The following is a 59,136-nucleotide window of genomic DNA, read 5'->3' as shown; positions in this document are numbered from 1 at the left end:
TAAGACTTTCATCATGAATTTGCTTCAACATTTTTTCGTCTAGAAAATTTGTATCGATTCTGAAATTAATTTATTGCGTGTTTAATTGAACTTGGGATGACTTTGATAGAAACTTGACTGAATTTTTACTATATTTTGTTATAATTGACATAAACTTTTTGTCAAATTTCTCAATTCAAAAATTACCATTAAAATTTCGTCCATCAAGAAAATCAGTTTCGATTTTAAAATTACTTGAGTACGTGTTTGAAGTGAACTTTGGATCACTTGGATAAATTTGAATGTCATAAAAGTCATATTTCTGTCACGATCTGAATTTCGTGATGAAATTTATATCTAAATTCATTATGAATAAAAATTTTTTTTACATGCCCGAGTCAAAAAATAAATTCGGATTTAAGTTTCAAAGTTCTCAATGAGGTTTTTGAGGATCAATTTAGAATTTTAAGATTGACAACAGTACAGAAAGTTATCCTAGTTTAGTCCTCAAAGTAGTAGTTACGACCAATTTTACCACTTTTAGGACTAAACTGAAATAAAATAATCTGGATTAGAGCCTCAAAATACTCAAAACATACAGGAATAATTTTATCCACATTTAAATCTCAAAAGTCTCATTCGTCGTATTCTCTCCCCTTTCTTTTCGATCTAAAATTTTTCAAAGTCCGAAGTATAACTTTTCATTCGTTGAGGATTTTGAGGTCTAATTATAATTTAAAATCGATAAATTTTACGCATTTAGACCTCATAGTTCTCATTGAGGATTTTGAATACTAAAGTAGAGTTACTTTCTGGGCAGCAAATAAAATATCAAAGGGATTGAGGCTTTTGAGGACTAAACGAGAATTTGTTTTTTGAAGCGGGTGGGTTGACATATATTCTAGCTGTATAAATGAGGCTGCTATTTTATATTAAGGTCATTATACTCTCGCGTTTTTTTATTAAAAAATAAACTGTGATTATTATACAGGGAGGGTACAAGAAATGATTAACACAATTATTCTTAATTATCATTTTTATTTGAATTCTTATCAATATAAATAACGTAATTACGGAAGGTTACATTTTAGATGAAAAATTATCATCCCCAATTATTCACATGCTCATGTATGTAAAAAACTAAGATCTACCGAATTTTTTTTTTACAAAGGAAACAATTATATCAAACTAATTTTATTATAAAAACAATAAACAAAAAAACCTGTACTTATTGCTGCATTTTATTATACTGTTTATTAAAACGATTAGCTATTTTTTTTTCTTTATTGTATTAAGGAAGCGATCAGTTTATGGTTAACATATAATGTGATGGATGGAGATGAAAATTTTTCTTTCAATTCATACAATTTTACTTTATTTTTTCATATCCATTTCCATTATCTTGCCCATCTGATCAATTTTATCTCATCGATATACTATTTTTTAAACTATATATATAGTAACGTTAGTATAACTTATATACTGACCAATTTCAGAATATCTGTGCGTTATAATTCAAAGAGACGAATTCCGCTCTTTACAATAAATTAATAGAGATATTAATCGCAATAAGTTATGCTTCAAATGTTATAATTATCTCCTCAAACAATGGTAACTCTTCAAATATAAGTTAACAGTGGCAACTTTACACGCATGCATACCTTTTCTTAAAATAGTAATAAATTTTAAACAATTAAATGGAAGTAAACCATAACTTTCTTAATCCTCGATACAAAACCAATTAAGAAACTGATTTCAATAAATATTTCGCTTACTTTTTTAATTTTTACTCATTACGGAGAAAAATATAATCTGAATTATTAGTTCTTTTATTTTTTCTAATGATATTTCTCTGCTAGGTGGACACTGAAATTAGATTCTGTTACTTTAAATTTTCTATCTAATTTTTCAAAATTTTATAAGAATATTTTTTGTCAAAAAGGGAAAACAAAAAATTTTGTCTACTCCAAAATTATCCGGAGAAATTATTCTTGTTTGAAATTCAATAGTGTCATAGTAAAGTCTAATCATGGTGGCCACCTGACGGAAATTGAAATAAACACATGGAAAAATTACTATGGTCATAGTAAAATTTACATGGTTACAGGAATTAGTAATAGAATTCCTTGTCAGTTTTACTATGGCCATAGTAATTTTTGCATGTGTTTATTTCAATTTCTTTGGGTGACCCACATTTCAAAACCCTGATTCAGAAATCTCATTTGGAATGATTCAATCCATGCTAAAATGTATATCTATATATAGTCATTTTTTCCAACTTTGAATTGTTTCGGATCGTGTTTGAATTATTTAAAATTAGGTTTCTCAATTAGGGAAGAGAATAATTTCTCCGTGTAGATGTTAAATTTCTTTCTGCAATTCATGGTAAGAAAGCATATCTTTCATTGATCGAAAATGATACGACCAAAAATAAATATTTCTCACAATGCATACATTAGATATTCTCTTGGAAAGGATAGTTTTCTCTCAATGAGTTTGCGTTGACAAAAGACGGGAGTAAATTATAGAATAGCAATAGTGTATACACTTCACTGTATGGATTAACAAAAATTTTTAGTAAATAATGTGAATACATAAACTCATTATTTAGAAATTCGCATCATCAATCATTTTTGAAAGCTTTATAAGTTGGTAATTGAATTCTTTAAACTGAACAATATAATATATAAATACAACGTAGGTTGTGAAATTTGTCAGTTATTCAACGGAGTTATCTAATAATAACAATAGAAATAATAACAACAATAAGAATAATATTGCGCGTCTTCGGTGGATCCGAATTACGATGGAATACGGTAATTTCCCGCAATTTGCCGTAAAATCCGGTAGTTTTTCAGCAAATTTGACTCAATTTGCGGTAATTAACGACATGTTACGGCAATTTACAACAATGCACGGTAATTTCCAGCAATTTACCGTGATTTGCAGCATTTTTACCGTGAGCTTTTTTATTTTAATAGTTCTTATAGTGCAATTTTTTACTTTACGGTAAAATATCGCCGGCTCGCCGCAATTTTAAGGTAAATTACCGCTCTCTTACTGCAAGTTTACGGTAAAAATACCATAGTTTCGCCATGAAATACCGTACTTTTGCCGCAAAATACCTTAATTTACCGTAAAACACCGTACTTGCCGTAATTTACCGATTATAAATTACGGTATGTTGCCGTAAGTTGCCGTAAGTTACCGTATTTTACCGTAAACTACCGTAATATACCGTAGTTCGGATTCACCAGGGCTGGAAACATTAATTTTTTTTCCTTAAATTTTATTGTATTCCGTCAAAATATCACTCGGTAATTCAAATAACTATTTTTTTTTTTTAAAACAAATACTGCTTCTACATTCATTCTTTACAAAAACTCCATTTTTATATAATTATATTTAAATAGGCCTCTTCCTCCTATCTAAGAATTCGAAAGTCTAACTAAAGTATCAATGTAATTATTGCGTACAGTCATATGTCATAATTGTTTCAATTTTCATTCGACTACCAATTTTTTGAAAATTTGTTATTTTTTAAATAATTTCATTCATAATAATTGCTCCATACATACGATCTATTTAGCAATCTGTAAATTATCGAAATATAAAACAAGTGTTCAAATAAATACATCCCCGTGATTCGAAAGTTCAATCATTCATTTATAATTATATTTAATTCTGTTCAAAATAATGTTTCGATGAAAAATTCCCGTATAATTGTCGTAAATATTTATTGCATACAGATAAGTAATTTGTAGAGAAGGAAAAATGTATATACGGGATATTCCTCTTCAAATCATTGAGACCATAATCCCAAATATTTTTTTGTTAAATATACTCTTGATATGTTGAAATCTTTATTAAAAGTAGCAGCTATTTTTTTTTTTTCATCCTATTATCTTAATTGTTCAGGGAGTTATTTTTAAAATTCGAGAAAAGAAGTTTTAGCTGTCTATAAATTTTTTAAACATGTCTCAGAAAATCTATACATTTTATTTACGCGACATAAAAACTTTTTTATAGATCGTATATTTTTTTTTTAAATTTGTTCGATTAGGAAAAAAATAACGAAGTTAAGTATGCATAAAATCGATCATATTTTCACGAGAAAATCGACCGATAAAACAACGACTTATTGAATATACGTTTTTTAAGTTTACAAAAACAGAGCGAATAGTAATCCAGCTGTCGGATCAGGTTTAAAATTGTCTAAATGAAAATCATTATTTTTTTTGTGAATGATTGAAAAATTTTACTTTTCTTTTAAATCATCGATTATTTAAAAACCAAAGCAGAAAATTAACTTAGTAATTTTTCAATTTTCCTACGAAAGTACATTTTAAGTCCAAAAAAACAGAAAAAAAATGACGTGTTTACTTTGACTTATATGTATTTTCAAAAAGTAATCAACGTTTAAGAATTACTGTCTTCAAATTTTGGAAAATTTATTGGTCTTCCAGTAAGTGAATTTAAAACTTGAAGAAATTATGAAGTCAAAATTTGAAGTTATTCATAAAAACAGACATACAGGGAAGCATCGAGCAAAATAAGAAGTATCTTAACGAATTTAACACCTCTGTGTACATTTCGATGTTGTTTTTAAAAATGTCTGTACTTTTAAATCGGAAGAGTTTAAAAGATTCGAAATTTTTCTCTCAACTAGTTTTCAAATCATTAACAAATATTTTTTTTCTTAGGACTGGTCACACTGATAGCTAAAAAATTTGATATGTTATGCTGGCATGTAATAGCTTTCGAAAAAGAATTCAGTGCTCGAATATTATATCAAAATAGATTTTTTCTCTCGTCCTCATGTCAATGCATCATACCCTAGTGGATCCAATTTGCGGTAAATTACCGTAATTACTCTAATTTACGGTATCCAGCAGAATTACCGCAATTGAGGTAAAAGTACGGCAATTTACGGTGTTACCGTATGTGACCTAATCTGCGGTCAATTACGGCGATGCGGTAAAATGCCATAATTTACTGTGGATTACGGTAAATACCGCAATCCACTGTAGATTACGGTAAGTTACCATGTTTTACCGTAAATTGCGGTAATTACCGTAATTTACCGTAATTCGGATCCGCTAGGGTAAGATCTACGCTCATGACGCGACAACATGATTCTCAAATTATTCGTTCCTTAGTACACATGTAGCACAAATTACTATAAACTCAGCTTCAATACTCAAATATTTTTCAACTCAGCTACAATTTCACTCACAAAAAATTTCTATTTTATCGATAGGCTAAAATACGTGAGTAGAGTTGAAGCTGTGTTAAAAAATACTTGAGTGCAGTTGCGGCTGAGTAAAGAAGTAAATGCGTAGAATTGTAACCATTTTCGTTAAGTAGAGATTTTGTGAGCAGACATGTAACACTGCCGAAATCCGGTATACTTGTATTGTCAATACTTGTCATAGGTTATGTTACATTATCAACTCGTGCCTACATCTGTATGTACTAATTTTCGTTGAGAATGCGTCATAATCTAAGACGTGTTGCCAATTAATGCATACCGCGAACCTTCGTTTTAAATCTACATACCGAAAATATCTATTTTAACGTCGTTATTTTGCTCTGACCTCCCTTACTTAAACTTTAAGCCCTGCACTTGAGAGTCAATATTGAATCCATGAAAAACCCGTGCGCTATTATATTATACTCGAATTTTTTGTGACTATATTCAAATATATAACTTTTACAATATTTCCACTTCAACTGAGGTTCGGAATCAAACAAAGGTTTATGGTTAATTAAGGTACAGGCACTGTTCTTTCACATGATAAAGTTTTAAGTGGCTTTTTTATAATTTTTGTCGATAGAAGGATATTAACTGTTAATATGATTAAAAAATGAATAATCTACGTAGTTCAGGTATTGATTTTAAATTTAAACTTGATATGCTTGTTATGGTTTGTTAAGTATAATTCAAGAATAATGAATTATTGAAAATTTGTATCTGCCACTAAAAGCAATACTGTCGTGCCAGCCAACAGTATTGATATACTGAATATTTTCTTCATAAATTATATGATCAAAGTTAATAAATTTCTATACTGATACGTGTGTGATAATATCGGGCAATATAGCTACTTAGATTTTTTTATAACAAACAGTTAAATATTATTTTTATATCGGCGATTAGAGTTAAATTTGTTTAAAATTTGTTTATATATCGATTATATTAATTTTATATTTTTTTGTCCACATGCTGGATATAATTACCACAACCAAATATCACAGTCACAATATTACACGGCAAAATATCACATATGTGGCTGTGATATTTTGACGTACAGTCAACTCCATTAACTCAGATTCCATTGTCTTGGTACTTCCCCTCAATCTTGACCCCCACTATGAGCTACGCTGCCTCCCACCCGATGCTAGACATTTGTAAGTGTGTATCTGCATCATTCATATAGAAGTAAGAGCGCATGCGTATAGTTTACTTATAATGGAGAATGGGCATTCTATAACTCGGAAACTCCGAAAAACTTCCGCTCCCCCGTAGACTAATTGTCTGAGTTAATGGAGTTTAACTGTACACAGTTAGAAATTTTGTGTTAAAATCAAGACATTGTGTTTGTGTCGATCTTCAACACTAATATTATGTTAGATAACTGAACACATAAAATCTGTCATTTTGACAAAAAATTTGTGTAAATTTAACAGACTTTTCGTGTTCAAATTAACTAATAAATATAAGCACGACCTAACCAACTCAAGTATACTGATCGAACCTAAGTACAACTTATATCACTTTAGCAAACAATTAGTTCGATTTTCTGTGATTTTTCTGAAAAAACAGAGCTATGAATTATCCTCTCGTAAAATGAGGATAAAATATCATTGAATCTAATCATAAAAATATGAAAGTTATCTACGATTGTTTTTAATTGTAAATCAACTATAATCCAAGTTTCCTTGCAGACAATGCCGTTACAATCCTAACGGACTCAAATTACGGTGGGTTTACCGTAATTTACAGTTGATTTACCGTAATTTACGGTAGGTTTACCGTAATGTACAGTGGGTTTACCGCGATCTATGGTGATTTTCCCGTAATTTACGGTAATTCACCGCAAAACACGGCCATCCGCCGTAAATTACGGTAATTCGGTAATCCACCTGAATTTTAACGGTAGATTTACCGCATTCTGCGATAAATTTACGGTATTATGCCGTAATTTACGGTAAACCCATCGTAGTTTACCCATTTACCGTAAATCTACCGTAGCTTACCGGAAATTACGGTAAATCTGTCCAAATTTTACGGGTATTTACCTATTCCACGGTATATTTACAGTTAAAATACCGCAAATTTACGGTGAATCAGGTCTGCCAGGAAATGCTTTGCTTGGTTATAGTAATGAAGAAACGTGCGGGAGTGTTTAACTAAACAACACAAATTTTGTGTTAATTTTCGAATAACACAAGAAATTTGTTACATTACATATTTTCTAATCATTTAATATAAAAAATCAGCTAAAGTAAAATAACACAAACGGTTTGTGTTGGATTAACAGATTTCTGTGTGGAAATCAACCAAAAATCCAACCAAATAATTTTTTAACACAAATACACAAAATTTCTAACTGTGTAGTACCATTTCATTGTGACCATGATATTTGATTATGTGACATTATAACTGATATTTAGATATGTAACTGTATATTCACATAATTTAACAGGCATAAAACGTTCTTAAATCTAAGAAATCCATATAAGTTGTATGCAAAAATTAATTTTTTTTTTTTCATTAATTCAAAAATTGTTGCAGTTTCATTGGAAGCTTGATTATAAGATCTTAATTTATATTATTCGAATTTATGAAAGATTTTGTGTTTACATACAACCGAGTATAATAATTTAAATGGTACCATTTTATCGCTCATTCAACTATATCATGCATTATTCTCATATGTTATGCTTTGAACGCAAACAGTCGATTGCTTTTACATATTTTTTTATCGCATTAATTCAATTGACAATGAAACTCATTTAACAGTATATATCTAACAAACAATAGAATAAACATAAATTGGCAATGGTCTTATATATCTATTACCATTATCTCACGTCAAGTGAAAATAAATGGAAGTCGATGGATTAATTAGTAAACGCCTTGTCATATGCTTCAATTTTAGTGAAAGTTGCATTTCGCGAAGAAATGTCTCTCTGTTTATATACGAATCTTTATCACGTAAAACAATCATCTCATATTTTTTATTATGGCCACAACGTTAACGCGTATAATACATGGTCACCAGCATATATATTTTATTTTTATACTTAATCATCCCAAGATGGGAAATTATCTTCAGGAACAAAAAAGCCTTGAGACTTAGCTTGTGATTGTGCTGTAGCATTAGAACCACCGAAATTGGTGCTACCAAATACAGGCTGACCAAATGCATCAAGCTGTTGTCCTTCGTAAATACTGCGATCCTGACCATTCGCGTGTCGGTGAGATGGTGATACACCTGCGTGATCAGTAATTTTTAATTCTATATTACCGACGTTGTCGTTGGAATTAATCACATCATCAGGATCTTTTTGTTCTAAAGTGCTGTTCTTTATTCCGTAGTAGAAGTACATGATAAAACCTGAGGAAAATTAATTTTATAAGTATAAGTATGAATATAAATTAATTTTTTTGACTTATGGACACTGAAATTTACCTAATGTCATCCAAACAATAAATCTGACTAGAGTTAAAATACTAAGTTTGAAAATGAGGTAAATGTTAACTGTCACTGCTATTGCTGGTACGAACGGAAGTCCTGGAGTCATGAACATTACGGTACTTCTGGAAAACCATATTATAATTTACTATTGTTTTCATTGAAAATTTGATTTTATATGATATTGTAGTATAAAAAGAAGGTATATGCCTAATTTATCAGAGTTTCGGCCTAAGCCTAAGTTTTCTTTAAAGACCCCGATCAAAAAAGGCCATGTGGGATCATGGGAACTCATATTTATGTAAGAATCCATAGGAATTAGTATACACTGTAAAAAATCACCGGGGTAAGTTCAAGCGGTGTAGGTGTTAAAATCGGTGGTTAAATTTCAACACCGAAAGCGGTGTGAAAATAACGCCGCCGCCGGTGTAAATATTCTGTACCGGTGTTAAAAAAAATTCCCCGGTGTTAAAATAACGCTGCCACCGGTGTAAATATTCTAGGCCGGTGTTAAAATAATGCCGCCGCCGGTTTAGATATACTTTACCGGTGTTAAAATATTTTACTTTGTGAATATTTTTACTTACTCGATCACTATACTTGTTAATAAATGATATTTTTTATTAATTTTCATAAAGAATTGACATTTTTTGTGTTTTATAATCTTTAAAGTTAATACTCCAAACGGACGTAGTTTACACCGGTATTTTAACACCGCCGAATTACGCCTCCTACACCGGTGTAATTTAATTTTAACACCGGGCGGAGTTAAAATGAGTCCATTTTTAACACCACTCTTTTTACAGTGTAGGAGTGAATGGATTTATATAAGAATCCATGTAGGAAACCATGGGTACACTGTAAAAAGAGCGGTGTTAAAAATGGACTCATTTTAACTCCGCCTGGTGTTAAAATAAAACTACACCGGTGTTAAAAATACCGGTGTTAAATCGGCGTAACCGGTGTAAAAGCGGAGTAAAATCGGTGTAAAGGCGGGGTAACCGGTGTAAAAACGGAGTAACATCGGTGTAAAATCGGGATAACCGGTGTAAAAGCTGAGTAAATTGCGTCCGCTTGGATTATTAACTTTAAAGATTATAAAACACAAAAAATGTCAGTTCTTTATGAAAATTAATAAAGAATATCATTTATTAACAAGTATAGTGATCGAGTAAGTAAAAATATTCACAAAGTTAAATATTTTAACACTGGTGAAGAATATCTACACCGGCGGCGGCGTTATTTTAACACCGGTCTAGAATATTTACACCGGTGGCGGCGTTATTTTAACACCGGTCTAGAATATTTACACCGGTGACGGCGTTATTTTCACACCACTTTCAGGGGTAAATTTAACACCGATAATTTTAACACCTACACCATTTGGACTTACCCCGGTGATTTTTTACAGTGTATCTGGATTCCCACATGGAAAATCAACATAGGAAACTGTGGGTACCTGGATTTCCCATTTTGATATGGTGCCGTTTCCTGTGGAAAATTGAGGTAAAAATCCACAAAGAATTCCATACGATTCCCATAGAGATTTGGCGTGGTGTGGATTCCCATAAGAACCCATATGAGAATCTATATGGGAATCCATCCAACAACGCCATGTGGGAACCCATATAGGAATCTAGGCTGGATTTCTGTATGGATTTCTTTGATAGGGCTGTAAATATTTCACTTATCCCTCTCTCTAAAAATGAATCGGTGAAATTCACTTCAAATTAGTGAATATTCACTGGGAACCAGCTACAAGTATACCACTGGTTGAACTAGTGGTATACTTATAGCTGTAGAAATAGTGACTATCCACTGATTTGCAGTGAATTTCACTAATTCATTTTTAGAGGGCTTATTCCTAGTTTTCCAATACTACAATATTAAGAAAACAGTGTCTGATTATTACCTATTTTGTGGTTTTCTACTTATTGCCAGCAACACTCCAATAATGGCAAATAAGAAACAAAACAGAAGAATTGTTGTGAAAGTTCCCATGTTGCCCATGCCGACCACTATAATGAAGTCGAATATTAAAATTAGTAAATATAGTATTGCAACCATCTTCATGACGTAGCGACCGGATGCTTCAGTTGCTGGTCCTCGATCTACCCATGGAAATATTGCCGGACATAAATATTGTGCGGCCTGCATATTTAAAAAAAAAGTTTCAATTATTATTTCTATCATTACTACAGACCATTGCGGTCACTATTTTAATGTTTGGTCTATTAAATGCACATAGTCAGTGAATGGACAGAGTATGACTTTTCGGTACGATATTTTGTAATGAAATTTTTATCAAAATTAAGTATCAGGGAGTAGATTTTAGTGTTCAAAAAAACCGTTTGAATTTTGATTCACATAATCTTGAGTAAAAAATGAGATTTGTCCGAATCACGACTGAACTAGGTCTGTGACATCTCATAAAAATTTAACTGTCGTTTTACCAGACTGCACTGAGACTGCACTGCGTCTGTGACATTTAACAATAAATCTAAAGTCCGCATGCACGACTGAACCACTGCCGTTACGGATTTTTACGATAAAAGAAAAATGTGTATTTATGTGTAATAAATTCTCAGTATTGATGCGTGCGGGCGTCGTTCGGCCGAACTTGAGTCTTGACAAAAAATGTAATAAATTCTGATCGATTTTTACCCGACATTCGCCTATTAGTTCGTAAAAAAATCTTAACTGTTCATTCATTGGTACATAAAATCTCCATTTTATGATATTTATGTATAGGTTTCAATTTACCTGTAATCGTCGCTGAAGGTAATTGAGAGGAGGCCCAATAATTGGAGTGGTTCCAGGATACTGATGAGCGCTACTGCAACTAGAAGCAGCCGCTGCTGCATGAACGCTACCATAAAATTTATTTTCTGTCCTATCGCTGACAAGATATTGATCATCTTTACCCAGACCAACGTCATCTTCTTCCGCACCATATGTATCGTCTGATTCTGGAGAGGAACTATTTGCTCTTCGAACACGTCGCACAGTGACGCGCTGTCCATTACTATTCGTTGTAAGCTCAGTTTGAGTTGCATGTACAGAGTTCAAAGCACTTGTAAGTTGATCAGGACGTACTTCTTTACTATACGTTGCAGGGGCATTACTTTGAGTCTCTTTTGGTGGCGATCGGCAGGGTGTCCGAAGGCTTTGAGGCAGCAACTCAATTAGATTTGTCGAGTGAGGTTGATAACGAAGAATAAGAACGCACGTAGATACTAGTGTATAAGCTAACAGAGTACCAATTGACATCATTTCCACGAGGACGTCTAACTGAATTAAAAGCGCAACAAAAGCGGCAGCTACACCAGAGGTTAAAGTTGCTAATGCTGGAGTGCCTGTTAAGGGCAACAGTTGACTGAAAGTACTAAAACGACAAAAATATATGTCATGTAAATTATACGAAGAAGTTATTCTCGTTTGAAATGCTATGGTGTCATAGTAAAGCCGGACCATGCACGCTACCTGATGAAAACTGAAGTAAACACATGGAAAAATGACTACGACCATAGTAAAATTTCCAATGGTTGTATCATGATTTACTGTAAACATTGTAAATTTTACTATGCCCGGGAAAAAAAATTTAGATCTATTCAGATCAAATTAGATCTGATGTTTCAGATCTGAACAGATCTGCATTTTGGCCAGATCTGTTTAGGTCAAATAAGATCTACTCTGGTCAGAATAGATCTGCTTGGATCTATAAACAGATCAAGGTAAATAAAAAACACTCTTGTATCGGCTCAGATCAAATTTAATCTAATTCGCTAGATCTAAATCGATCTGTTTTTTTTATCTCTATCCTAATAAAAATTGATATGTCTGATTAAAAATATATTAAATATATCACAATAATATAAAATATATAGGATTGAAGCCATTTATTTCAATTACGATAGACTTTTTAGAATTATCAAAATTTAGGTAAATGTGTCAAAATTCAGCTAGTTAATCTTATAATTATAATATAATGTGAAGAAATATTTCTTTATAATTTGTACAGATCTAATCTGTTCAGTGCAGATCTGAACTTTTTTTTTCCGAGAAAAAGTTATATCAGCTCAGATCTGGTTTGATGTGTACAGATCGAATTAGATCTATTTATATTTACTTCATAAATTGATCGTTAAATCAATGTTGATCTATTTTGATCTGACTAGATCTAGGTTGATCTGACTTGATTAGATTTGATCAGGGTAGATCTGGACTATTTTTCCCCAAAGAAAAATGTCATATCTGATCAGATCTAGTTTGATCTGAACAGATTAAATCAGATCTACTCTGATCTGGGTTCAGTATAAATTATGATCAAATTTGATCTGAGCTGATCTAAATTGATCAGAACAGATCTAAATTTTTTTCCCCGGATGGTCATAGTCATTTTTCCATGTATTCATTTCCCCTAGAGGCAAACTGCGGTAAAGTACCGAAATTCAAATCCGCCAAGGTTCAGTTTTCATCAAATGGCCAACATGGTCCGGCTTTACTATAATACCATAAGCCCCTATCCAAAAATTCCCACAGAATCCACTCAAATGGGTTAAAAGCCGCATAGAATCCTATAGACGTATTGATTTTTAAGCGGCTTTTGACCCATTCTAGTGGATTCTATGTGAACTTTTGGATAGGGGCATTTTGAACGAGAATAATGTATCTGTAGTGCATTTGTAACATTCTATTATTAACATAATTTACCGAAATATAAGACCATCCTGCGCCATTGCATAGACTATCCTAGGCATTGGAAACATACTCCCAAACATAGAAACAGTTAATCCTGCAACTGCCCCCAGTGCAACGATATACTTGCATTTATAAGCCCCAACTTGGCCGAACATGTCTACTAATGCAGAATCTTGGTCAACTTGATCGTATGGGACTGAAAAATTTACAAAATTTACATTTAATTAAAGAATTTACTTAGATAGAAAACTATCTTCGTAGATGACTTACTGATTAATGTCAAAACCATACTGCTGGTTACATAAGCAGTCAAAATGATGAGTAATGATGTAACAATAGCTAATGGAATACTCCGTTTTGGATTGGTCGCTTCTTCACCCGTTGTTGCAATGATATCAAAACCAATGAAAGCGTAAAAGCACGTGGCAGCTCCAGTGAATACCTAAACCATACAAACTGAGTTACTTATTGAATTGGAATAAGCGACCCTATATGATGAGCAATCGATATCTATAACTAACGATAATATTTATATTAATCAGTTCACGTTTCTCAATAAAGCATAATAATCATTTTGAGTATTTTTAACTTATAGACGGCTGGGGTACAAATAAGATTCCGTAAGCAAACACAGGCAATATATTAATAAAAAACAAAGCGTTATAATCAATGAGTTATGTAATGTCAAAAAAATATGAAAAAGTATGGTTTGAATGTTGTCTATAAATAGAAAAAGGAATAACAAGAATTCTTACCCCGCTCCAACCGTAAGGTAAAAATCCTTTGTGCTCCGACCAGTTATTTGAGTCAACGTAAAACATTCCAGCGGTCATGATGAAAACCCACGCAGCAAGATTAATAGCGTTTAAAACATTGGTAAATACCAAGGACTTTCGGACTCCTGCTACCAACAATACCATCATCAATAGCGTGATTACGAAGGCTGTGAAGTCTGGTGGCCTTCCTAAAATATATTAAAATTCAACATTAGTCGGTTTAAACAATTTGGCTATTGGCTGAATTCCCGTACGAAAAAAGTATATACGGGCAAAATTGAATATATGTCTCGTATATGCAGCATATATTCAGATTTGCCCGAATATATACAGAGATATGTACTTTTTCCGTACGGGTTTTGTATGCGAAATTGTCATCCGAAAGCTAAGATCAAAAGTAGGTTTCTTAAAATAAATAATAGTTATTGAATAAATCTAGCCTTTTATTTTGAAAAACTTTACTAATCACTACTTCTAAATCAGTTAATTACTCAGGTGTATGCGAAAATTTGATTAAGATGCTGGTCGATAAAATAAATGCATAAAACTATACCCGACTAGAAATTTTTGAGTGCACCCAGTGGTAGGGCTTCACTCAAGCCGAGACAAGACAAAATTGGGAAAGTCTTGTCTTGATCTCGAAAGCTTTGATCTCGTCTCGATCTTGACTTCAAAATGTAAGTTTGGCATCGATCTCAAAAAATAAGTTATTAATAATATTGTTTTGTATTGTCTTGTCAAGATCTCGTCTTTGTCTTGAATAACCTAAAATTTTCTTAATATCAGTCATAATTCGTTATTACTTGGAATTTATACAAGTATATTAATATAGGTATAGATATGTATATACAGTCGTATTAAGAGTAAGCTTTATCAATACCAAGAATACTGTCATTTAAAATAATCAATAAGCTAAAATAAAGTCAATAGTTATAATCTTTCTTAAAACATGGAGTCTAATTGCGAGTAATTCTCATATACTTATACTTTTGAATTTTGATGTCTTGTCAAGACTTAGCGAGATGTTTTTAATGATATTGGTCTTGGTCTCGAATTGCGATCTATAATATCGTCTTGGTCTTGTCTTGACAAATCAAGACGAGGTCAAGACAAGACCAATATAATCTCGATCTTGAGTGAAGCCCTACCCAATGGGGATCCTATATTGGGATGTAACGCAGATTATACTTAGGCCTCAATCGGACAATCTCTATACACCCCCAATTGGGTACGACCTACGTGTTCCTGAATGAAGGATCCCTATTACAAATATGAAAAAAAAAAAAAAAAAAAAAAAACATATAAAAATTCAAATGTGATCCGAAATATGATCCACCGTATTAGGAGCATCACTTAGAGGAAGTATACATGATTTTGATTGATGGAAAAATCCTGGTGAATGCTGGGGCTCGAACCCGCATCCTTCCGATTCAGAGTCTTTGATAAATAGTATATTTATTATGATACCAAAGAATAGCTGATAAAAAAATAAAAAATTTGTGATGCAATGATCGACGTATTCTTTGTATAAGTATGTTATTCTGTGCTTCGTTTTATTTTTAGCTAGTAAACAAAATATTAAAAAGAATTGGAAATTTCTACGATTAAATGGATGTGTTAATTATAACCCCATGTACTTCATGTAAATCAAGAAAAAATTCTTTTTAGTACATGATTCCGGTAGGATTTTCTTGTGACTTTAAACAATTAGAAATTTTCGAACCGCTTAAAAAAATGGTAGAAACTACACATACATTGGCATTACACTTTTCGTCGACTTTCAATAGTTTTGTTTTACATTCTTTTACTGGAATTGTAAATTTGTAGCTTCAGAAGTATGAAAACTTTTGATGGATTCTCGCGATTTCGTATTTTGTAAGATTGTAGAATGGTGAGAGGCATACTATATTATTTATACATTTTTCTGAATCAACAGGAAGGAAAAGGTTACTTTTGATCTCAACAAATTTATAGCTTTAAATTGAAATTTCCATTTTTTGAATTTATAAAATATTGTCATAGATTTAATACGTGCACAATTTTGCTAGAAATAAAATCGCCTTAAAAAATGTTAAAAAATTCAGTGTATTTATAGTTATCTTCTGAAAATGATCAATTACTGAGTCTGCTAATAAAATGATAAGCATATCATACGATACTAATTTATAAATACTATTGACATAAGACCATGTGATTTAGCTCGTTAATTAATTTTGCTTGAACTGTCATATATTGTTAAGATTAGTATTGATGTAATTAATATAACCTAAGAATTGAAAGCACAAAATCATCTATAAGTAAAAAGAAGTGACATAACTTAAAAAAATACAGCAATAGTCAATGTATAACACTTCTCTTGTATAACCGAATCGGATCGATGAGGTCCACAGGTGCTCACCATCGAATGATTTGCGCAAGCGTTACTCTCCCCAAGCTTTATTTTTCACCCCTATTGCTATAACTCAACCATTTTCGGATACAAAAATAACACTGAACACTTACGAAGAATCTTATGGCTCTTCTTCACAATAAAATATTCAAAACTTTTCTGAAATACGTTTAGAGTAGCTATACATCGCAGAAAAACGAACAAATACAATAAAAAAAAAATAAATATCTTGATCATCAATGAATTTAATACTAATGAATAATTTAATAAATTAAATGTGGTTGAAAAATTAATCACTTATTATTCATAATTTATTTCCATCGTATTCTGCGTACAAAATTCAAATTCCAATATCTTTACACCCTGCGAAAATGAGCTTATTCAAAACCAATGCAATGAACAAATATTGATGTACGGACATATCTTGAATGCTATGATACTTTTTCTTTTTTCTAGTAAAAGTGCTAATTTTAACCTATTCAAGTAGATTTGTTTTCGACCTAGTATTTATTTGAGAGTAGATTCAAGAGGATGAGCTCATGCAGTGTTAATTAATTAATGTAACGAGATCGACGTCCACCTCCGTTTTACGGGCGGCTGTTTCCTCACCTATTTCAAGTATGCACGCGCTGCGGATACCCCTACTTCTTCCCCAAACTACACTATCATTCAAAAAATACAATTGAGTGACTAAAAGTGGACATTAATCGGAGGTATCATCAAAAATCCTCATTGCGCGTGGTATCTAACCACAGCGACCACGAGTCCATACTTCTGTGGGCCTTACATTCCTACGATATCAGGAAATAAAGAGACTCTGGCCGCAGTGGGCTTGGAGAGGCCCCAGTGACATCAGTTCCCTGTACTGGTGAATAGGTTGCATCACTCTCTTAAAATGAATTAGTAAAAAGGGCTGCCAATCAGTAAATATTCACTGATTTGCAGCACTTTTCACTGATTCATTTTATTAAAAGAGCAGGACAAAATAGAAAGACGCAACCTCGCCTTTATACCCTAACAAAAGTCCCCTTTATTTGTTAACATTCGGTTTCGAAAAAGCTATTATCCACTTGTTCAGTCCCCGATGAATTTTCTGCTCTTTGAGACTTTAATCACTGTGATTTTATCAGACAAATTAAAGGTTGAATCCATGACCGCCCTCATGCAGTGTCAATAATTAACTAACGGAGTGTCAAAAGAATCAGTCATATAATTCTAGTCAACGTAACCGACAGTTATCAATATTACTCAAACAATAAATTGTGACCCTAATCGTAATTCACACATTGCAAATATTAAATAGTTTTGTTCACAATTGATCATAAATACAATCTATTTATTATGACTGGCTTTGGTTGCATTAAAATTTGAAGTTTCGATGTAGGGTATTATTGAAAATGTAGGTAGTATTTGTCATTGCGAATAATTCACTTCACCGTTTATTGGTAATTAACATTTATCTTCTCTAGTCACACTAATTAAAATGGTGGTTTTTTGCTGGTCGAAAGCATCAATTCAAATCATTGTTCTCTGTTGCGTGCAAGTTGAAAACCGAACTTAAAATCAATAGTGTATTTCGGGAATTCTTGTGTACTACATTAAAGCTATAAATAAATATGTCAAATAAGTATCTCAAGTATTACAATTATGTCCCATGTTTTAATTAGCTTATAAAAAGGTAGACCGCTAAGCTATCAAAGAAGTGTAAAACGATAAGCGGATACTTATAGACACACAGAAACAAGTTTAGCGAATAGTTGGAGTATTTTATTTATGCGAACTGTCAAAATGTAAGTGATTTATTTATTCAGTTCAATGTTTAAAACTTTGGTTAACTTTGTCCTGGTTAAATAAAGCGATTAAAAGCAATTCCAAAAATTTTTTAAAATTCATATCGATATCCCAAGTCCCTTTGAATTCCGAGGTTTTCATTAATTAATGAAACGGGACCTAAGTCCACCTCCGCCGACCGGAAGCCGATACCTCACCTTTTTGGGCATACTCGCGCTGCGAAGTCCCTTCTTTTCTACCATAATGCGAAACATTGAGCAAGCTCAATATTGGCGGATGTTATAATCCTTAGGATCAGAGATCCTTTGCGTGTGGGTGCCGAACCAACAGCCACCACGAGTCCTACCTCACTCGGGCCCACCACTCCTCCCATCTCAGGAAATAAAGAGACTCTGGTCGAAGTGGGGCTTGGAATAGCCCCCCCCCCCCATGGTACCAATTCCTTGTAGTAGTCTTCAGGTTGCATAGGATTAGTGGTGGGTTGCAACTTCTTTCCATACCCTATTTAAAGGGCTTCCTCCACTTGTAATCACTAAGATTTCAGACATGCCATTATACACACTTGCCCTCATCCATCACTTAGTGATAGTTTATCTACTAGTTTTTTCGAGCCCCATAATCTTTTGAGACAGCTCACGGTGGGGTAAGGCCCACTCGAGGTTTTGGCGAATCGAACTCGTACAAATCGCTTTTAATGTCCCGTAATTGAGGAATTCAAAAAAAATAATGTTTCCAAATCCATTTTTATCGCCGAATAATACTCGAATTTCTGGATCAACGAAAAATTCTGTTACCAATGAGCCCTGGGCACGTAACCGACATGGTACGGGTTCGATTCCCAGTTCGGAGTCTGCACTTCCGTTACTTGTGAAAATTTTACACAACGCGCCAAAAGAAGTATAGCTTCAAATGAAAAAAAACTCAATGCGTATTCGTAGATAATTAAAATATATTTAGAGTCACAATCGTTTAAAGAAACATTGTCGACAGATCTGTGGTTAAAAATTATAAGAAATCGTTAAGAGAGATAACACATCATTGTTTTCAAAGTTTCTTACCAAAAAAAGTGCCAACACTGTTGGCAATGGCACTGGAAACTGCACCATCCACCAAGGCGTCCAAACAAGCGCTCAGGGCACAAGCACATGCACTGGTACCAATAAGATATTCTAACACCATATTCCATCCAATTATAAATGCTATTAACTCGCCCACTGTCACGTAACTGTACATATATGCACTACCAGTTGTATGAGGCACTCGGACACCAAATTCTGCATAGCATGCACCTAGAACAGTGAAAGAAATTTTTTTAATTATAATTATTACAACAAAGATATAAAGACATTACTTCCAGTTTATGTAGATTGTTTGAATTATTTGAAATAATTGACCGATTTTAGTTGTAAATAATCATGTTCATTTAAATTCTTGTGTTTGAAAATATGACATTGATATAGTTTCACGGAAAGAAAATTATAGGAAGTTTTGCTATGCTTTATGGGAATGGTTCCCATAATGGTATAGGAATTGTACCCATACTAATGTAGGGATGGTTTCCATAATATATGGTATGGGAATAGTTCCTATACCGATATGGGAACCATTCCCATAATATTCTGGAAACCATTCCCATATTATTATGGAAACCACTGCCAATATGGTATGGAAATCATTCCCATAACATATAGGAACTATTCCCATGAATTACAGAAACCACTCCCATAAATTATAGGAACCATTCCCATAATGGTATGGACATCATTACCATAATATATAGGAACCATTCCCATAATATATAGGAACCATTCCCATAAATTATAGGAACCATTCCCATACATTATAGGAACCATTCCCATGTCATTATGGAAACCATTGCCATCATGGTATGGAAATCATTCCCATAATAAATAGGAACTATTCCCATAAATTACAGGAACCATTCCCATACATAATAAGAACCATTCCCATATCATTATAGAAACCATTGCCATAATGGTATGGAAATCATTCCCATAATATATAGTAACTATTCCCATAAATTACAGGAACCATTCCCATAATTTATGGTCGTAATTTCTATGATGGTATAAGAAAAAATTTCATAAAATTATGGGAACAGTTTCCATAATTTTCTTTCCGTGTTATTTATTTAGCAATCGTATTGTGATTTAATAGAATTTTAATCGATTAACCGATCCGATTAATTTGAAATTTAAAAATAAAATTTAAAAAATCGCACTCCTGAACATTAATTTCAAAAGATATCGTAATTTATCATTTATATCTTTCATTATATTAAATAATTGATAAGTATAGAAACCTAATGATTAGCAAACAAATCATATCTTGAGCCGTCTTCCTATACATACAGAGCTATTTCTACTGCTGTTAATAGCTTTTGTAGAGCCGAATCGATTTCTTTTGTGCTTCATGACAATTTAATAACTGCTCATTGTTGTTGGAAATTACTTTCATACTTAAAGCAGTCGCTTTCAAGCGACTAAATTTTTTTTAGAGACGATAATTAATAAATTATTCATATATTTTTTTACTGACCAGAGAAGATGGAAGCAATTGCTGCGATGATGAATGAAATGATAACACCTGGTCCAGCGACACTTCGAGCTACCATTCCCGATACCAGATACATTCCTGTTCCAACGCAGGAACCAACCCCAAGAGACGTTAAGTCTAAAGTCGTCAGGCACTTCTGAAATGTTTTCAAATAATTATATCTTTTATCTTTTGAACAATGATTAATTATAAGGCTTAAGAAGTTAAAAGAAAATTTATCAACAGAAATATGGTTTAATTAATTCAATATTTTAAATTCATTTGATTTTTGATAAATCATTAAAATTCATCTTACATAAACTTACACTGTAAAAAATCACCGGGGTAAGTCCAAGCAGTGTAAGTGTTAAAATCAGCGGTGTTAAATTTCAACACCGAAAGCGGTGTGAAAATAACGCCGCCGCCGGTGTAGAAATTCTTTACCGGTGTTAAAATATTTTACTTTGTGAATGTTTTTACTTACTCGATTACATCGGTTTAACAGCGGTATTTTAACACCGCCGAATTACGCCTCCTACACCGGTGTAATTTCATTTTAACACCGGGTGGAGTTAAAATGAGTCCATTTTTAACACCACTCCTTTTACAGTGTACGAATGAACTAATCAAAATGTTTGTATAATAATAATAATAATAATAATAATAATAATAATAATAATAATAATAATAATAATAATAATAATAATAATAATAATAATAATAAAAATAATAAACGCCAAAAAAAATTATTTGGAGGAAATTTTATATGATAAATGTCATTCTCATGAGTCATTTTGAAATAGGTTGATAATGTTCTCAAAGTGAATGATATATAAAGGAAATATGAATCGGGTGAACGTTTATAATATGGAAATGACAATAGTAAATCCAATCAAATAGTATAATATGAACCGACAATAACATTACAAACAGCCAGTTAATATGATTCGATCAATTGATATTGATTATGAAAGACATGTGTTTGCATGGACATATCGACATCTTTGTTTCTCGTCACTATTAAATATTATTCAAAGTACACTAAAATAAATTCGACTTGAAGTACAACCCTTAATCAGCACTTTAGAACGTTTCTTAGAATCTTACATATAAGATGTCATGGTATTAATTTTTTGCTTAAAAGAGATAGAACATGAAATAAATTCAGCAGCAAAATGATTTTCTTATCGCTTGTCTTTAAACGCCGAGTTTCAATACCTATTTTGCCAGTGAAAAATGGCTATTTTATACTAATGTGATTTAGCAGGCAAAACGTCAGTTTCTTTCCTACGCAATAAACTTATTAGTTTATGTCTGCTAAATTAGTTTCTGACTTCATTTCATCTCTGCCGGAATCGCATTTATTTATTGTGAACCTCTAGGTATTTATGCCATTTCAATAACCAACTAAGATGACAGTTTTATTTGAAAAATGAAAAGAAATAACATGTTCCATTAAAAAAAAAAACAATTCGATTTGTAAAAATCCTTCATTTTCTTTGTTAAATGATTTAAAATCGCATATTCAAAATACAACTTTCTTACCGCGCTACCGGTCAAATCGTGGCTTTCTCTCGTGAATTTGAAATAGTGAAAATAATGACTATTCACTGTTTACTATGAAAATTATGTCACTAATTCAAATAATGGTGTACTTTTTACTGCAAACAAGTGACTATTCACTGCCAAATGGTAATTTTCACTAATTCGTTTTTTCAGTGTTGCGACTTGTTTCAGACATGAAAACTTTCCATATCAACGCAGGTAATATGAAACATATACTGTGTACTACGAGATAAAACATGATTTCAGACTTCTGGTGATGTCAGCTTTGGACCTTGACTTAGGCAATCAGCTTTACCCTCATCTGAAACCGTCTCTTTTAATCCTTTAGCACGGGGACAAAAGCGTTTAGTCTTAATGCTATCACCTAGATTTTTATAAAAGAGTTATCAAATATCCATTTTTAACCAATTTTACAACAGTGCGACTCGAATTGCGGTTTTTTTACCGGTTTATTCAAATGTCTACGGCTTCACTCAAGCCGAGACAAGACAAGATTAGGAAAGTCTTGTCTTGATCTCGAAAGCTTTGATCTCGTCTTGATCTTGACTTCAAAATGTAAGTCTTGCATCGATCTCGAAAAATAAGTTATTAACAATATTGTCTTGTATTGTCTTGTCAAGATCTCGTCTTGGTCTTGAATAACCTGAAATTTTCTTAATATCAGTCATAATTCGTTATTATTTGGAATTTATACATTAATATAGGTATAGATATGTATATACAGTCGTATTAAGAGTAAGCTTTATCAATACCAAGAATACTGTCATCAAAAATAATCAATAAGCTAAAATAAAGTCAATAGTTATAATCTTTCTTAAAGTACGGAGTCTTATTGCGAGTAATTCTCATATACTTATACTTTTGAATTTTGATGTCTTGTCAAGACTTAGCGAGATGTTTTTAATGATATTGGTCTTGGTCTTGAATTGCGATCTATAATATCGTCTTAGTCTTGTCTTGACAAATCAAGACGAGGTCAAGACAAGACCAATATAATCTCGATCTTGAGTGAAGCCCTACAAATGTCGCGAGAGGCCCACTGGCCACTATTTTAATCAAATGTAGCTAAAATGTACACTGTAAAAAACTGCTGTAAGTTCATGCTATCTCAGTTTTAATGCAATCGGTGTTAATTTAACACCTTTATACTTCAAGCGGAGTTAATCTTCTTCGCATGTATACCATTTTAACACATGTTTGATAACACCGTTAAATAACACCGCTTCTTTGTTGTGAATTCATTTTGATACTGCACCGATGTTAAAAAGTCTATTTTCACGCGGCTTTTTTACAGTGTAGGTTTTAAGTCAGCAAAAACACGCTCTAAAATAGCAAGGTAGCGTCTACTCGACGACTTGGGCTCTGGCCATTAAATGAAATTAACGTGAGAAAGAGAGGAATCTCTATAATCAACTGGCAACGTATGGAATAAGTAATCCTGCAGCAAGGAATCTCAGCTGGGATCCTTTTTAATGCCGAAAACCACCCGGCATGCGAACTATGCAAATGGGGGTTCAATGTACAAAATAGTCAATTATTCCACCAGGGTAAACTATCGTGAGTTATTATAACTGAGAGTAACAATGTAGTAAAATTGATCTAGTCGTACTTGCATTAATTTGCTTAAATTAATATAAAGTTATCTTACTAATGTTAATATAACCGAGTGTGTGACATCAATATTGATTAGAGCGTATGCGTTGATTTGAGGTCAATAATGCGGCTTGTATAACTACACTTGTATCCGATTTGGAACCTTTGAGAAGAGTTTTGCTATGTTACAGTTTCAAATCATATGAACAAATATATCATGTCCGGGCTGTTGTTGATAGAATATATAAATAATAATAATTATCTTTCAAGTAACTATTTATTAAGCTGTAATTTCCGGTATCGTAAGTATACTTTTTCATTTGCATGCTACAGTGGCTGACGGTATATTTGCCTGAAGTTTTACAGTGCCGAGTTGAAACTAGAGTTTTCAAGTACCAGACGCCCAGGATTGTTCATGTTCTTTATCGGCGTCATTTCCAAAGACAATTCAAGTGATATACTTGAGGCATAACGCCGCGGTACACTCCAGGTACTATTGCAATATCGATTAGTTACTAAACATTGCTTTTTTTTAATAACAATTTACAGTAGGATAGTCATTACATATTTTAGGGCCAACATCAATTATTAAATAATTAAAGACGATATTTTGCATAAAAATGATTCAAAGTTTCCCTTAAATGTAAATTATTGACTTATTAATTGTTTTTTGTACACGGTAGGAAATACATGGCGTTTGACACCACGCTAGTATGGTCTCAAGACAGATACTAAAATAGTATGTGAAATATACCAAGACAGTATTGTAACGAGTCCCAGAAGTATGGCGTTATTTACTATACTGTATAGTACTGGAGCTATTGTATTGCTCACACGTATGCATAGCAGGCACGGCGAAACAGTATGGCCCTGAAACCCATACTACAATACCGAGGGCACGATGCTACTAGTTTTTCCCGCCATAATTTCTGGCGTGTCAATCAATGTATACTATCGAATTACCACCAAAACTATATAGATGTCGTTAGACTAGGTTTATCGGCCAGAAGCAATGTGGATACGGCAATGCAGTAAGGGCCTGACGGCCATAATGACATTGTGACGTCCGCAATAACTATTGCCAATGTTACTATTACCGCAATGGTTGAATCATCTATGCATACAATTTTATAACCTATAAAAATCTTCGATACCATACAGTATAGCGTTCACGCCCATACAGGCATAGTGATATCCGCAAAATATTTCTTACCGTGTAGAAAGTGAAGAATTCGGTAAAATGCTTCAGAAAATATTGTTGAAGTTATTTTAATATATTGCACGACTCATGATGCGAAGCATCACAGTGTGCTTTACGATCAAAAAATTTTTTTCGCCTCACTTCGGCAACTATTTCAATTATTATACTCTTGTTAGTTTACGGAATTAAGATATTTTTCATACTATTTTGAAGATAATGGAGATTTTTAATAGTTCTGCGATTGTATACAATTGTTTTGCTTAAAAATTCTCATAAAACCTGATTAATTCTCATGAATTCTCAATAAGATATTATAAGAATTAATTAATTTTATGAGAAGTACTATGAGCTTTTTACGCATACAGCTAAGAGAATCTATTGTTTTTAGGAAGATTTCATAAAACTCTATCTGTCACATTTGTCCTCATGGTGGATTTTTCAAAGAATTTCGTCATAATTTGTCGATTAGTTTCTAAAACTACTATTAGTTCGAAAACTGATATATTTATAATAACAGACCTTGTCATTAGCAATAGCGCCTACAATTCTTATCAGATCTTAATGAAATTTTCTATACTTATTCGGATCTATAAACGATTACCTTGATCAAAGTCTATTACTTTTAATCAATTTGGTTGAAGGCATTAGCGTGTGAAGATTAATTTTATCATAATTTGATGCTTTACAATCATATGTTAGAGTGATTTTTCCGCAATCAGTTGCTCATAATGGGTAGCACGACTTGTAGTTCGCGGATAAAATATCCCCACAATATATTCGCGATAAAATATCCGAATACAAATTATCCAATAGACAAAATATCGCCGGACTAAATATTCAGGGGACAAAAAAATCGTTGCAAAATATCCTGTCGATAAATCTTATTCAGAAAAATATATTTTAAGTGAAAAAATAATTAATGGTTTTCGATAAACGGGTACTCTACCAATCCAAGCATATGTGTTGACCTATTTCCAAAATAATACCCACCCAAAATCGGTGAAAAAAGGGGACAGTACGATTTCAAGCATATGTGTTGTTCTATTTTTCATATCACACACTCAAATTCTATGTGCAAATATATTGAACATTTATGATAAAAGGATACCGCACTATTTGTATTAAAAGTATTTATATTATAAGATATTTTGTCGGGGATATTTTATCTATCGAGTATTAAGTCCGGAGATATTTTGTCTATCGGATAAAATGTATTCGGATATTTTATCGCGGATATTTTGTCTTAGAATAATAAGTGACGGTACCCTCATAATGTAACCGAAAAATAAATTCTGAGTACGTTGATATCCACTCAAGTCTTTACATGTAGTGCTCATTTTTGCTACACATGGTTTCTTATACCACTAAACATTTTTATGTTTTCATACATACTTAATTCTAATTTATCATTTTTTATGGAGTTACCTGTAGTTTCTGTTTGGTATCATTAGAGCTAGCAGGTTCATGGCTTCTCCTCCGTTGATCACCTTGTAGATTTTCTATTTTTTTGGTCCGGATAAGCTTTCCAAAAAGCTCTAGGTTCCGCTCTCGATTCATAATTATTTCAAACTTCATTTTGATAGCGTTCTGTAAGCATAATTACACTTACATTAAAATTTTAACTCTGAATAGGCTTTGTTTTTTAGAAATTAAACAATAGCTACAAAGCCTCTATGAAGTTTGCATACGGAAATTACTTCCTATCATTTTTTCAAAGAACAATGAAATAATTTGTGCATAGTTCGGTAAACATTTCTAATTCTACGAACTAAAAATTGTAAAGTTGTGAGAAAATAAAATTGTTGATTTCAGTTTGATTTTCTAAAATCGAATTTCCAATCAATTTTTCGAGGTCAAAATGTATTTAATCTAACGGACTTTTACAGGATCTTGGGTAACTGAAGAGTAAGGATAAGAGTAAATAACACAAAAATAGCAGAATAGATGGCTACAGAATAACTTTCATTTTCGCGCCCGATTTTTAACACGAAAATCCAAAACACACTGTTGCAAACATATCACTAATTCTATCATAGAGATATGGCTGGGACAAAATTTTTCTTATTTTCTTAGTGATATACAGTAGGACCTCGTTATAAGACTCTTCCCCTCAATTTGTTGAAACTCGCTCGGAACGCTTCCCCCACCAACAACTCAATAAAAGTTTTGCACCAAAACCTCGCTATAAGACTAACGACAATTACGACTAAAATCGAGATAAAATGTACATACATAAAGATTTTAGATTAAATAATTTATTTTCATAAAGAATAATTAAAATTTCGTGAAATCACATAATTAATTAACAGAAAAGAACGACAAAATTCTGTTTATTTATGATTAAATATAAAATAGATACACTGTATAATAGAGTAGAGTTGAACCGAATACATAAATAAAACGCGAAACGGTGATAGTCTTAAAGCGAGGTTTGGGCACAAACGCTGTTAAGCACAATAGTGGGGGTACCTCAACTCCAAGAATTTTTTCCCCTACAGCCCCGTGCTAATCTTATAACAAGGTCCCACTGTAGATTAAAATACATTCAAAAAAATTTGCTGAATAATATCTTTATTTGAATGATCATTTAAATACTTGAGATTTATTTTTCCTTAGATGAGTTAATATTGTTTTCAGCTAACGAGTAATTTTCATACCTTACATTAAATTTTTTAAGTTGCGTTATTGAGTTTAGTACTATCCCGTTTATATAATAAGATTAAGCTTAACAACTATGTCAGTTAAGCTTTTGAATTAAAAAATTTGATTATAAAAACGAGACACTTCTTTTGCAAACATAGTTCACATACAATAAATTTTTATAATCTGATCCCTATATTCTTCAGTTATATTTATTTATGGGGAGAGAGACCATAGAACATTTTTTTTTATTTATTAATTTCTGTGAATGTGGTAAAGAAATTGATATTTTTTACGTTTAGTAGACACTTTAGACAATTAGCTTTGATAACATACTTTAATTAATTACACAAAACAACTTACTTACTAATTCTATCTAAATTATATCACCATTCAAAAAAATATTACTCTTTAATAATATAAATATTAGGGCTGCTTTGTCGTGACACGGTGTGAGATATAAAATTACGATGTTACATCGTAATTTTTAAATAGTATAGTCAAGGTCCATTAAGGCGGATTCCATTAACTCGGAACCTCCCCTGAATCTTGACCCTCACTACGAGCTACGCTATCTCCCACCCGATGCTATACATTTGTATGTGTGTTTATATTTATATCTGCATCATGCATGTGAGAGTAAGAGCGCATGCGTGTAGTTTACTTTTTAAAGGAAAGTGGTATTCGATAAGTCGGAATTTCCTGGAAATTTCTACCCCTCCGTAGACTAGTCTTACTGCTCGAGTTAATGGAATTTGACTGTAATTATGTCCATCGTAAGAAGTGTTCTCGTAACTGATGACTGTTTGTTTTATACTGAATAAAACTCCCACGGATAAAAAAAAGTTTAGTATAGAAACAAGAAACTTACTTATTAAAAAAAAATGAATCAATCGAACAAAACTAATTTTAACGTAAACAAAAAAATCTTAGTGTTTCCCATTAAACTTTTGCCATTTATCAAAAACATCGAGAAGAAGAAGTAGAAGTATTCTGATCACGTACATCAACTCCAATCTTTCAGGTTATTGTTATATAAGCGTTTGGTCATTTTCTAAATGCCGTATAGTAGCTTGACAAAATACTTAAATAGTATATTGTGTGACAAGGGATGAAACAAAACTATTTCAGGCCAGAGTGAAGCTGGCTGACATCACCCGCGGTCTATAAGCATGTATCATCGTGTCACACTATATTTTTTATGATTACCCGCATTGGAATTTGAAGTGTCAGTGCCAGCAGCCAGTCAAAAACAAGCTAATTTAAGACCAATCGTGCGATCAACTATTAGCGTAAGCCTAAATTGTCATTTGCAATTTTCAATCGAGCAGAAACTACTAACAGTTTTTATTATTTGCACTCATTTATGTAAAACTTAATTACAATCAGACCTGTCATTCATGTAAATATAATTAATGGTCTGAAATGACTATTAATCAAATGACAAGTACACTGAAAAAAAGATTTATTTGAGCCAACTAAGATTTATTTGTCCCAAAGATATCGTATATTTGGATATGGCCAAATAAATATTTAATTGTGGGAAAGATAGAATTTATTAGAGCAGTTTAATTGCGTGAAATAAGTGATTTATTTGTGGTAAAGAAATGATCCAATTGCTACAAATAAATAAGGGCTTCAAATATATGTATAGCATCGCCACATTTTAGTTTATTTATCACCCCTGATTAAACAACTGAATTCGATCGAATTAAACAGAATTAAATTTTTAATTCAGATAAATTCTGTTAATTCGGTACCTAACTTAAAAATGGATTCTGTCTAATCCGGCAGGAAAACCAGAATTTGTCCAAATTAAAACGAATTTAAATAATTCTATTCGGTTTAATTCTGATTAATTCGAAAATAATTCTCCAATTTCTGGTTCTGAATCCGAATTGAACTGAATTAAAACGAATTTGAAATTTTTAAATCGATTTTATTCTGTTTAATTCAAATTCAAATTTCCAATTCAATTGAATTCTATTTTACAGAATATAACAGAATTAAAATTTTTAATTCAGTCGAATTCAGTTGTTTAATCAGGGACAAATTTAATATCTTTACCACAAATATATCAATTACTTACCACAAATAAATTATATGTTTCCGTCAAATTATAAAATTATTTGAATTAACTGTCACATTTTGTTGTACCAAATATATTTATTTGTCATTAAGAAATATTAAAAAAAAAGCCACAAATAAGTTTATATATTTGGGACATATATTTCTTTTTTTCAGTGTATCAGAGTTTAAATTGCGAAAGCCTTCAGTCACTGGTCTGAAACATTATTTGTTTCTTCCACGGGAAAAAACAAACGTTTCTGCCCACTGACTGAAGACCTACGCAATTTACGCGTTTGCTAATATTTGTTTACGTCATCGAACCGAAAATTGCTTTTTTCGACTGGCTGTAGACACTGAAACTTTAGGTATCGATGTTGGTACTATAAAGTTATTCTTTGTCTTTTACAACGATCAGATACTTTTAAAAGAAAAACATAAATTGCTGTTTTGAAATAAAAAAATTTATTGTTTCACATGAAAATATTAATTTTTTAAAACTCTAAATTAGCATAAGTAAAAATTAACTTTCAAAATTGTATCCAAAGTCACGATAAATCGTTCGTTTTGCAGTGCAATAAAATTCTTCCATGATCAATATTTATAACCAATAAAGCCTATTATCGATTGTTTTAGTTAGTACTTGATATTTAACGTGACAAAGTTGCATTTACCGGTTAACAGATCAATTGTTTTAGTCTACTTTGCGCAACCTTTTGAACTTAAGCTAGACAGCACTTTTTAAAGAGAATTTTAATTTAACTATTGTTTATATGTTTTACAGGACAAGATTAAGAAAAAAATAGTTCATTTTTTTTTTCAACCCACTACCATATACATATATATACCAGGAACTTTGTGAATGTGACTTACCCTCTTGCGTATTACAATCGTATACTTTTTTTAGCCTTTTATCTTAATCTTATGATCCTTTGTCTGGCACGTCGGGGAGTCGTTATCAACTTTATTATTTTTTCCTTAACCCTCGCAATTATTCTCACACCTTTATCATAAATAAAAAAACTTTTTGCTGTTTTTAGCAAAACAAAACCTGACGTGACTTGTTCTAATAATAAAAAACTAGTCATAATTCTTGTACTCCATCATCACAATTTACTTGCGTCACGTTGTACTGAAGACTGTTTTCGTTTATTGAATTTTTTATAAATTTTAATATTTTCGACGCTCATTTAACAACGATCTCTTGAATTAATGATATTTTCTATTAGTAAACGAGGGCACATTATTTAAACTTGATGTAACGGCACGGATTTTTCGCTTGTCACTCACATGAAAGGTTGTCGTTCGTCCAGGGTTATTACACGATGTCGTCGTCGAGAGGAGAGAAAGCTGTTATCCGATTTGCGTGCGCAGTACTATTCTAAACTAATGAAATTTTATACAATATATTTCGTTTCGTCATTAGCCGCGAGTCACATTTTAGAAAATTATGATTTGGTGCCGGTCGCGCCGTCGGACCACGATAAGTTCTTATCCGCGTGACGTTCCTCCCCTATTTCGGCAATATCTGCCCTTACAAAATATACCCCTGACTCTCGTTCCCACTTTCGTATCCAAGTGTACTCACTCTCACGTCTGTTACCACTAACCGTGCGCGACTTCAATATTACCCCATGACGTTGCTTGATTCACCCCTGCTCGTTATTTGGTATATGCGCGCGGTTCAAGCTATTCCACCTCACTTTTATAGTCTCTCTTTCTCTATGTTTGCACCCTTCCTGTTTCCCGTTTACGATTCCCAGTAGTTGCTTCTATTGACGTTCTGTCCCCTCTCTTTTTCCTCTGTCTTCCCACTCTTTTTCAGATCTTACAGGCATTTTTTGTGACATGAAAATGTCTATGTTTCAAACTCCCTCGATGCCAATGCACAGCACAGCTTTTTTTGTCTTTATGTTACAAATTTTTAGTTTTGTCTTTTCGCAGAATCGTTACATTTGATATTCAAATCTAACATTTATAAGTATACCTATCATCATTATAAATCATGAATGCAATTTTTAAATTCCAATAGTCGCAGCACAGCTTTATCGGTTTAGGATAAATTTAAAAATAAATAATACAAAAGTATCAATGAACGTTAATTTTTAACAAAATAGAACGTTTTGTTATCAATGCCTGATAGCTGTTTTTTACAAGCTGACGGTAATCTACGGCCCAAATTTGACGTCAAGTTGATTGTAAAAACTTAATGGAATCAAGCTTTTGTATTTTGAGTTATTTCCCGCAACTTTCTGTCAGTTCAAAAGTACTTTATGTTCCTTGAAAATTTTTCCCGTAAGTTTTAGGCAATACTTTATTAACGCCTTTCAAATGCGAGAGTAGATTTACACTAAAGTTTGGTTCATGTTATAATCAGATTACAGTTAAGACTTGGAAGGCAAGAACTTGACGTCAAATTGACTGCAAACTAAACATCCAGTTTCTAAACAGAATGTGTATACAAATTCCAATTTTTGGTTCTGATCATATATAAGTGATTATATATAATTAGCCAAAATCATTTTTTCCCGGGTAGCTATCAGGGAATTTTTGTTAACAATTGTATTTAGTTGATAATGTAGTTTTCATTTTTTACTATCTACTGTAGTTAAAATTAATCGTAACACTTACCCTTAAAATCATTATATATATAAGGAAGAAAACGCAGTTCAAAAATAATTATTATTTACAGTCGTGAATTAAAAAATACTCTCAGAAAAAAAAGTGATTGTTAGATGACGCTCCTATGCGCAAGAAAGTATTAAAAAAAAATGGCAGCTAAATTTTCCCATAAATTGCCACTTTTGAGTTTTCATTAATTATAATTAAACCAAAAAGATTTTGATAGTGATTTTCGATAGGATATTTCTATTGAAGAATTCAAGTGTAATAAAAAATAATATAGATCAATCGGTTGTGTATTTTTTTAGTTATTGTGTTTACCAATATCTGTATATTCTAACGGACATTCTATAACTTTAGAACGGATTAACCGATTTAGATCGTTGAGGTGACTTTCGAAGCGGCTTATGAAGTCCTACAATCTGGGAAGAATGAAGCTTAAGTAGTACAATATGTTCGGAGTTATTTGAAAAATAAAAGTTTTTTTAAAATAACTTCTAACTTACTTCATGGATTGATTTCAAAATCTATTCAACTCTAAAGCTCTATAGGCCGCGTCGAATGTGACCTCAATGACCAAAATTAAATCATTTGTTCAAAAGATATCGTTACCGAAAAAATATCAAAAATGTGTTTTTTTTTTTTTTTTAAGTAAAATCAAATAGTAGTTCATCTATCGAGTGCAATCGTGTTTGAGACGCGAGGTGTAAATATTGGTGCCCGTGCCAAAGGCGAGGGTACCAACACACGAGCGTCTTAGACTCGATTGTACTAGATAAATACATTAGTTTTTGTGACAGATATTTGAAATTTACTACATTTAGTGCCTATAAATGGCAGGTTATAAACCCGTGTCTATTTATTTGGTAAGATTGTTTTGAGTATTTGTTGAAAATGAGAGAGAAGTCAGTAAGTGTACGAATTAAAATGATGATAAATTTTGTCACAAGATGGCTCGTTATGTTACTTCGATATTTTTTGGTCGTTTGCTATCGCACATGTGACCGAAAAATATTTTTTGATCCGTTGATGACGTCAACATTAGAACGATTAGGTATCTTTTTTACCAGCTGTATCTTATCTAATATTTTTAGCTGCCGGCTATAAGCGCTAAATATCGTATATTTTAAGTGTCTCTCACAAAAAACATTTAGCCGATTATTTCAATAAATTTTTCAGCGTCAAACTAAAAAACTGTCGAAAGCCACCTCAAAAATCAAAGTCGGTTTGTTCAAAAGATGCTGACATTTTTTTTCGAATGTTTTATATGTTAACGATTTATATTACATATATATATTACTTACGTTATTTCCTTACAACTTATTTGGGAACATCTTCTACACCTGAAAATTTTATTAAGCCAGGGATAAAATGTATTAAAGGTATTGATTTATTTATATTTTTTGTATAAAGTGAAATATTTATTGAATATTTTGGCAGTTAAAAATTATTTACCAAAATAAATTAAGACTATTTTTACCAATTTATTAAAACAGTATAAATGTGTATTATATACGTAGTTATTTTAATTGTGATTAACATAAAAAATGGAATATTAAATTAATGAGCGTGCTAAATCCAGCTAGGTACGTTGAGAACAAAAAACTAAATTAATAAACAAAAAAATAAGTTTACCTATATTGAGATCCTTGCAACAAAATCACTTCAAGTACTTTCTCATAGGTATACATATCTTATTTTTTTTTTTTAGATACTTCTTAATTTTTATACATATACTTATAAAAATTTTAATAAATTAAAAATACATCATCTATGATCTGATATATTTCGTAATAATTATTCCTATTTAAATGATTTAATTTAAAACTGTATTCAGCTCATTTGAAAGTTATTAAGTTATTATTTAATACGTAACAAATATGTACAAGAGCCGCGTATAAGAGACATTATAAAATATTATGTATTCACGCCATTATTAATTAATTATTATTTTTTTTTTCATATAAATTAAAAAAGTTAAGATTTTCAGATACTCTTAATAACAAATATCATCGATATTAAATTACACTTTTCTTACTTTCGTATTCATAATATTGAAAAAAATCTATCTATATATATACAGTTTTTTTACTTTGTCATTTTGGTGTCAGTAAATGTTCGACGTTCAATATTTTACATTTCTTCTTTCCTTTACAATTATAAAAATTAATTAATAGAACTACTTCCATATAACCTACAAATTTTTTTTAAATTTTCTATTTCCTGTATAACGGATTTTTACAACCTAAAAAACTTAAATGCATCGAAGAATTCATTTATTCAAATAATCTTTAACGAGCCAATGTTAACTTAGCTTTTCCATTGTTCCCTTTTTAAAAAATGCACATAAATAATTTAAAAGTAAAAAAAAAAAAATGTTTGTTTTCAGACATAACTCTGCAAAACTCTTCCCTCTTGGCATCGATGTAATAAAAGATAAAGAAGCGTCGACACCATAATTTTCCGGTGATTTGACCGGAAAAAATTGAGCGATAAATTGTAGATGAGAATTCATAGTTTATATTTTTTTTCGATTTATAAAAATAGTTTTTTTTTTAATTTTCCCATTGTAGCATTCACGTCATTCTACACTTTTGTATGGTTTTCGAAGATTCATATAATTTTCAGCAGTACTCTTATCTTTTGAATGATAGCTTGTAGTATCTCGCCTATTCACTTGTGAACTACCATTGGAAATTGTATGCTTCTCGCCATTGGACAGACCATTTTCCATGTGGCTGCCCGCGGTACCGTTAGTTTTAACCATTTTTGCTTCCTTGGCCTGTTGGTGTGCTTTCTTATCAATGTAACTTTGCTTGTAAAATTCATTGAACAAAAACAAAAACATGACCGCGTGAAGTCCAATCCACCATACAAAAGCTTTTGGATAATTACATTCGATAAATAGTAATTGGAATGCATGAATCATAATAGCGATAAACTGTATCATTTGAAAGGCTGTGAGGTATTTTTTCCACCAAAGATAAGGCTGTACTTGGGGACCAAGAGCTGCTAGGAGGTAGTAAGAGTACATGACAATGTGGACAAAGGAGTTGAGTAAACCAAAGAAAGTTGAATGGCCTCCTACAAAAAGACGAATAAATTGTGTTAAATAATTTGGTAATTTATGTAAAATAAATTCTTAATAAAAAAAAAATTACCGGGAGTAAATTTGACTCCAAACCATACTGACATTGGCATACATCCGTGATGAATTACGTGAAGAGTTGAGATATGACGGTTTTTTTTTCGAAGAACAAAGAAGAACTGCAAGACATTTAATGATATTTATATAACTAGAGCTATAAACAACTAAATAGGAAGAAATAATTATCAGTACTCACGGTATCAAAAAATTCCGTGAATTTTGAGAAATAGTACCACCAACTAGCATGGACCATCTAGTTTAAAAAGAATATTTATAAATGGCTGTTTGATTTATTTGTAACGAATATAAGTTAGCGGTGACAAAGTATTAGTATAGAATTTTAATCTACGAGAAAAATTTTAAGGCTATATTTATGAGGTACGATTTGAAAGAGTCAATAATATTAATATATGAATAAACCATAATCATTTTAATTCATTACTTTAAATGTAAAGAATCGCAGAAAAAAAACAAAGAGTTTTTTAAATAAAAATTTGACATTTTCTAAATACCCATTATCAGCCTATAAAATATATACAGTAATACACTGGGTAAAAATCATCCGGGTCTTTTTTTTTAAATTAACGCCATTTTGAAGTGGATGTTTTTGAGAAAATTTTAGAAAAGAGAGTTAATTGACTTCGATTAATATGGTCACGAAATATATGCATTGAAAGTACCGCCGGTCATAAATTACCCATATGTGAATTTTACGTATACTCTCTAAAAGTGAATTAGCGAAATTCATCAGCGAATAGTGAATATTTACTAAATCAGAGATAACTTGTAGCAAAAAAATGAATTATAAAAATTAGTGATTGATAACTCAAAATTTAAAGTGTGGTCACAAATTAATATCATTTCACACAGTAATTTCGTGGTTTTATTTAATATATTATAATAATCTTAATGTAAATATTGAAATTTAAAGTTTATATGTAAATTAATCATGTTGCGAGTAATAGAAATTACTGTTTGGTAGATAAAAAAATGAAATTATAATAATTTAACGTTTCGGCTTCAACATTCGATGTTTGGAACATTTAAGTTTATAGTAAAAAAGTAAAAAAACATTCAGTATGATAAATAAAATTTTCAATGTCGAACAATTGATTTTATGTACAACGGTACATAATTATTACTTTCTTCAAATTGTGAAAAAGTATATCTTAAGCGCATCAGTTTTTATAGTTTGAAACAATAAAATTTTACTTGTGTTTGTAAGCTTTTGATGTATATGAAAGAATTAACCTAAAGTATTACTGATGCGCGGCTATATCTATATGGCAAGATGACGTATTTTATCATTTCAAACAATAAAATTTAAAAACCAAGAGTGACTATTTTCTTTTTCATATCAATATATTTTAAAGAATCATTCTTATACTTTTTCGCTTTCAATATTATATTATTTATGAATTACCTTCTTTGTTGCGGATTTATTGTTCAAACAATAAAAATCAATTGAAAATCCGAATGAAATGTATCATTTATTTTTTTGCGTGTATAAAGTCGTATCACTTTTTGGGTTAAGTGGACTATCACTCTGAATTAGTAAATATTCACTAATGTTCACTTATTCTGTTTTAGAGAGTAACTTTTTTAAGTGGCTGTCATAAAAATAAGTCATGTCTTATTTGAGTTTCCGAGGGGCGTCCGATAAAGGGTTAAAATTACGTCGAAATCAAGTTCTTTTTTTGACCCGGAAACTATAGCAAAAACCAAAATTTTCAAAACATTCTCTATAAAATATCTATTAATTTAAATATGTTATCAAAACATACATCGTACAAAGAGATGTCTTGGTATTAACAGAATGTTATTCAAAATTATGCTTCAATAATTAAGACCATTCTCAAATAGTGCCCCCCCCCCACTTTTTTAAAATATTCAATGACTTTAAATTGTAATGACTGTATTAAAATTTTGATAATTATTAAAAAAAAAGTTTAAGCATTAATTGAACAAAGACAACGCAGTTACAATTTCGCCGAAACATAAATTAAAAAAAAAATTATTTACAGTTGATATCAATTAGGAGTTAAACAAAATTTGGAAAATAAATTTCAGTAAAATCTTCATGTCAATATTATAATTTGGAATGTCAAATTTTTTAGGCTAAAATTTATTTAATAAATTTCGTTTAACTCCTTATTGATTTCAACTGCGAGTAATTTTTTTTTAAATCTAAATTTTTTTTAAATTAATTAATAAAATTTTAATACTGTTATGGCAGTTCAAGGTCATTGAATATTTTTTAAATAGTGGGGGCTCTGTCGGAGAATGCCCTTGAATAAAATTTTTAACAATAAAAAAAAAGAACTAAAGCTCATACAAATTTATTATTAACGAAGTGATTCAAGTCCCTGTTTTTTATAAAAGATTATACCATTTTAAAACTATGGTTTTTATATATGACATCAAATTTTTATACATCACATCAAATCTTTAAATTTTTCAAAAAACTCCTTGTTTTTTTCCATGAAATTCTTTAAATTAAGCATAATGACAAGTAAAAGAGAAAGAAAATAATGACGACTGGTACGTACTTGACCAGTTACCTCTTATGTTAATAGCCTGAAGCACATTTACATTTGTGAATCCAAAATATCAATTTTTTGTATGCACCAAAAAGTTAAAGCAAGTTATATAAAAACTACACTAGGATTTGTTACAAATCGAGCTGTTCTCGTTATCTCGACTGATAGTTTTTAATCCAGGACACCCACCCTCAGTACTTGAGGTCGGTCGCTGTAGTCTACAGGTTGGCACTTTAGTGAGTAATCTCCCGTCAGCCATCCGGACATTCCTATCTGTAACCACAGCCAGCAAGATGACGTTTAGCGATCAGACAAAGTATTTAACCACCATCACCAAATTACGTTTAGTATCATTCGGAAATTATAATCCCTTTGATACCAGATCATTTTTAATTTCTACAAATCATTCAATTTGAAAAGAAAAGAAATTTGTGGATTTAATTATGTTAAGTCGTAGTATTTTGATAGGTATGTAGCCGTCCATGTTGCAATTTTATTCTGCCGCCGTATAACCCCGATGTTGAGTAAGTTCTGCGATGAGTTAACCTATAAATTTTATTTTTTGTTGCATCATAATTTTAGTTCCACGAATCCCCAGCAATGATCTATAATAACGTTATATTTTAGCTGTAAAATTTGTTAGTAATGATTGTTGATTTCGAAATGTACATTATGAAAAGATAAGAAATTTCCAAAGTCTTCGTGAATAGCTATATAATAAATGTATACATATTAAATTATAGAATCGGAAAAAGCCCAGAAAAGCTGCTAACTACAGTAGTATCCATGAAATTCTCAATATCATCAAGATCCCAGCCTACAGGGACTTATAAAATTATTATATTTAAGATTATTAAGGTCATTAGATGATCATCTGTGATATCACGGGGTATTGTCCTGTTGAAATGACAGAACGGTTATATACTTACTCTTATCGCGATTGGATTGTCAGTATAGTCCACTGGTTGACAACGGAAACTATAGTGGCCCCACCAGCCTCCCATCAGACTCTGTGATATTTCCAAAATTATAAACAAAAGTATTTTCAAATCACCGTATAATTCCAAAATCAAAAAATTATAGGAAATTACTTGTTATAATTCAAATTATAGATAATACTATACTTTTTTTATTTTATTATTATTATTTACTGGCTTATTAAGATAATTGATTAATGGAAAAAAATTTTGGTAGGGTAAGAGCACCAGTACCCAGCCCCTAACCAGTAGCCAGCCGGTCATGTACTTTAATATTGGCTTAAAATATATATAGATATAATTTAACATGAGGTGGCTGGCTACTGGTTTGGGGCTGGGTACTGGTGCTCTTACCCTATAGTCTAAAATTTATCATAAGGATCTAACAAGGGCCAAATCAGGTTAACCTATAGCCTAACGAAAATCAAATCAGGAGTGTCCGATTAGAACTTGATAAAGATGTAACTCTAATACAGTAGAATCTCCCTAATGTGACTCTCCGTAATGTTACATTCTCTCTAAATTTAACAAGATTCTCTCCCTAATGTTAACAATCCTGTCTCCCACTACGTTTTTTCGCGCAACCAATCAAAAAAAACCTTAGTGGCGGGTAATTCAAATCTTCCCGTTTGCACCTATACGATTAAATCCTAACCTAAAAATGATTTTTTTTTCGTACATCACGCATTTTGACTGCGTAGACCTGCGCACATAAAACACGAATATTGGTATGGTGGGGGCGACAGGATTTGTTAACATTACGGAATGGTCCTGGACAGGAGTGTTAACATTACGGAGATTTTGCTGTAACTTATGAGGTCCTTATCAAAATCGCCTTATCAGGATTTCTTTATAAGTAATTATTTTTAAAAAATATTAAATCCCGAGAAAAACAAAAGATTTTAATGAAATCCGGATTGTGATCTAATGTATTAGGATCATGACAGAGAGTGCAAGGTTTGCCTTATGGCAAATAAGTTTTTTTCAATGAAACTATTCTGATGTGGTCCTGATAAGGGACTTGTCAGGTTTGCCCTACTAAGCCAAACCTTATGTTAATCTGATAAGATCATCATGGTATTTTCCACGTAAAAATAAAAAATAGGCGCTGCAACAGGACGTAGTCCTGTGGGAGCAACAGGATTTTCATGTTACAGCAACAGGATTATTGTAAGAAATTATCATGTTTTAATAAAATATTCACGAATTATAAATAGATAATTAATTTAACACCAAAATAATTACCTCGTAAAATAACCATGCTGAAAATACAACTTGAAATAAATTGTAGGCAATTAAAACTTTCTTCAATTCAAATGGTTTACGATTTTCCATTAATTTTGGCCCTAATACTTTCACGATATAAATATAAGACAGACATATAAAGAATGTCGGAAAAGGTGAGTGCATTAAAAACCAATTGGTCGTCCGAGTATCTGTAATAAAAAATGAACAAATTTACCATTAGTATTATAGAATTGAAAAACTTTTGAACTAATTTATGGATTGAAACTAAACATCAGTTTTCAATTGAATCGTGATAAATGAAACTATTGCTATAAAAATTTATAAAAATATACATGCTATTTTTTAAAAATTAAGTAAATTAAAACGTTGCTGTAATAAAGTAATTCTTGTCGGCTACTTGGTAATTTATATTTTACTCAATTTGTAGTAAACGAACGTGATATTTAAGCATGTTTTTTTCAATCGACTAATAGCATAAATCGTGATACTGTACTCAGTACATTGTCCTGATGAAAGGTCTCAAGGACGAGCTGGTTAACATTCAAAAGCCTTGTCGACTTTCAATGCCAATAACAGGACAATTTCTGACTTGATTTCTATTTGTTTTCACCACCGAAACTTTCAGTTTAATTGTTTTATTTAGCTTTATTGAACCCAAGGTTTTTTTTTATGTACTCTACTTCGTATGGTATATATATTGTGACGAAAGCGGAACTTATTTTGAAAGATTTGAATATCTAAAAAAGAGGTGCCCTCTTCTTATTGAATTATAACGCAGCAAGATTCAGCCAGTCACATTGACATTGAAACGGCGGTCATTTTGTATTTAAATTAACATTTTTTTCCCTGCCTTTTTCTTCAACGCTGTAAATCATTGTGTTGTTATTTTTAGTTTGTAGGTGTTGATATTTTAACATTGAAGATTTATTAATTATGTTACCGGATATTACAATATATATTAGGGGTGTGCGGATAGTTCGAACTTACGACTAGTGTCGAATCGAATAAAACGAACTTTCGAATCATTTGAATTTTTCGTATAATTCGGAACTCTACGGATTATTCGTAAATTTTCGAATTGTTAGAAAATTTACGAATAATTACAAAATGTTTTTTTTAACGACTCAAAATCGTTACAGATGGTACTGTTCTTGTTGTACTTGCGCAGTAAATGGAAATTTTGTGCAAGTTTTTCTCTTAAGCAAATTACTATTTCTGACAAATAAAAACATAGATTGCTAGAATATAAAGTAATGCATCGATCCTCGTTCTTAATTTTGCATTTAGAGTTTTTGGTTGGAAAAATTTAATACTTCATATGAGTATCAGTAAAAGAAAATAATAATCATACAAATAAAAAAATTTAGTTGCAATTATAAGAGAAATTCATTTGTATCAAATAAAATATAGTTTATACAAATGCTATCAGCCAAATTGAGTGCAAGTTAAATTATTCAAGTAGACGCTATTTTTTTTTTTACAAATTAATATTTATTTATCATATCGAAGGATCGGATTCATTATTACTGAATGTGATACTAATTGACACGAATATACCTTTTTTTTTATGTGTGAATGTACTAATTCAATTCCTCTTGAAATATAACTTTTTTTTCGTTTGTATCGATGTTGCTGATTAGTATCAATTAATTTTTTACTATCGCGAAAAAAGTTAATAGGTTAAACGGCTTAACTCACCTTGTTTTATGAGAGGTGACTGACGGACTATCGTTTATTTTTTACAATCAATGAAAGGTGAGAATTTTAATTCACATGATCATTGAATCTTAGTCAAGATTCAGAAATTGAAAAAGAAATTCTTTGAAATAATTTATGTATACAATAATAAAATAATAATATGGTTAACTTTCAAAGTGATGGTAATTATGGTCAACTATTAAAAATACAGCGTCATCAATACAGGAAATATGAAACATATAGTGCGTGACAAGGGGTAAAACAAGACGATTTCAGATTTCGGGTGATGTCAGTCCCCCATTTTCGACTCGAGCTACTGGCTTCACCCTGGTCTGAAATCGCCTTGTTTTATTCCTCGTCACGCAATATTTTACGAAAATTAGTATATGATGAAATCATGTTCATGCCTACTCACAGCTTAACTTGACTTATTTCGAAATGCAAAATATTTATCAGGAAGTTTTTAACACCTTATCTTCAAGTGAAGTTAATTTCGGAATTATTTAATAAATAGTACTTTCAAAAAAAAAATTTGGAAAATCCAAAAGTACACACCTCGAACGCTCATGTAATATTATGAATATGAAATCATTTTACTTTTATTAATTTTTTTTAAGTAAGTTGAAAAAAAATGTATCGGTTTAATTGACACGAAATATTTTTTAACGGCACGTTACCGGCGATTTTTCTTTACTTACTAAAACAATAATAGATAACTTATTTAAAAAAAAAAAAACAAAAACAAAAAAAAAAGAAATAGCGCTTGCGAAGCGTGGAGTTCAGATGAACTAAAAACTCTATATATCTATTTGTGGAGAAAAAATGGTGAATTTGTTATTAGTTAAAACCATCAGTTTTGAGTTTTTATTTAATTATTAATGAACGTGACGGTTTAAAACAGTGATATTCGAAAGAGTACCGAAGAAATAAAATCCGGAGCTAATAAAAAAAAAATCAAAGTGATTCATCAAGTCTGTCGAGAGATATCGTGCTCACATACGTACAGACCAACTGACATCCAAGTAAAATTTTTTTCAATTAACTTTTTTTGATAATAGTCTAAATAAAAAAACTTATAACTATGTTAGAATTATTTATTGGAGTTTTTTTTGCTATTAGTAATTCTTTTTTTTTTTAACTTCACGCTACGAAAATTGTAAATTTTAAAAAACTCAGGAAGTTATTGGTTTCGGTCCGATTTACGAAAATCGAATTTTCATCAGATGTCGACGTTTTGAGGTCCTAGGAAGCTATTCTGACTAATTTCAAGATGATGTCCGAGTGTATGTATGTATGTATGTAAATACCTGTATCTTTTGAACGGATGAACCGATTTTGAACTTTAAGGTGTCATTCGACGCGTCTTGTCAATATCTTGAAGCTGTAATAAATTGAGCTTGATCGGTAGGGCTCGTTCAGAGATATTCCAAAAATAAAATTTTTTCAAAAATGTTTTTTTTTGATAACTCTCAATGTGCTCCATGGATTGATCCCAAAATCGACTGGGCTCTAGAGCTTTATAAGCCGTGTCGATTGCCATCTCAACCATCAAAATCGGTTAATTCGTTCAAGAGAAACCGTTGTCGAAAGAATTAAAAAGAAATTTTTTTGTTAGTTTTTTTTAAATATCTCAAAATTGACTCGATAAATCGAATTCAAAATTTGATCAGCTTTAGAACTTGATAAAACGCGTCGATTGCGACCTCAACCGTCTCAATCGGTTTATTCGTTTGAGAGATATCGTTGGAGAAAAAATGGTAAAAAACTATTTTTTTCAAAAAGAACGGCATACAAAAGTATTTTCGAGCTCGAAGAGCTCAAGGAGCTCGAAAACAGCGGGAAGTTTTAGAGTTGGCCACAGGGTCAACCGATAGACAGATTTTTTATTAAGTGCTATATAAAATTAGTCGAGATAATAGAAGTTGACCGAAACTCAGTTTTAAAATTTAGTGACAGTAGAGCACTACCTCTCCGCTTCGCGTTCGAAATGTGCAAAAGAGCAATCATCGATTTCAATCCGTTTTTCGAAACTCAAATATAATTGTTTTGAAATCTTAAGTATTGTTTCTGTTCAAATTTTTAGTATAATAGTCAAAGTATGAGTGTATGTGAAAATTCTATGTGTGTATGCCAAATTTTAAAACACGCGTTTCACTCACGTTAACCCTTTTTTTTTTTTTTAAATTACTTAATGCTAAAATAATCTCTAATCCTTCAGTTTTTTTCGAGCCGTAGCGATTTCGTGTCCGAGAAATAAAGTTATCTTGTTTAAATCAAAACCCACGATCTCGGAAAAATGCTTCCCTTATGCAATAAATTCCAAGCTAACCAGATGCAAGAATATGCAGTCACCTTATATTAATAAGTAATGAGCACAACCGACGCACCTTAATTGAGTGATTGCCGAAGGCTGTCGAACTACTCATGAAGATGTTTTTTTTTTTTTTTTTTTTTTAATATATATTATATAAAAAATGTATTTTCAATGAAATATTAAATCGATCTTTACTACTTCAGTGTGTTGTTTTTTCATAAATAACGCAATTTATCATTGAATATTTTACTCCTCATAAACAAAATAAAAACATTTTAAAATCAACGCCTTGTTTTGTTTGATTTTTTTTTTTCATACTTGTTAATTGTGTGCCAACATGATATGATATTGGGCAGATTAATTGTGGATTCGATTTAATAAAAAAAACTCATTTTTTTTTAAATCACAATTATACCAGACATTTATCAGACAAACAAAGCGTATTCAGGGTCGTAATAAATAAAATAAAAAAAAAATCCTTTCACGGTTAGTGCCGGTTTTAAGACCTTGTAACGCGGGGTTTCCCTCTCACTGCCAATCTGATTAGTATTCACTCCATAAATACTGCGAAAGATGAGCTAATAAAAAATTTGTAAATATATTGTTTTCAAAAATTTTTAAATATTCAAATATATTTTTATGTGGTAAAAATATAAATATACTTTCTTAACAGTTTCGAAAAATACACAATTTTGTACATACCCGCATTTTTGTCCAGTATTTCATGGAATCGGTCTACATACTGCATTACAATTGACATTCTGTCGAGCAGAAATTCGTTGGTTGTCTCAACTCAATCACTCGACAAACGCTTAAAGTGTTCCTAATTATCTGCTTCTGAAAAAAAAAAAAGTAAATAAAGGTTAATAAAAATGTGAACATAGCCCTAATGGTATGACGAAATGTATAACAATAAAACAATACTATTTCTCCGAACAACAAACTTGTTGACTTTAATCAGTTTTTGATGCAATTACGGTATAAAGTATACATTTTTTGTTACACGGAGAAAAAATTATAGTGACGGTTCTTAGTGCGTTTATGAAATATCAACCCATAACGTTATGGTCTTAATTACTTGGAATTTTAGAAAATACGCCCATAATTTCTGGAAAAAGTTGCCATCGTTATGGAAACAATGCTTATAATTATGGCGATAGTTCTACCTACTATATCATATTGTAATGATTACCATACGTGGGAATGGTTTCATAGTCACCTAGTACTAAATCCTCTATCCACATTAAAACGGTTTCTAGATACGTATGGGAATGAACGCTATGCATCATGGTAATCGCTGCCATAATGTGAGGCATTTCTGAATGTTATGGTAATAATTACCATACGCTGAAAAAAAAATGCTTACTATCACTATCTTGTAATAGGGAATGATTACCACCTGTATGTGATAATCATTGTCATGCTTTTATGTTAACTATTACTATCGGAGATGGTAAGCATTCTTATTCAGATCGTAATCATTCTTATCCGTGATCATAATCATTACTATCTTAGAAGGCAAAATTAAAAAATTTTTCAGACATAAGAAATATTACTATCGAGATGTTAACTATTACTATCGGCAATAGTGTTTATTAATATATGAGAAACAAAGAGTTAACATAAAAGCATGATAATGATTATCACATACAGATGGTAATCATTCCCTATTACAATATGGTGATAATTAGAATTTTTTATTCAGCGTGTAAGATTATGGTAACCAATACTATAGTATTATGATAACCATTACCGTACTATTATGGTAACTTTGACCATAAGTTATGGAAATCATTATCATAATATATGGTAACATTTACTACAGAATATGGTAACAGTTACTACTGTTTGGGAACAATTACCATAATATTATGGGAACGATTACTATATCATATAGAAATTAAACCCATATTAATAGGAATGGTTACCATTTATATGGGTGCAAGTCTTATAATTGATATTTCCAAAAACCTGCTAACATACGATAAAGGAATCATTCCTATAATATATTTTAATTGTTACCATAAATTTCTGTCTAAATATAGATATACAAATATATGAAGGGATCGAGTTCTCGTTCCCTAATTGGGTATGACACGGGAAGAAAATTATGGGAAGTTTTGCTATGCATTTTAGGAATAGTTCCCATAATGATATAGGAATTGTACCCATAATACTACAGGGATGGTTCCCATATATTATGGGAACCATCCCTATAATAGTATGTGTACACTTCCGATGCCATTATGGGAATCATCCCCATAATGGTATGGGAATAGTTTCTATACCAATATGGAAATCAATCTTATAATATTATGGGAACCATTCCCATAATGGTATGGGAACTATTCCCATACTATTATGGGAACTATTCCCATAATATTATGGGAATGATTCTCACAATGGTATAGGAACTATTTCTTTATCATTATGGGAACCATTCCTATCATATTGTAGGAACCATTCCTATAATGTTATGGGAATGGTTCCTATAATTTATTTGAAAGGTTCCTATAATTATGGGAAACATTCCTATAATTATAGGAACTGCTCCCATAATTTATGGTCGTAATTCCTATGATGATATAGAAAAAAATTTCACAAAATTATGGGAACAGTTTCCATAATTTTCTTTCCGTGTAGGTCTTTTACCTTATATTATATTTTTCATTGTTTTTTTTTCTACTTTTAAATTTCGAAAAACACGAAAATTTTTTTAAAAATATAGCGACAATAAAATGTTCGTTGATTTTTATTCGACATTTCAGTATACAAAATTAGAATATGAAGATATTCAAATAAGCAAACCTAAATAATATATATGAAGTTACCTAGTTGTCGAATATATAAAAAAGTATTCAACTCACACAATTTCTGTTATTTTTGAGTTTCATATTATTGCTCGTACATTAAATTTGTTTTCATTGATAATGTGGTTATTAAGTCTTGCTTACTTTGAGTATTATTCTGAAGTTCAACATTTTTCCGACGACAAAACTAATACGCACATGAAGACGTTTAATATTATTTCATTTACAATGATAATAGCTAAGTTAATAAATATTTATATACTATTTCAATAACACTAAAGGTCAATGATTTGCTTAAATAACCATTTATATATGAGTGGTTATGACCTTAGTCTTTTCGTGACATCAATCAATCATAGAACTATAGAAATAAGCATTGTAGCTTATAGAGGTCATTTTGTGCACTTTATAAGCTACTAAACAAGTGCATTATAACAATTACGCCTACATGCTTCCTCACTTAACAAAAATTCAAGTATCATATGACTAATTGTTTAATAAATTCTAATAGTGTTAACATGTTGAAAAAATTTTTAAATATTCAAAGTACAAAATTTTTTATTAAATTTACACAAATTGCGCGTTAAGAAAATTCTGCTGAAATATTTGTGTTATTATAACACTTTATTTAACATAACCCGTTTATGTGAAGTAATAACACAAAACTTCGCCTAAATTTTAACACATTGTTTATTATTGAACTGAAAATTTATATATTTTTTAAATGTTACTGGTTACATAAATAAAATGGTAATTTTAAGTTGTTTTTTTCTTCATTTTTATATTTATTAAAGATAGTTTTTATACTATTTTAGTACGGAATAAAAATAAAAACAACATTCATTCAAAAGTTAGTCTATATTGTTTTATAGCTATTTTTTAATATACAGTAGGACCTCGTTATAAGACAACGTGTTATAAGACTCTTTCACTCAATTTGTTGAAACTCGCTCGGAACGATTCCCCCACCAAGAATTCAATAAAAGTTTTGCGCCGAAACTTCATCAGACTAACGACAATTACGACTAAAATCGAGATAAAATGTACATACATAAAGATTTTAGATCAAATAATTTATTTCCATAAAGAATACTTAAAATTTCGTGGTATCACATAATTAATTAACAGAAAAGAACGACAAAGTTATGTTTACTTATGATTATATATCAAATAAATACACTGTATAATAGAATAGAGTTGAACCGAATACATAAATAAAACGCGAAACGGCAATAGTCTTATAGCGAGGTTTGGGTGCAAACGCTGTTAAGTACAATAGTGGGGGTACCTCAATTCCAAGAATTTTTCCCTCACAGCCCCGAGCAAGTCTTATAACGAGAACCTACTGTACTGCTACCAAAAAAATTCATGTGGGATTTCCATACGAAAAAAATATATATCCGGGCAAATCGCATATCGATACTGCCATTCTAATAGGGCGTATCCCAGAAAATTTGACATTTTCACTTTTTTTGAAAAATGGAATCATTGTAACAATGTGCACCTTATGTAAAAATTTTAGAGGTCAAATTGTTTATTTAGTATTTTTAAATAAATATTCTAATATGTCGTATCCCACACGCAGACTTTCGCGCCATTCTAATATGTCGTATCCCACATTCGCATAGGTTCAGTCACGATTAACATTTCCAATTTTAAGTTAATTTTAAGCAAGCAATTAACGACATTAATAAGAAGCTAATTATGCATAATTTTCGACTCTTCTTACGGCATACAATTCAAAACTATTTATTCACTACAAATGCCGGTATTTTATGAACAACATGAAAATAAATTTATAGGTTATACCAATGTAAACACATTACAAATAATTTTGTTTTGCCGACCGTGAAACGTTTTTATCGTCTCCTGAAAAATTTCTCAAATGTGAGATAAGGCATATTAGAGTGGCAGTTTCGATATATGAGACATATATTTATATATATGTTGCATATATGCGACATATTCCAGATTTGCCCGGATATATATTTTTTTCGTATGGGTTGCATGGGAACCCATAGGAATTCATGTAGAAAAATATGGATTAGTATAAGAATTCATAGGAATTAATATAGGAGGGTATAAATTTATATAAGCGTCCATGTAGGAAACCATGGGTATCTGGATTCCCATATGTAATGGGAAATCCCCATAGAAATCCATACTAGATTTCCATATGGATTTGGTATGGTATGGATTCCCATAGAAACCCATGTGCGAATCTATATCGGGATCTATGGTGGATTCCTATAAGAAACTATATAGGAATCCATCCGAAAACGCCATGTGGGAGCCCACATAGAAATCTAGGCTGGATTTCCATATGGATGTTTTGATAGGGACTTATTATAAATTTCATGTTGTTTAATTTTATTAATAGTATTACTAATATACATTAGAAACTCAATATCTATAAGACAAAAAAAGCCTAATAATATTTTTTTCGGCCAAAATAATAAAAGATCCGTCAAGTCCGAATAAAATGAAAAGTAATCAATTTTTGGCTCGAGATTACTCTCCAAAGTATTCAGTCACAGGCACACACAAACTGTTAGGACATGCACATACACTGATGAGGACCTCAACTATTCACATCTAATAAAAAATCGAACTGAAATGAATAGTTTTCTTGATCACAAAAAATTTTTAATATTCATAGCGGAAGCTAAAAGAAAATCGTTTAGGAATAACTGCATAAATTTTAAATAAAGTTTTGTAATTTTTTAAATCGAGTGCACATGTGCACGAAGAAAAAAACAAACCTTGAACCAGGAGATAAAAAGCCTTTGAAATTCGTTTCTTGAGCCAAGCAAAATTTCTTACTTGATTGAAATAAACAATTATCTGGATCAATTGTAGTTATCTAAATATTAAACAACTGTCATATTTAAATTCGTTTTATTGGTTATGAATTGTATTAAAATATGGTGAGCAAGTCAAACAAACGATGCTCAGATTAAAAAATGAAATTGGATGAAACAAATGCTGATCACATTACAAATTACAAAATGGAGTCACATAAAACAAATGACGATCGATGTAAAAAATAAACATTTCAGATCACGACATTTACATCATTACAATTGAAAGTATAGTTCAGTGCTAAAATAAAATAAAAAAAAGAGTGAAACTTAGGAACACTCACATTTTACAACTATGAGTTCATCCGCATTGAAATTTAGTAACTACATTTCTTAGACTACATATATATTCACCAAAACGAGTATTATAAAAATTAAATTCTAAAAAAGCGAACCAAAATGTCGAAAGTAAAAACACATCTTTTGTATCTATACACGGACAAAAAAAATAGTAGTGGCTACTCTCTGGGATAGTACTGAGTACTTTCTGTAAAAAAAAATTTTAGACAGTACTGTATGCTATCGAGACTGTATCCACTACTATCTAGACTATATTCACTACTGTCCAGGATATAGTCTAGATAGCATACAGTACTGTCTGAAATTTTTTTTTACAGAAAGTACTCAGTACTATCCCAGATTAGCCACTACTATTTTTTTTTCCGTGTAAATCCCATAGACTTAAAACTTTAGTAGTACTTTTTCTTCAAATACATCAAAATCTACTCAGAATGGATACTACACAATTCATCTTAGGGGATGGAATCCATTGTTAAAAATTAACGCATTTTGAGTAATGCCGACTCTTATGAATGTCAGGAACATTTGTTTCAAAATTAAGTCTCCTGATCTTTTATTAGTTAAAAAACGGGAGCATTTTTATCTTTGGGCCCAACGCAACTCCTCTCCAAGTTCATTCTAAAAAAAATACCTGCAATAGCAGATTCTTATAAATGCAAGATTCGTTCGTACCAAAGTTCATGTCTATTGGTCTATTATTTATTAATACATAAGCAGTTGACAGTGACAAGTTTTTTTAACATATCAGTCAAAACGAAATACAAATATTTTACTTTCAAATTGATTTTTTTGTGGTTACATACATTCATAGTTATCGATATGCCAGAATTGAAACCAGAAAACCATCAAATGAATATATAATAAGAAATTTGAGAAATAAATCAAATGTACAGGCAGAGTCTACAGATTTATATCGTATTATATATATATAATATATATACATATATATATACACGTGCATTTATTACGAAACATTTGCCGTTGACTACAAGAAAGTAATGAATAGTTAGCATGAGAATCTAACATATTATGTCGATATTAGATAATACTTATAATCACTGATGTATAAATGATATTGATTGTACAAGTAATAAGTCGATTTACCTCGTCCTTAGTTGCAAAACTGTGGGCGTCTGACGGATCAACCAAAACGCGCCAAGCAAGCAAAATACTTAAGAATTGCGAAAATTGTATACATTAATGGTAAGAAAAAAAGGGGCCAGGTAACGTATAGTCAAGCTTCATGACACAATTCACTCCATTCAAAAGTGTTTACACCACCATACGATCAACAAAACTCAATTATCTCAGAAAAAAAAGTATTACACGAAAAATTTTTCAAATTTTATTCATTAATAATCAAATTCAATTTACCGGAATAATACCTTCAAATATACAACTCCAATAAAAATCAACTATACATTTAATTACAGCGTATTTCATACAAATTGTCTTCAAAACGTTGTATGAATTAAAAAATATTCATAAATGTCATGTATATTTTACATTTGTTATTAAGATAATTTTCTTAAGTAAAATTTTTTTAATTATTCAGAAGTAGTGTTTATATTTCAGTTTGTCAACTAGAACGTCATTATACTTTTTTTTTCTTTTTTTTTCCAACAACAGTTTCGATAGAATTTAGTATTAATGATATTCTCTTACTTAGTAAATTTAGTTTATGATACACGCTCGATTTGATATGTATGTCACGTTCGGTAGAATAATTACTATGGAATGTTTTTCCGCATGTGGAAATATTGAGAAAAAAATATAGTAAATTAATTGTCATTATAAGTCTATGAGAATAATCTCAAGTGTAAGTAACAAAAAAACTCAATTATTTATTATTATTTTTTTTTTCCTGTAGCAATAAATACCCGAAGTGAACAAAAAAATTTATTCAATCACTGAATATACACGATTAAATTTAAATAGATTTCTACAAATTTTTTTTTTTTTTATGGAAAACGATATCGTCGATATCTAGATTTAAAATTAAAAATTTGAAAAAATTAAAAAATTATCTATATCAAATGTCTTATGTATAACCAGTAAAAATTACTACAGTATTACTGTAGACAATAACTGTAGAGAAAAAACGAAACGTTGCGTAAGATAAAGCTGTATATAGTAATAAAACAATCGACGAAATGTTGCGTTGAAAGAGTATAAATTACTGATATATAAACTCTCGAAATTCACTTTCTTCATGGATCATGAATATTGAAATTGAAATTTAATTGAACTCGATTTGAAGTTTACAAAATAACAAAAATGTATAGTAACATAATTTGGTAAAAAAAAAAGATAATTGAGAATATTGGATTTTTTTGTAACATACCTCAAAAATAGTTTAGTAATAAAAAAAAAATATTTAAACGTGCAATAAAATGTTGGATATTTTTAGTCGTAAACTGAAATTGCCATTCAACTTGTGTTTTATGCTTCTTAATTTTGCATTACGAAGTACTATTAATGAGGTTCAGTTCTGACGTATAAAACAAACGTCAATTATTTTAGTTGTTTATTAATTGACAAGAGAATACCGTAAATATATAAAAAAATATTAGACTCGGAAAAATTAATGAATTAGATTATTTTTTTTTAAATTTAAAACACTCTTTTGCACTACATGAAAATATATATTAAATATGACAATATTTTTTAATGATATATATTTTATAAAAATAATAATAAATGAAAATTAAACTAGTAAAATAAATATATATTTTATATATATTTCATAATTTTGTTATGAAATAATATGCAGCAATCGGGAAGCGCATACGTATTCACTAATCGTCATGTATATTTTCTGTTACGTATATTTGTTTACTAATAAAAATTTATAATTTCAACGTGATTTATTTTTTTTAAATTATATCGAATCAATTCTTCAAAACCACGTGAAAAATAATTTTTAGTATTTTATAAAAATGCAACTTTCATATTTATCAGTATAATTTTTTGTTTTAAAAAAGATTCAATGAACTTTCTTTAAAGTTTGATCCTCATAAATTTTCCATTACAGTCAACTTGAGTAACTTAGGCCATGTAAGGGTAGACTACACCTTTAAAATTATATTTAGGCTTTTTTTCACCTTAAACTACACTCAGAAAATTAAGTAATTTTTTTTATTTTGCTAAATTTTTAATTCCAATCATTTAGAATGATTTGAACGTTTTTCAATGCAAAAATAATATGGTACTGAAGTTAGCAGAGAATTACCAATTTTTGAATTTTTTTTTCCACAATTTGATTGAAAAAAAAAATAAAAATAAAAATATGCACATGTAGAAAATTAAAAAAACTATAGGTGCAATTTTTTAAATACTTTTAGATTTATAATCTGCCATTTTTAAAAAAATTCAAAAATTTTCAGACGGCGGCGAACTTCAGCGTCATAAAAATAATAAGTGTTATAATTTTTTTAAATAGAATTCATAATTATTGGATGATAATTTCTGCAATAAATTCCGTAACAGTTACTATCAGGATGGTAACAATTATAATTTCTGATGGTAACTGTTACCATCTGGATTATAAATATAACTATTTAGAATAATAATAATAATTAACTCTAGGTAACATACAGGATTGTAACAATTATTATAAATATGGTGAATATTACAATCTAGATGATTTATACAATCATTTAGATAATATTCACTACACAGAAAAAAAAAAGGTTTCTTGACGAGAAAAATTTTTACTCACTCCAAGAAAATTTTTACTTCACTCGAGAACTTTTTTGCGTTATAAATTGAAAACAAAAATTATTTGGGAGCAAGAAAAAATTTTTTGAGGCAAGAAAAAAATTCTTGAGCCGAGAAATTTTTTCTAGTCCTAGAATAATTTTTGTCTTCAATTCAAAATGCAAAATATTTCTTGCGCCAAAAAATCCTTTTTTTCTGTGTACTATCGGATTGATGGTAGAAATTTTACCATAACTAGATAGTAGTTTCTATTATTTAATTTTCTGAGTGTAGGGTATTTGAAGATTCTAAACCGTCTGTTGATTGCGTCTATGAAAAATAAATTAATTGTATTGTGTCTAAATATTATTTGTGGAGCGGAAAATGTTACCCTTAAAGATCAAAATTACCCAGGTTGACTATACGCTCCTCATTTTATTTTGAAATAATTAAATCATTACACATTAACAATATACACGGATAAATTATTTTTGTTTGAAATGCTACGATGTCGTAGTAAAGATGGACCTGGCGAAGATTTAAATAAACACATGGAAAAATTACCATGGCCATAGTAAAATTGACAAGGATTATATCACAAATTACTGTAACCATTGTAAATTTTGGCCATAGTAATTTTTCCATGTGTTCATTTCAATTTCCGTCAGGTGGCCATCATTAGGCTCTACTATGACACCACAGCATTCACAGGAAAAAAATTGTAGTTCTTTTAACCACAATATTGTAGTAAAACATTGGAATAGCATATACTCTACTATGTAGTGAAGGATACTACATAAATAGTACTGACGTTACTACACGTGTGGTTGAGATTATTCCAAGTTGGAGTTGGCATTTCTTTACACCAACTACGCCTTGTAGTAACTTCAACTACAACCCATACAAAGAAAAAGAATCGGCCCATTACTGGGTCGTGAATGGCTGCCAATTTTCAAGCATCGGCCGAAAATCGGCTAACTATCGGATGATAACGGTATACCAAGCATTGGCCAATTGTGGCAATCAATCATCGGCCAAAGCTTGGTATCAAGAGCACTCGATCAAACCGTCGGCCAACGAACGGCGGTTAATTATGCGCCGTTTTTATAAGCAAAAAGACGGCTGCCAATCCCTGATTAAAAAAAGCGATTTAAAACGATTCGAAATAAAAAATTTTAAATGCTTTTTAATGTTTTTGAATACCTTAAATACTTTTGAATCCCTTTTCTTATGGGCATTTAACATTGCAAATCGTTTTAAATCACTTTTTTTAATCAGGGATGATTCACCATGCACGGGCCAGTATAATTAGCCATTTATTGGCCAATCATTGCAAACCAGGCATCAGCCGATCTATGGGAAAATTTCGAAGCTCGGCGACTTGGTATGGCAAGGCGGTCTTATCATTCAAAATTTAATACTACGCTAAGAAATTATTCTTGTTTGAAATACGATGGTGTCATAGTACTGCCGGACCATGTTGGCTACCTGTCAGAGATTAAAATAAACCCATGCGAAAATTTCCATGGCGATAGTAAAATCGACAAGGATTTATATCACAAATTACTGTAACCTTTGAAAATTTTGCTACCGTCATAATTTCTGCATGTGTTTATTTCAATTTCCGTCAGGTGGCCAACATGATCCGGCCTTACTCTGACAGTATTTCAAACAAGAATAATTTATCTGTGTACTCATAAATAAAAAGATCATATTTATTCACAAAAGATCATTTTTATCAATCCAAAAAACTCATGTACTGTTCACTTTATAAAAAAACTTTTATTTTGATGATATATAGAAATGAATATTTTTCGATATTAAAATAGTGAACATCATCATAAGTGAGCAGGTTGATTGTCGAGAGTTTAAGAGACTGGAATTATACTCAGCGCAACATCAAGCCAGTCGAACGACCAGGGAAAGTGCATAGCTTTGCTATTAGGTTGTCGCTTTAACGCATTGGACTTGTATAGACCTCTCAATACTGGATCGTTAGTAAGTAGAGGTGGAATCATCTTATATAAGCTTTCATATTATATTTTTTAACATATTATTGTACAACGTATATATATAGTCAATAAAAAGTTTCCCAATTATAAGATCGTAGTGAGATTATTATTGTGATAACGTACACAACAAAAAGTTGTTCCCATTATCACAATATGTAGTACACTTTAGCAACTCCAGTTGACGTCATTACATTTTTATTTACTCTATTCTAAGTTGCCGTTGACATTTCTTTACTGTAATTTGTGGTAACTTCAACTCCAGCTGTTGATATATCAACCACAACTTTTTTTCCAAATATACATACATGCATATATATTTGCGCGTGTATGCCTGAAATAGGCTGGAAAATGGCCCTCCGTAAAACGGAGGTGGACTTCGATTCCGTTACATTAAAAATATATATATTAGGGTGTATCAAAAAAATTAACTAATTTTTTTTTCCTTCACTATATCAAAAATATTGTTGGAAATGGCGAAAAAAAAATACTGTAAAAGTTTGAGCTCTTAATATTAATATTAACAGCTGCCGCATCGCAATTTTCTATTTCCCGTTTAAATAACACGGGAAAATTTATTTTCTAAGCTGTGGAATTTTGTAACTCACGGTGGGACTAATACTTTTGAATGTTCAAGACATAGTCTTATAGGAAATTTAACGCTCTACAAAAAAGGCCTCTTATAATTTTTCGATATTTTTATTTCTTCAAAAGTTATTCGAAGTTAAAGTTAGATTGACGATAAATTTTTACATTTTTTGAATTTTTTGACGCAACCATCAACTTTATCGGAAAATTTTATAGGACATTTTTTGTAGAGCATTTTATTTCCTATAACTTATCTCACAGAAAATTTTCAATATTTCTCACAAGTCGTAAGTTACTTGCAATTAACTGAAAATTTAATATAATTAATTTTAAGCAACAAAATTTAGATTATTTAAGAAAATTGTCAGTATATATTTGATTAAAAAAATGAAATCAATGAAAGACAGAGTATTTCGGAGAAGAAATATGACTAATAATAACTTTCAGCAATCAAAAAATTTCCATTTGATAACATCAAATCAAGGAAGATTTATTATATTAATTCAACACTTAAGATGTTTTTTAATTGAAAAAAACTTCATTGAAATATATATATATTTTTTTTCAATTAAAAAACAATTTCTTGTAATTATAGACATCAATACAAGCTACAACTATATACTTCACAGACTCTTGACATAACTTTAAATCTACCGATTAAATTTTTTCTTATATAATCATACATAACATTTGTTTTAATGAGAAAATTGATAAGTATGAGTATCAGTAATTATAATTATTTAATTGTTGATAATCCCAAGAAGGCAAAGAGTATTCTTTAAATAACTAAGAAGACATTTTGTATTAAAAATTCTCATACCGTTCGAGCCATTTTCAAACCGCATCACGCAACTGGTATTGTGGGAGCAAAATAGAATTTAAATAAATATACAATATTGTTAAGCCTCTAAGCGACAAATTATATTTATGTAAGCTTGATTATATTTCAAGTGACTATTGGCTCATTCACGATACCGCCAAATGTCTATTAGATTTTTACCATTCAAATTTAACGATTCAGTAATTTTTTACACCATGATATTAATTACTCGGATATTCATTAATGCTTTTTGATCATAATAAACAGTGTTCTCCTCGACTAGTCATATATTTTTAAAACTTCCGCTTTATATCAAGGATAACATGTTGCAAAAAAAAAAACAAAGCAAAGGAATTATACGCGAATTGATATCCGCGTTGTACGAGCAACTAGTGTCAGTGTCTAACACCATAGTAAAGCCACGTGCTTTGAAAGTGAATGAGCAAAGCTGACTCATCTTTTTTCAGAGTACCACTGACAGTCGAAAAAGAAGGGAATGTGCCAATTTATTTAGTTTAATATGACCTGAAGTACTGGTTGACACACTTTGTCGCTAGTGCTCGTAACTCGTGGATAGATAATCATCGTTGCGTAACCAGACAATTGTTGCCGCACTGAGACAAGTAGAAGGGATCACACGGTGTGATTATAACATCTCGACTGATAGTAAAAGAATAGTTTTTAATACGAAATGAATAAAACATGTCAATTAAACCGATTCAAAAAATTTATTTTTTCATTATCTATCAATTATTAAACGTGTCATCAAATTTTTTAATTAATAATAATACTAAAATTACATTTATCGGAACATTGAACTACTAATGTCTTACCTTGATAATATTTCCGTTTGAAAGTAATTAAAACTCACAACACATCTAATACACTTATTAATTTATTTTATCGTTACGTTAATCTCAATATTATTTATCTTCTTATACTTAATTTACTGCACGTTTATACTGTGATTGCCGTCACTGTTTTCGTGTAAATAATTTTCATTGAAAGCGAAGTATAAGTGAACTCGTCAATGTACGATTTTACTTGCCGTTAAACTCGGAAAGTAAATAAATATAAGAGATGTAGTAGTGGTAGTAGTAGTAGTAGTAGTTCATAAGTGACACGATAAATCTTTAAAGGCGTTGATAAAACGCGGCACCGACGTGACTTTATCCCCTCAACAATCGCGGACTGTTGAATATTAGGATGGAACATTGCTTTTAACCTCAGCGCCATGTTGGTACCGTCAACTCTCTCCTTCCCCTTGTCACTGACAGACAGCCGGTTTGCAGTGGCAATACCTCACGACACTCTACTCACCACGATCCCCAATGCGTTAGCGTATTTTCATTTTTCCTTATTACTCCAAGGTGTTATATTTAATCATCGTTTATTTATCAAAGATTACATTGTTAACATAGTGTTGATCTTTGAACCTTCACCAACCTATCAAATATCCTGTATGAGTAAACAATATATAAATTCAATTTTTCTATAAGGTTACCGGAAGTAATATAACCTTTACTTCTTATAAATTTGCA

The 59,136-nt window shown here is 30.9% G+C and overlaps 2 protein-coding genes across 5 annotated transcripts; both read right to left on the bottom strand.

Moving 5' to 3' along the window:
* Nucleotides 1-1,006: 1,006 nt before the first annotated feature.
* LOC130671057 (probable cationic amino acid transporter) lies at nt 1,007-31,594 on the bottom strand. The gene is made up of 11 exons (XM_057474742.1): nt 30,835-31,594; nt 26,680-26,841; nt 20,898-21,051; nt 19,397-19,627; nt 14,138-14,346; nt 13,653-13,824; nt 13,395-13,578; nt 11,445-12,066; nt 10,594-10,832; nt 8,679-8,806; nt 1,007-8,603 (listed from the first exon to the last, which is right to left on the bottom strand). Exons 2-11 carry the CDS (start codon nt 26,827-26,829, stop codon nt 8,290-8,292), a joined length of 2,403 nt encoding a protein of 800 aa, XP_057330725.1. The 5' UTR covers nt 26,830-26,841; nt 30,835-31,594; the 3' UTR covers nt 1,007-8,289.
* A 2,936-nt stretch (nt 31,595-34,530) lies between these two features.
* LOC130672388 (elongation of very long chain fatty acids protein AAEL008004) lies at nt 34,531-58,847 on the bottom strand. 4 transcript variants are annotated; one of them, XM_057476941.1, is made up of 8 exons: nt 58,429-58,847; nt 45,211-45,345; nt 40,494-40,684; nt 39,201-39,281; nt 38,461-38,544; nt 35,928-35,984; nt 35,745-35,850; nt 34,531-35,667 (listed from the first exon to the last, which is right to left on the bottom strand). In XM_057476941.1, exons 2-8 carry the CDS (start codon nt 45,266-45,268, stop codon nt 35,165-35,167), a joined length of 1,080 nt encoding a protein of 359 aa, XP_057332924.1. In that variant the 5' UTR covers nt 45,269-45,345; nt 58,429-58,847; the 3' UTR covers nt 34,531-35,164. The 4 variants fall into 4 exon arrangements, with proteins under 4 accessions (XP_057332924.1, XP_057332927.1, XP_057332928.1 ...); XM_057476944.1 differs by lacking the exon at nt 39,201-39,281 and having other exon boundaries at nt 58,429-58,846; XM_057476945.1 differs by lacking the exon at nt 38,461-38,544 and having other exon boundaries at nt 58,429-58,838.
* Between the last annotated feature and the right edge of the window lie 289 nt (nt 58,848-59,136).

Source organism: Microplitis mediator, chromosome 7 (genome assembly GCF_029852145.1).
Source record: "Microplitis mediator isolate UGA2020A chromosome 7, iyMicMedi2.1, whole genome shotgun sequence".
Lineage (NCBI taxonomy): Eukaryota > Metazoa > Arthropoda > Insecta > Hymenoptera > Braconidae > Microplitis > Microplitis mediator.
The sequence above is the reverse complement of the archived record's forward strand: the minus strand, read 5'-3'. Positions and strand labels throughout refer to the sequence as shown.

What these genes read in the sequence shown, in the direction of transcription:
- LOC130671057 (XM_057474742.1), bottom strand. Translation starts at nt 26,829, where the DNA reads ATGAAGTTTGAAATAATTATGAATCGAGAGCGGAACCTAGAGCTTTTT. An exon ending in CAGGATGGTCTTATATTTCG is followed by an intron (nt 12,067 to 13,394) that starts GTAAATTATGTT and finishes TTGTCGTTTTAG; the next exon opens with TACTTTCAGTCAACTGTTGC. An exon ending in ACCTTCAGCGACGATTACAG is followed by an intron (nt 10,833 to 11,444) that starts GTAAATTGAAAC and finishes TTAAATATGCAG; the next exon opens with GCCGCACAATATTTATGTCC.
- LOC130672388 (XM_057476941.1), bottom strand. Translation starts at nt 45,268, where the DNA reads ATGTCAATTGTAATGCAGTATGTAGACCGATTCCATGAAATACTGGAC. An exon ending in ACAATCCAATCGCGATAAGA is followed by an intron (nt 38,545 to 39,200) that starts GTAAGTATATAA and finishes CTGTGGTTACAG; the next exon opens with ATAGGAATGTCCGGATGGCT. An exon ending in TGGAGTCAAATTTACTCCCG is followed by an intron (nt 35,668 to 35,744) that starts GTAATTTTTTTT and finishes GTCTTTTTGTAG; the next exon opens with GAGGCCATTCAACTTTCTTT.